The 72089-nt window shown below is 34.5% G+C and overlaps 1 protein-coding gene and 4 pseudogenes across 2 annotated transcripts; 1 reads left to right on the forward strand and 4 right to left on the reverse strand.

Annotated features, from left to right (window-relative positions):
* Positions 1–3632: 3632 nt before the first annotated feature.
* Positions 3633–7485, reverse strand: LOC120115701 (annotated as a pseudogene).
* Positions 7486–16168: 8683 nt separating this feature from the next.
* Positions 16169–20774, forward strand: LOC120115649 (annotated as a pseudogene).
* On the reverse strand, positions 20373–25817 carry LOC120115703 (annotated as a pseudogene).
* A 3838-nt stretch (positions 25818–29655) lies between these two features.
* Positions 29656–34494, reverse strand: LOC120115657. Of its 2 annotated transcripts, XM_039136289.1 has the most exons (13): positions 34153–34494; positions 33883–34066; positions 33716–33784; positions 33542–33640; positions 33277–33356; positions 32405–33185; positions 31391–32079; positions 31022–31106; positions 30685–30736; positions 30536–30585; positions 30185–30232; positions 29875–30083; positions 29656–29797 (listed from the first exon to the last, which is right to left on the reverse strand). In XM_039136289.1, exons 1-12 carry the CDS (start codon positions 34458–34460, stop codon positions 29907–29909), a joined length of 2622 nt encoding a protein of 873 aa, XP_038992220.1. In that variant the 5' UTR covers positions 34461–34494; the 3' UTR covers positions 29656–29797; positions 29875–29906. The 2 variants fall into 2 exon arrangements, with proteins under 2 accessions (XP_038992220.1, XP_038992219.1); XM_039136288.1 differs by having other exon boundaries at positions 29656–30083.
* A 35128-nt stretch (positions 34495–69622) lies between these two features.
* LOC120115660 lies at positions 69623–70148 on the reverse strand (annotated as a pseudogene).
* Positions 70149–72089: the final 1941 nt, after the last annotated feature.

The following is a 72089-nucleotide window of genomic DNA, read 5'->3' on the forward strand; positions in this document are numbered from 1 at the left end:
TTTTTATTGGAACACACTAGACATCTTAGTCGATCTCCTAAAACGTGATACTATGAATGCTTCCTATGAACTGAGATATTGATGGCTTTTATTCGAGGAGCTACCAGTGGAACCCCAGATTATCCCGAAAATTTGTATACGTCTGATTCAATAAGGAAATTATATGGCTTTCCATTTATCTGCATGTCTTATAGCATCACTTGGTAGTTATGTATTACTGAGCTTTCCGAAGCTCACTCTATTATTCACCATTGCAGGTTAAAAGAATTGTATCAGTGCATCGACATCAATAAGGGAGTTCTTCCGGTGTTGCTTGCAGAGTATGATACATGTGATTAGGGGCATGTAATTGTATTTTGTTTTATATATGAGTCTGGAAATTTGTTTTATTTCTGAATGCTGATAAAGCAATTATAAGTTACATATTTTAATAAAAATTTTAAATTTTTTGGTATTTTACAGTGGGTCGCTCCGGTAGTCCTAATGTGACACTCCAGATCGGATAGAGTTATTCGCATCGGTCTGAGGGGGTTACAAAAAGTTTTGACTCTCAAAAGTGGATGAATGCCATAAAGATGAGTATAAGTTTTATACAAGATAATAAAGTTTGAGAACTTGTCTCATTACCTAAAGGTGTAAAACTAATTTACTGCAAATAGATATTTAAAACCAAGATGGATGCAAATGATGATGTTGACAAGTATAAGGCATGTCTTGTATATAATGGATATACTCATAAAGAATACATTAATTTTGTAGAGACTCTCTCTTTGGTTTCATTGAAAAACTCCTTTAGGATAATTATGATATTTTTTTCTCATATTTGATTCTAAGTTACATAAATTGGATTTCAAAATTACGTTTCTCAATGGTATTTATTTGCAGGCATTACTTCCCAATACAGACGTGCATATGAAGGCTACATATGAAGACTGTTCAACTATGTATTTATTTATTTATTTATTTATTTATTTATTTATTTAATTATACATGCATTGCGTTTTATCTTTATTTTATTTTTTGACTGCCGGAGGTCTTCCACGGAAGTTGCTCTCAACATGGCGTTGGGGTCAGCCTACTACCCTACCTCCCCCTTACCTCATTGAATATGGGAATAGAGTTTTGTTGTTGTTGTTGAATGGTAACATTGATGAAATATTTTATATAGTGCAATTAGAAAATTGTGTCTGATGATATAAAATTAAAGATACGCAAATTAAGGAAATTCATTTATGAGTTTAAGTATGACTCCCATTAATTGTATAACAAATTTCACCAAGTGATTATCTCATTTGGTTTTCAGATGAATTTGGTTGACAATTGTATATACTTCAGTGGAAGTTGTAGTCATTTATTCTATATATAACATAAACTCTTAAGTATAAGTACATAGACATTATGTTTATGGTTGTTAAAGAAAAATCAAAGTAGTTATTTGTTTATAGAGTATATTGGTACATACGTGCATACAAGGAACTATTACCCAAGGTCTTTCATGAGCACACTACTCAAGTGGGTGCAATATCATTTAAAGATTTTGGTTTTAGTGAGAGTTTGTAATTTTAATTCTCGTTGTTAAAGACGCAATTTTAGTTACTTCAGTTCAAGGATATTTATATTAAAGATATTTTTTGAAAAAAATAAAATTTGTCTTGGTTTATCCACAATATGGTTTAAAGAGGACTAGTTGAAAATAGACATGCTTGGTTCACATTGCATGTAATTTCCATGCTACACTCTATGATTGAACTATGTCATTGATTGTGTTTGTATAAGTGACCATTGATGGGTCTAGTCATGATTGATATGGAAAAGGTCGTTTTGATCCTATATGGATATAGTTGATGGATGAGATTGTTATAGAATAACTACTGTATGATAAAAAAATTTGAGCTCATAAGGTTATACATTTATTAGGAAACATATGTTGCCCAAGTGGGAGATTGTTGGATTAAAATACATAATTATGAGCACATATCTATAATGTATATTGTTATCATAAAATATGACATAAATTGACCAATTATGTTATAAAATCGTAAGGTATTAGAAGTGTCATGAAAATAAAAATGTAAGTAATATTAAAGTTGTATTTATAATTCGATGAAGGGTAGAACTATAAGTACAAATAATAATTGATTCTTAAATCAACTGAATAAAGGGTTTATTGTTCTCAAGAAATAGACAATCTCGTATTTACTCTTATCCCCGTCACATAGTTTATGCTTAAGGGACTCACAACTAAAGAAAGATTTAAGGATTTCAACCTATCAATAAATACGCTTCCATGTCTACTATTTTTATTTTTGATGATTTGACATGATTAATCATAGTTGTTTTTTATATTTATTATGGTTTTGTTCTAAGATTAATTAGTTAGGTGATTATCACTGGTATGTAGTTTTCTTCCAACTTGCTCATCATTCATCATGGAAAACCCCACTTCATCACCATCATCCCTTAAAAGTTACAGAGAACGGTAGAGCGAAAACGTTCGTTTGTTTTTTGTTTTATGATGGAGAAAGTATAAACTGCTCTTAGTGAGCGGCTAATGGTTGCCAAAGATGAGCGACAAATAGGGGTCAAGAATGAAAAATATATAAAAATAATAATAAAATATTAATTGATTTAAAATATAATAAAAATATCATGTCATAACAGAGTTAAAAAATTAAAGGTTGAGTGACCAAAAAAACTCAATGTATAAAATTGAGTGAGTAAATTAAGAAAATTGAAAGTTGAGTGAGTGAATTAAGAGAAAGTAAAGTTCAATGAGAAACAATGTAATTTACCCTTTCACTAAATAGTAGTCCATCTATATGCAAGAAAGCAGGGTTCTTTTATTTATATTTTCTATAACTTGTTCTTCACCGTTGAAACAAAAACCCATATTCCAATGGTTGGCTATCACGGCCGCCGATCATCGACTTCACTACATCCTAACAGTGGCCAAAACACCGTTCTCTAAACTCTAAACATCAAACATACTGCTCTTCACCCGAATTCATAACGCAAAGCCGGGAATCACCCAAAGTTCATTCCACTGTTGACATCCCTTAAACCCAACTTCTTAGCCGATAGTCGGAGAATGGTTAATTTGGTGCTAGTCTTTTGGGAATTTTCATCGGTATATTCAAACAGGGAAGGGGTTTTCGCTTTGGGTATTCTCTGAATTCAAAAGCTTATCTTAAACCATTAGGGAGCGTGTATTTATCATGTCGTGTTCGCTTCACATTCATCACAAGAACTATTTCATATTTTTTATTTACTGGATGCAGGTGTGTTAACCCAACTGCAAGCAATTTGAAATTTACAGAATGCAAAGCTAAAGATCAGTCTTAATCTTATTTACTCCACCCAACACACAAAAAAAGAGTAAAAGGATGTTTACTGAAATTAACAACACAAAAGCTTATAGGAAGCAAAAATGTTGTGTTGAGTTTGTAAGAGTTAAAAGATTGCATCTGTAAAGTAGAAGAAAGAACCTGAAGGGTGTTTTGAACCACAAAAGCAGAGGAGGAAAGCATCTTGTTCCATTTTTTTATGGTTTAAGTCTCCCCTCCCAAAGTAAGTGAATGGACATATCATCTTTTTCCATTATTTTATGGTTTAAGTTCTCACAATATTATATCATATTAATTGCTTCATCCATCCATTGCCGCATCCACCAGAAGTTCCCAGTAAAACAAAACAACAGTCATGTTCCTCCACAGAATCAATAAGGGAAAAAAGAAACTCAACATACAGTAACAAAATTATCCAAACTATGTTTTCCCCCTACCTGACAAAAATAGTAACCAAGGTATTGTCTGCCTTCCCACATTTCAACAAAATTAATATTCTTTTTCCTGCATTGTTCTACTGATATTGTTGCCTTTGCAAATACCTGCTAACCGCATCAAAGAGGGCAAGGTGGAACCTCGAGAGTTGTTCCAGCTTGAATTTGACCCCATCCTATTAGACGCCAATGCTTCTCGACACGCCTACTCAGAGCGATCTTCTCTCCCTTACTGGTGCAAACCGGGGATGTGAGTTGCAGCTTTGCCAAATCATTCTTTACAGCCATGACTCGAGCCCCGGTTGACATCGACCCGATGTTCAACATTAGGATCTCTCCCTTGGCTAGTTTTGACACCTTCCTTGCCTCTCTGATCCCTTTGTCCTTACACCAAGTAGCCTCCGAAGAAGGAAGAAGTTTACCTGCACCACATTAGAAAAAGAGACAACATTGAACAGCCGTCAACATCTTACTGATAATTGTTCATCACATCATCAGCCACTGACAAAATCCAACAGATTATACCATAATCACCATGCAAGTAAACCTATTCTTTCATACAGAAACATGCATGCCTCAAATCAATCCCGATACGAAATTATAGATGGAACATTCACAGAATTAATTTCACCCCTGTGGCTTCCATCTAAAGAAATTCAGCACATACCTCGAGCTCAACAAAACTTCTGGGAGTGACCCAACCTCTCCCAGCACTTGACCAACCAGCCTATCAGCACGTGTCAAAGTTGGATCCATAGTTGTTCCAACACCAATTAGACCTCCTGGAACAGCAAATTGTAGCTCATTTTGTTCTGCGTACAGTGAGACTATTCTGGAATATATGGGTGTGCATTTAATGTTCCCACTTCATCCTTAACAACAATCCCAGGACGAACTTCAATAAACTGGTTCACCTTCAAAACACCCTGGGAAAAAAACAAATATTAACAAAATAGTACAGAGTACTAAAATTATTTAGAAATTTGCTAAAAAGACTTTCAAAGCACTTTTTAAGTGCTTTTGAAAAGCTCGGTTTACGATTTTAAGTGTTGAGAATTTCTATCAAAAAGTACTTATGAGAAGACAAAATGCCCATTTTAGACATAATGTTGTAAAGTTTAAAATATGTCAATTTAAATTATGCTTACATTCATTAATATTATTATACATGATATATGCCAACTTAAATTATAATAAAACAATTTATGGAAACTCATTATTAATATTTTGATATATAAAATATAAATTTACCCAACACATATTAGACTATATTCGAGTACAGTGTATAATTCTTTGAATATAATATATAAAACACATACTCTTCTAAACTACCAAAAAAAATGCAAAAGGACAAATCACAAATCAGAATTGTTTAATACTTTATTTACACCAAAAGGAAATATATCAAAAAATGCTTTTGATAAGCAATGGTAAACATTGAGCTTCATTTTCTAGCAACTACCAAAACATAAAAGTTCACATTCAGCAAAATTGCTATTTAAATCAGATTATTTAGAAATAGACCTAACACTGTTACAGACAAGCATTAAACAAGCAAAGGTAAGATAAGTATCCAGTGTTTAGTAAGTTAAATTGAACAATAACCACAAATAAAAAGGCAACCAGCATTAATCTCTAAATAGAAGCTAACAAGAAGATCTCATATAAAACTTACCCGTAGTATACTTCCACCGGCAACACCACCTTTAATCTCTCAACCTCATACCCTGGCTTATTGACATCAATGATCGGATGACAATCATGTTAGGGGGTGAGATGAAGTTTCTCTCTGGAATAGGAATCTTCTTAACAATGTATTCACACACAACATCAATATTATATTTTAGCTGTGCAGAAATTGGTACAACTGGTGCACCATCAGCAACAGTACCCTGTAATGAATTATTTTTAGCCAAAAGATTCAGAAGAAAACAAGAATGGAATACCCATCTACTTTTCTGAAATTATTATTACTATTTAAAAGGAAAAAGAAAAAACAACCTGAATGAACTTTTGTATTGCTTCGTGCTGGTTGATAGCAACATTCTCTTGAATAAGATCAACCTTGTTTTGAAGAATTATAATATGCTGTAGTCGCATGATTTCAACAGCAGCCAGATGCTCAGAAGTTTGAGGTTGTGGACAGCTTTCATTTGCAGCTATGAGAAGTAATGCACCATCCATAATTGCTGCTCCATTAAGCATAGTAGCCATGAGAATATCATGACCCTGATGGAAACATTGAAGGAAAAAAATAAATTCTTGCACAGAAGACTTATAAATCTAAAAAGCAATATATCTAATCCCTTTAGTAAAAAAAATGTGACTGAGCAAGAATGAAAGAGAACCAGAAACTCGAAACATAATCATCACATCTCGACAGAGTAGCCCTTAGGACCTTACCGGGCAATCTACGAAAGACACATGCCTCAGCAACTTCATCCTGGAACTTTCAAAGCCAGACACATCACAAAGAGGACTATCTTCCTTTCCGCTTCCATATGCCCTACAAAAGCAAATTGTAGATCACACCGGCGGCTGTTATTAATACTCGGGAAATTTATAGAAAAAAACCACTAGATATCAACCTACTTGTAGCTCTGAGGACGAGGGCATCGTTCATCTTCACATTTGTATATCTTTGCATTTGCATATCCAAGTTGATAGTAATATTTCGCTCCAACTCATTCTTAAAACGAACAGTCTACAGTAAAGGCACAAAGCATTTCATATTACATTTACTAGACTCCAAAATTGAAGGCAACACTGGCCACTGTTCAAATGGCACAAAATACAAAGCAGACTATCAATATCATATCTTATTGGGTACATTAAAAATAAGCTAAATCACCTGAACACCAGATATTGCTTTCACAACTGTTGACTTCCCATGTGCCACATGCCCTATGGTGCCTGACAAAACAAAACCCAGATCAAAGTTTCTATCAACAAAACGAGAATCAACATCAAAATAACCGCAACCAGCTATACATAGTTTGATCGCAACAGGGTTTGAACACTACCAATATTTATAGTAGCTTGCCGGGATATAACTTCGGGAGAGAGGGGATGTAACTTTGTAACATCCAGTTTACTTAAGTCTTGCTCCATCAAACCTTTTCTCGACATTTTGGCGCTGCTCTAATAAAGGTCTTTATGATTCAATGCTAACTGTAACCAGAACCTATTCCAAGAAAAGAATTTCATTAAACCCTAATAACGTGGAAGCAAAAACATCGGCAAATATGGGAATACACACAGAAATCAAATGGAAATCCAATATATCACAAAGCATAAGCATTAAAAGCTCGGTTTCTACAACATAAGTAGAACAGACACAACAAGGAGTTGGGTCGAAAGGCCTATTGTCAGAGAATTTTTTGTTCTGAGCCTAATACAGAGGAATGCCGGATTTGAAAGAGAAGAAAGGTAATTCACATAACGAAATGGATTTTGATTACTGCCCAGATCTTGAGTACCGTTAAACATCAAACTTCCAAACCCAAAATAAATAAAAATCTTCAAAAAAAGGAGAAATGATAAAGCCACGATGCATTGAAATAATAATAAAAATAAGAACAAACGAAAAACCAAAGAGAAAGGGGAAAATACAATAAGATAAAGAGATAATTAGACGAACCTGATTGATCGATGGGGAGAGTTAGCTCAAGTTTGCAGAAAGAAAACGCAGCAAAGGAGCATCAACGCGACTGCTGGGGATACATTACTGATATTTATTGGAAATAAACTGAGCATTTCAAGGGTAGTTTTGTCAAATCAAATATGGTCGGATTGGGCCAAACTTTGTTAGATTTGAGCTTTATTAGGCTCTTAGTACTGAGTTTCTTCTTCACTCAAATGATAGTCCTTTTTGAAGAACTGAATCTGGAAATTTATTTAATTGTTGAAAAAATAATATTTAGATCAAATTGAATTCAAATTAATATTTATGATATTTTTATAAATATATATTATTAATAATTTATGAACTTAATATGTTGTAAGTAGTGTTATAAAAAATATTATTTTAAAATTTAAATTATAATAATATATTTCATAAATATATAAGTAATTAATTTTAATCAAAATGTATCTAAATATTTTTTCCTAATAAAGTAAACAAAAATTGATTGCCCTCTCGGATCCAAGACTTCACCTTAACTAATCCGAACTAACCTGAGTCACACATATTTGGTTTTGGTGGATGAGTCCCCCAGTGGAGATTTTCTACATATACAAGAACTTGAACTCGAGACCTGGTTAAAAGATATCAAGCTTCTTATCGCTTGAATAAATCTCGTTGATCTAATGAAGTTTTAATAAATATTTAATTTAGTTTAATAATTTGTTAACAATGACAATTGAATTTCATTAATAAAAACAATAGAAACAATCAAAATTATAATGCATCCAAAAATAAAATCAAAGACAATAATCACTAAAAAAAAATAATAAAAAATATTAAATCCAAATATACGTAAAAATAAAATCTTTTATTGAGAATTATGTTCAATATCAAAATAATCTAATAGCTTTCATAAAAACTTATTGTCTCTGTCGAATGAGATGATTTATGATGTGATAAAGGAGTGGTGAGCGAACCAAACAATTTCCACATACTACTTCACTACACAATTCTGATTATATCGGCAAACAAATTTTTATCAAAGAGATAATCTGACAATACATGACAACCGACAAACCAATCAGAAAAAAATACCGTGAGAATCTTTGTGCAATCATCAACACGACCGCAGAGATATGCGAAAAACTTACCAAAAGTCATAAGGAATGTGTCACAAGAGTAGAGAAAAAGCGTGTCATAATAACAAAAAAAAATATGTTACAAGGATAGAGATTCTTATTTAAAATTGAAAAAATTAAAAAAAAATGTAAAACAAATGATATGGTATAAAAATAATAAATAATAATCTTCAAGGATCAATTATCAATACTAAAATTAATATCCTCGCTGAGTAAAAAGAAAAGAAAGACCGATATAAAAATAAACAAAAATAAACTTAGGTTAAACATAAGGTTCCCGCATACACAATTTAACGTAGAGAAAATAACCTCGGTGACAAAAAATGCCTTATAATATACGATTTTAACCAACTTTTTTTGGATTTGCCAAAATGACCAACTAAATCGCAATGCGATCGATAATTCGCAACGCGATCTCCGGTATCGCAAATCAGTTTCCAGATTCGCAACGCGATTCTGACTATCGCATTGCGATTTTCCAAATTCGCGTTGCGATTTTCCTAAATCGCAATGCGAATACGTAAATCGCAATGCGAATATGTAAATCGCAATGCGAATACGTAAATCGCAATACGAATACGTAAATCGCAACGCGAATCTGACTATCGCAACGAGATTTTGACTATCGCAACGAGATTCTGACTATCGCAACGCGATTCTGACTATCGCAATACTGAATTTCAATTCGCAACTCGATTTTTTGAATTCGCAACATGTTTTAGTTTCGCAACACAAATGTTTTGGGTATATAACTACGCATCAGCAACAACTCATAACCTAAATCCCTAAATCGTAACTCATTCCATCTCCATCTATCACTCTCTCCGGCAACATCCGTTCCTATATCCAACGACATCCTTCCCCATCCGGCAACAGGTTTTAGTTTCGCAGCTCGTTTGTTTAGTAAATTAATTTACAATAATGAAATCATCTAATGTTGATCATGTTTGAATAGATTTGTGTTTTGGAGGGTCATGGGAGAATATTCATGGTGTTTTACAATATATGCCTTTACCCATGAATCTTCAACTAAAACTGTCATTAAAAAAGTTAACTTATGAAACTCTAATGTTACGTGTTGCAAATAAATTGAATTTAGAGCCCCTAAGTGGATTTAGGCTATCTTATCAGAGAAATGGTAAAGTTTATTTGTTAACCGACAATGAAGATGTTGAACGATTCATTGCTTACATTAGTGCTTCAAGTGATGATGTTACATTGTATGTTGTTGAACCTAGAAGTAGTGAAGTTGGGTCAGTAGCGGGTAATAATCAACTAAGTTTTTCAACCCCAGTTTATGGTGCTCAAAATTTAATGGTTCCACCATAATTTCATCACCAAGCAAATATTGTTTCACCACATTTCCAATACCAAACACAATCTCAAAACCCAGAACCTTTCCCTAATCCAAATCCCAATCAACTTTCAGCACCAAATTTCGGTTTTCGTATTGACCAGTTAGACGATAATGAGCCAACAGAATAAATTGTGAGTACTAGTCAGTATTCGAAATTTGATCTTGGTCAATACTCGGACTTTGATCTTGGTCAATACTCGGATTTTGATGATTTTTCAGAAGAAGAAACAGACCCTGCGTGTAATGATTTTGATATTGGTCAATACCAGAATTTTGATGATGAAACAGTCGTTGCCGAGGAAGATGTTGTTGATGATAATGAGGAGGAAGTTACGACTGTAAATGAACATGTTGAGCATCCATTATGTAATTCATATAACCCTGAAGAAGAAAAAGAATAAGAAGAAATCCCCAAAGAAAAGTCCCCGAAGAAAATGCCACGGGAGTATAACTAGAATATGCCAGAATTACTTCAGATACCGGAAGAAGAGTTGGTAAATATAGTAGTTGATTGTTACACAAAAATTATTCGTATCAAGAAAGATGATTGTTTTGATACAAAGGAAGACTTGAAGATAGCTTTGTATACGAAATGTGTGGAAGATGGCTATCAACTAAAAGTTAACAAATCAAGCAAAGATCGTTTCGAAACAAGGTGTATGATTGACAAAAACTGTACGTGGCGTATGATTACAAAGAGGATAAAAGATTGCGAAATGTTTCAAGTTAGGACTTTTATTGATAAACATACATGTTCAAGAACCCAAGTTTTTCCTCACTATAGACAGGCAAACAAAAAGGTGTTGGGTGGTTTTATGGCTGAGTTAATGTTTTTGAATGGCAAGGTATATCGGGGACATGAAATTATGATTGACATGAATGCTCTGTTCAAGATTAGTATCTCATATTCTCAAGCTTGGAGAGCCAAATGTTATGCCTTGGAATTGTTGAGGGGGTCGCCAGAAGCATCGTTTGCCCAACTGCCGGCTTATTGTCACAATTTAAAGCTGAAAAATCCTGGGTCGGTAACTCATATCAAAACAGATAGAGATGGACGCTTTGAGTTGTTGTTTATCGCCATTGGTGTTGCGGTTAGTAAATCAATATAATTTTGTTGACTTATTTTTGTTAGTTACATGTATTTCACATTTAAATGATTATATTTCTTGTATATATGATTTTGTAGATTCGTTTGTTTATTACTTGCATGCGCCCAGTTATTATAGTTGACGGAGCACATTTAAAAGGTCGATACCTTGGAGTAAACTTATTAGCAGTAGCCATGGATGCTAACAATGGGATACTTCCAATAGCTTACGGGGTTGGCAAATCTGAAACATCTGATTTATGGACATGGTTTATGGGGCATCTTAGGGATTGCATAGGTCCTATTAGCAATCTGACAATCATATCCGATAGGGCAAACTCAATTGACAACGCTGTTAGAAGGTGTTTCCCAGATGCTTTTCATGGACTTTGTGGTGTTCATTTGTATAGAAATCTAAAATCAAGGTATGCTGGTATAAAAAATCATAAATAGACATACTGGAAGGCTGTAAAAGCTTATCGGGAAGTGGATTTTAATAAGCATATAAACTGTTTAAGACGTGTTTTGCCTCAGTTTGCTCAAACACTAGAAGATTTCGGGTTTGAAAGATGGTCAAGAGTACATCAACTTGGAGCAAGATATGGTTTCATGACGTCTAATAGTGCAGAATCAATCAACGCTCTAAGTCGTCATTCCCGGAAATTACCCATTATTATGTTAATGGAGTTTTTTCGAGCCTCTATTCAACAGTGGTACTACAAGAAAAGAAACCATACAGATATTATTTCTTTAAATTCGTGATGAGGAACTCTTTCCTGAATGACAGAAGTAAAGGAAGAATCACTTTGTTTCCATTTCAATTCTTCTATGTTCTACTGCTAAAACCCTAGCCATGGAGTCTATATTCGCATGACTAACGATCATATTTCCCGAACCAGGAAAACCAGTGAGAAATCGAACACTATAAGCTTCGTTCAAACATATTTTATAGAATGTAAGATCAGGAAAATCAGGAAGTTCCCACCTTCTTCCATGTTTATCAAAGACTACACCCCATGCATATTCTCCGATAAGCATTCCGACAAAAACGACGCTGGTTATTAGGCTCTCTTGATGGGAAGTAAGGTCCCATAAAGCTTTAACTGCAGGGCCTATTAACGAGAGAAGCATCATTTCCATAGCTTCTTAAATCCAACCCGCTCCAGCATAAGCAAGCACAAGAACTTGGAACTTTCCGAATCCCATGCGCAAAAGGGCATCATCCACAGTAAAGGTGGGGCGTCCATCTTCTCCCATTAATCACTAGTTAAAAGGGGGGGGGGGGAAAGAAGAAAAGTTGGGTTAAAATCTTGCTTAAATTATATGATTCTATAATATTAGCATACTTGCAATCACAATAAAACATAGGATAAACAAACTCAAAACTTCCTTCCTCCTTGCAGGATTACAAAGTAAAGGTTGATGAATAGATAACAGACAATATTCAACAAATGTTTGTTAAATTTACGTACATTGTGCCCGGGGATTTAAATAATGGTCCGTTACCACAATAGCGCTCGTTAATAGCGGGCGCAGTGCTGTCCGGAACCATTATTGCATTACTACGATGTGTGCAATTATGGATGGACATGGGACCCGAACCCGACCTGATCGGGTAAAATTTTTTTAAAATAAAAAAAAATCGGGATCTGGTTGAGTTTTTTTAAGTGTGATATTCGGGTTGGGTCGTGTTCGAGTTTAGGGTGAAAAATACTCAACCCGACCCGAAAAAATATATAATTTCACCTTATATATTTAGGAATAATTACAATAATACCCCTCTATATATAATTTTTTTTCCAATTAAGTCATTGTCTTTTTAATAAAAATATTTTTTTATTTCGGGTCAGGTTTCTAAGTTATATATCGGGTCGGGTTCGGGTCGAGTGAAACCTAGTTTTGGTCGGGTCGTGTCTAGGGTGGAGGTTCTTTGTTCTCGGGTCGGGTCGGGTGGACCAAAAACCCGACCTAAACCGACCCATGCCCATCCCTACGTGTAATCACCGTAATAGCACTCGTTATATACACAATGTAACAGAGAACACGACGACAACCGCAATTTAAATCCCTGATTGTGACTTTTGAATGGTCATTCATTAATAAAAAAAAGTATTTTTTTTACTTAGACTATACATATTCAGTTCCTGATATGTTGGTAATATGAATCCCATCCATGGCTAGGGTTTTAGCCTCTATTCAACGCTCTAATTTGACACCTTCTCTCTTTTTTAAACTGCAAATTCAACCTCTTCCTAAATAAAAATTGTTCAAAACAATAATAAATTTATTAAAAAATATTTTCACATCTACGTAAATTTATATTTAGATTAATTTATTAAATTAATTTTTTATTGTAACTTTATTTAATTTTATAAAACATTTTATTATTTATACCAACAACCAATAGATCACACAAGATAGATAAATGTCAAAGATTTCAAAATATATAAAATATGACTTTGATCGCTTGATGAATTAATAAATCTCATTGTTCGTTGTCTTATATTTTTATTATAATTTCATTCAAGCTCATTATGTCAAAGGTTTATAAGATAGTTGGCCTTAATTTTCCAAAGGCTTACGAAATATTTAAACTTTAAAATTTTAACATTTTTATTGAGTCGATTCAGTGGTTATGAGAATGTTGTTCTTTCAAAGCTTTAGGTTCTAACAATTGTATAAGTAAAGTATATATTGTTAATTAAGATTATAAACATATTATCTTAATAACCTCATATTATTTAAAAATTTAAATCTTCTTAGTTATCTATTTAAAGTTAGTGTTGATCGAACACATTTGGTTGGTTGGTCAAACTGTTTATTTTTATTTCCTCATATTCTCTTAGATCGTGGATTATAGACTCGTTAGTACTCTCTCTTTTCCCCATAGGGACCTTTACGTCTCCTCCAAGTAGGATTACATTTAAGATTCGTAGAAAAAAAAGGTTGGTGTTTCACTTCTATTGTATACAACTCGTTAACATATCCAGTGATGGATCGAATACGTTCGTCCTTAAACATATCAAAATTTACATAAATTATGACATGTAAAAATAAATGAAAAAAATAAAAATCATCAAATGTAACGTTATTACATCACATTTATGTCACGTTTTAGCTAATGTAATTGGAAGGTGTGGTGTTGATTAAAAACGGGTAATCTATGTCAAATACCACTCATCTTTATGCTCGGGATCGAAAATGCCAATGACGTTTTAATTTTACCAATTTTAGCACGGACGTTTATATTTCACTTCAATTTTGTCACTCCGCCATTAATCCGTTAACGACACGATGACATTGCATGGATGGCCGTGACGGCGATGACATGGACGACTTTTTTAAAGTTATTTAGTCCACATAACATCTGTATCACTTGAGAAAAGTTATGCTTTTGACTAGGGTTGTTCATTCGGTTAATTCGGTGGCCGAACCGACCGAACTACCATTAACTGAACTTTTTTTTTCTTTAACCGTTAACCGAACCGAACTTTTTTTATGAAAGTATTAACCGAACCGAATAAATTTCGGTTAATTCGGTTAATTTTTGAATTAACCGAAATTTTTTAGAATTTTAGAATTTAATATTTTTTAATTAAAAAAACAGTTTACAATATCTAATTAATTTGATTCAAACATTATATTAAAATAAGATATTTGTATCTATCAATTTAGTTAAAAAAAACAACAACAATACTGCAGTTCTACAAAATAAATCAGAACTAAGTGCAGAACTGGAAGCATAATTCAGTCTGATACAAACAGTTTACACTAACAATTTACAATATTGCAGTTCTATAAAATAAATCAGAACTAAGTTGTTGGCTGATGTTACCATTCCAACCAAGATGTTCTCTATCAAGTGTAGAACATATTACCTGCACAGTGCACAACATAGAAATAAAGAGATGCAAAATTCAGTTCGAACCATAAAAAACAATAAAAACAATCAAATGTATAAATATCAAATATATATATCAAGTATCAATCAATGTTAAAATTATAAGTGCTAAGCTAACTCAATCTAATGTAATACAATCTTATTCAGTAAACATCATCACTTCAAGCTAATGAATTTAAAAGGAATGTAAGGGACAAAATTACCACAAAAAAACAGTATTCAAAATACTCCATTTGCAAATCCTCCCAAAAAGTTTTCAATTGCATTATCTCTACAAGAAAAATATATTATTTTAAAACTAAAAATACAGTATAAAAACCATATATATAACCTCCAAAGTACATTGCAATAATGCAATTTACAATTAATGCATACCCTTCAACTCATACTCACAATGCTGCCAGTGCAGAATTCTATGAGCTTATGAATTGAGAGTAGGTTGTAATGCATTCCAAGATAAATCTAAAAGTTAAAATGATTAAATCAATTAATGTTGTGTCAATTCTCCTCAAAATAAATTAACTTATTAAATTAAAATTAATAAATAAAGAATCAACATACCATTATCAATCTTGTCAAGCTCTTGAATTTGTTCTTCAAACTTCTTGATCTCCTCTTCGATTGATGACTGTTTAATATAATCTTGAGTACACACAAGAGCTTGTACCATTTTAGGAGTTAAAGAACTCCTAAATTGATCGAGCACACGTCCATCGGTACTAAATGCAGACTCTGAAGCGACGGTAGAAAGCGGTATAGCTAATACATCTTTGGCCATATTTGACAGAACTGGAAATCTAGGGCTATTGACTTTCCACCATGACAAGATATCAAATTCATCATTATAATTCTCAACAGCCTCCCCTAGATATTTATCTAATTCAGATGTTTGATCCTCACAACCACTTTCAATCATACGCTTTTTATACAAATCTTTCATACGTCTTTTCACTTTTTGTTGTGGTTCACTTATAGAAATTCTCACATTTAAATGGTTGCCATCACAAGAGACTCGAGGCTTATACTCATCATACAATCCATTCAAAGTCTCTTTCAGCTTTTGCATCACTTCAAAACTTTTTTCCGAATCATACATCTCACTAAGTGCAAATTCAAGATAACTTAATTTCTGCCTAGGATCTAACACACAACCAACAAAAACCGGGTAACTATTGCAAAATTTATATATGAATTTAAAATACTAATTCTTCTCTCAGTTGGCGGATATTGAACTAGCAAGCAAGCATAAAGCAGTCTTCAATAGCTTAAAAGCCGGTAGCAATGCAATTAAGGCAGTACAAAGTGAGATCAACATAGATGATGTCGAGTGGTTTAAATCCCAAACGGGTAACCTAATTTATTGCAAACAAGAAATGTCGAAAATAGGTGGTGCCTTACATACCCTGACACTAGAAACGTTAATAATAAAGTCAAAATCAATTTATGGGTAAAGATCTAACCCAACAAAAACACTTTAAGACAAGGTACACGATTTTGTTCTTCATTCTTAGAAAATCTCTCACTGATTTGAACATTAAAAAACGTTTGGCAACAAAGCCTCTCACGCTTTTAAATTTTGTATCGTTTTGCAGGTACAACTAATAGATAGGAAAAATCATGTAAATTCCATAAACATTAAACAAATGAAAGAAAAGAGCAAAAATCTCAAACACAGAACAGAAACGATATCAAATCACAAACCCTAAATCAAGCAAGTAATTAAAATTTTTAGGGGTAAGTAAACTAATCAAAGAGAAAATCTAGAATTTTTAAGTTAGGAAGCTAACCTGAATCGAGAGAGCAGAGATTAGAGAGAGAGAGATAGAGAGAGGGAATGAATGTTTGATGAAAGCTCGGGGGGTCACTGGTAAGTGGTGAGGTGAGATTGAAAGCCAAAGGCAATGTTTACATTTAGTTTTTAGGTTATTTTAATTAATTAAAATTAATTAGGCCATTTGAGTGGGTTTAACTCTTAAATGGATTGGGGGTATTGGGCTGCTGACGGGCTATACACACATATATATTAAGTTTAATTCGGTTAATTCGGTTAATTAACCGATTTCGAACCGAATTAACCGTTAACCGAATATCCAAAAAAACCTTAACAGTTCCCCGACCGAATTAATTCGGTGGCCGACCGAATTAACCGAATTAATTCGGTTTGGTCGGTTAATTCGGTTAAAACCGAATTTTGAACACCCCTACTTTTGACTCTATAAAGTGGTTTAATGAGATAGCAGGATTTCAACTGGGAAGCAAGGAACACAAAAAGAAGGATTCGCCCAAGAAAATGGCAATAGCTCTCATTCTTGCTTGCTCTTCCTTGACTGCAATTATCTCTTCGTTGTTTTGTTTATGGGTTTATTACAGTAAGAATTCACGCAAACCCACCAGAAATGATGGGAAGAGCTCAGGTATATTCTTTTCACCCCATACTGTTTCAGTTTTTCTTTATAGTTTTGGGACTTTGAGAGTTAAGGTTTAGAACTGATACTTCTTTTCCCTATGTTTCCCCTTCTTTCTGTGGTTTTAGATTTGAAGATGCTGAAAAAGGGGTTGGACTGACATCATTTTTTGGTAAATTCAAGCCTACAATGACAGTTTCTAAGGAAAATAATGCATCATTCATGAATTCTAAGGTGCTTGAAAAATCTACATACAAGTTTCATCAAGGTAATATTCTGGGTGAGGATGGATTTGGGTGTTTTTACAAGGCTCAATTCGATGATGGTTCTTTTGCTGCTGTTAAGAAGTTGGACTGTAAAAATCAGGATGCAGAAAAAGAAGTTCAAGTATTATTAAAAAAATTATCAACCCCTTTTATGTGTTTTCAAGGATTTCATATTCATTTTTATGTTGAGTTATATTGTATAGAATTACATAATGAGGTGGATTTACTATGTAAATTTAAGCATCCCAACATAATATCATTGTTGGGTTTCAGCAGTGAAAGTGAATCAAGGTTTATTGTTTATGAATTAATGCAGAATGGTTCCTTGGAAACTCAGATACATGGTAAGCACTCTCTCTCCCTCTTCGACTCTCATGAACAACTTAAGAACTCACCAATATATATGTTAATTATTGTTTATGAAAAAATTTAAATTACATCTCAGGACTTTCTCAGGGGTCTTCATTAACATGGGATAAAATAATGAAAATTGCTTTGGATACAACAAGGTAAGGCTTTATTTTCATTTTTACTTATTCCTCTTGGTTAATGACGATGGTTTTAAAAAATAACACTTGTTGACCAGAGGATTGGAGTATCTGCATGAACATTGCAACCCATCAGTCATCCACAGAGATATGAAATCATCAAATATTCTTTTGGATTGAAACTTCAACGCGAAGGTAACGATTATGCTGCTTTCCGTTTCGGTATTGTATTATCTATTGGAGCTCACTTTCTTTCCATTTCATCTCGATACAGCTCTCGGATTTCGGTCTTGCAGTAACTGATGCAACCCATAACAAAAATAATCTAAAGCTTTCGGGTACTTTAGGTTATGTTGCCCCAGAATACCTTTTAGATGGTATATAAGCTAAATCTGAATTATATGTCATGTTGTGCAAATTATCTGAAAGTGTTATCTGGTGTTTTTTGTAGGTAAATTAACATATTAGAGCGATGTGTATGCATTTGATGTTGTGCTGCTGGAACTTCTATTGGGAAGAAAGCCTATGGAAAAACTGGCACCAGCTCAGTGCCAATCTATTGTCACAAGGGTACGTATGCCTTGCTCTTACGATGATTCACTTAAAAAATGAAGGGTTGTTTGTAAATCTGATGCCATATCCATTATTGAACACAAGCCATGCCTCAGCTTACTGACAGATCTAAACTCCAAGACATCGTGGATCCTGTAATACGAAATACAATGGATCTAAAACACTTGTATCAGATTGGTAAGCTATTGTCTTTGTTTATAAAATTACCAGCTACGTCACACAAGTCTGACTGGTTATGGTTAGGTAGGAATGAGTGAGCTTAGAACCCATTTATTCCTTTCACTTAGGAATATTTTTAATATTTTCATATTAAAACTTTTATAGAAAACATAACAGAAGAATATAATGTAGTTCAATGGTTAAGCATTCCCTTTAATTTCAAGGGGTTTGGGGTTCAAGTCCTTATAGTTGCATAATATTTCAATAGTTTTTTTCAAGCAAAACGACGTCATTTTGTCTTTATTGAGCATCAAAATAGTTGTGTTGAAACGACGTCATTTTGGTAAGCCGTCCACGTCATCACCGTCACGGCCCGTCCATGCCATGTCATTGTGCCGTTAATGGATTAACGGCTGAGTGATAAAATTGAAGTGAAACATAAACGTTCGTGTTAAAATTGGCAAAATTGAAACGTCAATAGCATTTTCGATCCCGAACATAAAGATGAGTAGTATTTGACATAGATTACACTTAAAAGAATGGTATGTCCACATGCTTTAAGCTAAAGCAAGGCTTTTCATTTGAAAAGAAGCGATTTCATTTGAGAGGAAGATTAGGCCGTACTGATAAAAGGTTGCTATTGCACTGAGATGAGATCCAACCAGCCATCACTCTAGTACATGTGGTCCATCCTCTAAATAACTTTTTACCATTTTATCTAATGAAATTAAATAAAAATTATTAACATTTTTTATTGATTTATAGTGAATATAAGGTAGTATATATTTAAAACACTCTTATTTGATAATAAATGTTCATATACTCCTATAAACGTCATGCACGACTCCAGAACCTTAAGATATAACAATAATCTTACCTTTAAAGAAAAATGGTGTGTTTTAATTATAATTTGATAAATTCAATTTTTTTCAACTGGAAATAAATTGATTGATTTTATCTTATTGGATTTTTTTTATTTTAAAATATTTAATTTAATAAATTGATTAAAAATAGTTTTAGGTTGATGATGGGTGCTCAGTTCTCCGAGTTGAGGATTTATCGACTGACTGACAGTACGATTCTAAATTTGGCCCCTTTCGCAGACATTGTGTTGGAGTTGGGTGCTTTTAGATAGGAATTGTGGAGATTATGTTGCATTCGGATTTGGCCACTCGAAGAGAGAAATTTCTCAACCAGATGTTGAATTTTGATGCTCAAGATTTGGGAGTTTCCTATAGATGGCAGTGTGAAGTTAGTTTCATGTAGCAGACCCGGTTTTGTATAATTGGGTTGCAAACCGAAAATGTTATAAAGAAGGGTTTTAATCAGAAAAAATAATAAAAAGTTAATTTTAAGTCGTGTCCAATAGAAAATGTTATGATTTTTATAACATTTTCGGTCACGTTTTTCTTTAGACTTAAATTAGATTGCTTTTCCTTACTCTCCCATATTAAGGGCTCTAAGGATTTTCTTCAGTCAATGTATTGTTTTTGTTTGTTGCAGGAAGAAGAGGCTCTAATAGCAGCTCACAGAAAAGAAGTTGAGGATACAATGTAGACTGTTCGTGAAAAGTAAACTTGCACTTATTTACAGGAACTCGGATTCGTTATACTGAAGCCCATACCAAGAAGCTGGAGAGATTCTCAAAATATTCAGACCAACCAACTATGCCACTGTTATTGTTTTACATCTATATTTCAGGACATGAAGCTTTTGGCAGAGGTGGACAAACCCGGCAGCCTCGTAGACAATTATGTGACCCAGTTAAGCTTTGTTCTTTCACGCAAAGCCGCCGATCTGGTTAGGCTTCAAGCCCGCCTTGCCAGTTCCAGCATCGACTAAAAGAGCAGGAGATTCTGAGTCGGAAGAGAGTTCCCCTTTAAGCCAGCAGTTTGTTATACCCTTTCATTCCAGAATCGGACCTGGATCTGCAGTTTACTCTCATGTAGATAGTTTCGCCCTGGAGAACATTGCTACACTTTATATACAGCTATAAACTGATAAAATTCTCTCGTAAAAGAACCAAGTCCAGGGCTTAGAGGGAGTTCAGGCATTGCAGAAATCTGGGTATTTCATGGCCACACATGCTCTTGAATGCATGTTGGGATTGGCTGCGGTTTTCTTAGTCTATACGGCGAATAGAGTCTATATAGAAATGTAAAACTGAAAATAATGTTTTCCCCCGGTCCTATTGAAATTATGTCTTTGTTTTCTTCATGCAATGTCCTAGTTTTAAGCAATATGAAAGTTTACTTAAAATATTTAAAAATGTAATATGTAACTGATTCATACAAAGCTATTATGCAAATTTTAGCAATAACTTACAACAATTCCGATTCACAATTTTATAGTTAGATGTTTGCATGATGTTAACAATAGTCAATTAATAATGATAAAAGTCATATTGTTTGTCAATGACAAAATCATGCAAGTTCTTTAACAACTAGTGTTCAATTATTCAAACTTGAGAGACTCAATGATCTAAAATTCAAAGAGGTTCAAATCCAAACCTGAAATTATCTTAGTCGGAACACAAAATACATCGGTGTAGGTAGAGACCATAAACCCCAATAAACCTCCTTTTATTGTAACCAGCAATGGTTTGAACATGAACTTTGATCTGATTAGATCCACCAATTGCCCCCATCATGCAAAGGCAGAAAGACTAATAAAATTCTAAACAGAAACTACCTTATATTCACCTCAGATTATTCAAAAAAAATGTAGAAAGGCTAAAGAGAGCATAAAAAATTCCATTTTACCCAAAAAAAGGGATGAAAAATAACTCAACAGACAAAAAAAAAGACATGATTGGGAAAATTTAAAAGCCACAACAAAAACATGGCAGAATTGATATACACGACAAATGAAGATGTTAGAAGAAAGAAGAGACATTCTTATGGATAATACCTTTTTTTTGGGGGGGGGGGGGAACAAAAAGCACCTATTACTTCCAGTCACGGGCAGCCCTTTCTAGGAAAGTTCTACTGCCCTACAAAATCTCAATGGTTTACATTTATATTTAACTGTTTTCTCCTTTTATGCGAAAATATCAATACTTTGTCTTGGTCATTATATCGGAATATTGGATCCGAAGCAAGCTTTTAGTGCACCATTTAAGCTACTAGTAAAAGCCTTCCAAAAAAGTTTAGGAAAGCAGGCATACCCTTGTACAGTGTACGTTCACACTTTCAATCAATCAGCTCTCAGTTTCAGAATTTCTTTGGCAGTCCTTAATCGAAAATACGACATGTGTTCCTACGCAACACGGAAAATCACGAATTAGTTCAAAAGCAAATAAGCAGACCTCATGTTTCAAGTGGATGAATGTCCATGTGAGAACATCAATATCTACTGCCTTTTGTCGTATATTTTGGCAGATAGACACTACGTCCCAATAATTAGGTAATGTATACAAATGGTCCTTGACTATAAAGCGATGCTCTATTAAGTCCCCAACTATTAATAGTTACAACATGATCTCTATTTATATGACATTGTTTTGTTGAGTTCCCATCCATTAAAAGTTACAAAACGGTCACTCGACTATTCATATATTTCAATCATTTTTCGCTAAAAATTTGACGGCCGTCTGAGCTGGACATTAGCCTAGCCTACTGACTGAGATATGATAAAATCATATTTTAATGATGCCTAATAGCATCGCCGTTGCTTTCAAGCCCCGAATCGACAACATAATATAAACGGAGAATCGATCCACAAAATACAACTCAAACCGTTATGAGATTAGATTTTATCATATGTTAATGTTAAACTTAGATTACCGCCAACTTTTTAACGGAAAAGGACGGGTTTGGAACATATAAATAATTGAGTGATCATTTTGTAACTTTTCATAATCGAGGAACTCAACAAGCAACATCCTATAGTTGGGGGACCATTAGTGTACTTTACCACAATAATTATTGCCTTTAAGTACTAGTGTTTAATCACAGGAAAAAAGAACAATATAAAGCGTGAATTTCAAGTATAATAAATCATTTCCCATGGATTTACCTGGTCAAAACAAAGACTTAAACCTCTGCTATAAAAGTCGATATATTTTAACATAAACATGCCACAATCAAACCTGCCCATAAAGAAAATTATTTAGGGGAAACAATTCAAATTCGAACAGAAAAGGCACATGACATCATGAAACTAGCACAAGTTATTTGGAACCAATTGCCATCAATGGTTAGTATAAAAAGAATCGGATACCTATAAAGCTACCACATAATTGCATACTTAACAGCACAAGTTATTTGTTTATCCAATAAGCTTATGAAGAATCAAGTATTCCGAGCACAACATAAAATGTGACAGCAATAGATACAAGAATACGAACCCATTCTCCTGTGCAGGAAGGTCATCAACATATTCTTGTTCCCAAGAACTTATATCGATGTTCTCTCCACTCTTGTCCTTCACTTCTTCAACAAAGTATTTTCCCTGGCACATTACAACTAATATTAAACAATTTCGAATGAAGTGCCAAGAGAATCAGTATGAACTTTGTCTAAGACAATATTTTTTATAGGAGGTAAAAATGTAGTAAGGGCGTGCTTGAAGACAAAGCGACTATTATTGTGAATAGGTTAACAAAGATTCACAGCGTAAAAATGTAGAGGGAAAACGACTCTAGTAGCTAACAGGACCGAAAACTCCAAATCCTCTAACATCTAAACTATACAATGCACTTTGGATCAATTAATTAAACGCATCGAAATGATAAGACATCTAAGGAGAAAACCCAGAAGATCATACCAGTGCTCTCAGCACGTAGGGATCTTTTCCTTTTAGCGAATCCAGATATTGGAATTTCTGATCTTTCTTATTAATAACTGCCAAGCACCAATGTATGTCTTTGTGTATGGGGACAAATATCTGAGCAAAATGGAATAAATTTAACGATAAATACAAAAAAGATCAAATCAAAGTGAAAGAATAAATACTTACTTTATCACAGTCCCATAAGCAGTAACCCAACTTCCTTCGCGAAGTCCATCTTTTGACACCTTTATAGTTATAGCCACTGTCCGGATTCACTAACTGAGCAACACAATTCAGAAACGCAAAAGTAGTTAAGAAAATGATACTTAAAGAGACTTATATGAACCAGCAAAGTGAAGTACGGTAACATTGAAGAACCAAGAAAATACCTTTTTATAGAAGAAGGTGTTGAAGAAATGACACTTTAGAAACTTCTTCGGCTCCCTGTTTTCCCGTTCTTTCAATAGTTCAAGATATAGATTAATGACCTATAAAAGAGAAATACACGTGTTAAAACCAGATTACCAGCACACTTAATTCCAGTACGACCTAATTGAATGTGGACAAATCAAGAAATCCTCCAGCGGCTACCCTATGCAGATATACAACACAAGACATAAACATGAACAAAACAAAAACAACCTCATCATTCAACCATGCGCCTGGTTTCAGACATTGCAAAACTTCTCCTCGAATATAAATGCTTGAATTTTGGTGAGAGACTAATATCTTTCTCCTACAAAAGCACGCATAAACAATAATGTTACAGTACAAGTGACATCCTATCAAATAATCAAGTACTAACACAATCATTATTACATACCAGTTTTTGACAGAAAAGGCACTAGACACCAAATTCATCTCCTCCTCAGTAAGAGGGAAAAAAGGCTCGGGAGGTAACACCTGAAATTCGATAAACGATCAAACAATAAAGACAAAACATTAATGCCAAGCGTTCTTAACAAATAAAAATACCATTTATTCTATTCTAGAAGCAACAAAATGGTTCAAAATACACTACCAAGACAATGCAGCGCAATTAGAACAAAGCAAACAAAAGAATCTTACTTCTACTTGCTCCTCCTCTGGTTTCTTTTCGGGTCGCAATGCCTCAAGTCCAGCTTTGCGCTTCTCATTCAATTCAATTTGAAAATCCAATTCTTTCAACTTGGAGTTTCTCCTCTCTGCACTTTCCATCAACTTCTTATAAGCTTCAACATCTTGCACATTGGGAATCTCCTTTAATGAAGACATATCAACGAACTCCCCATTCTCAAATTCCCATTATTCAACTCAGTAACAGCAGATGAAGACGATGGCTGAAAATGCCTCTCTTCTTCCACATTCTTCCCTTTCTCAATGATTTCCACTTCTTCAACACTAAGATCATCAGTAACCACCCGTTTTTCTTTCTTCTCATCATCCTCCACGAAAATTACTTCTTTGTCCTTCTTAAAATGGCTCAAAGCATCCCAAGCTTGCCTTTTCACATTACTGAATCTACTACTCAAGAAATTCCCCATATCGCCTTTAGCCGAATCCTGTTTGTGTTTGGAATCAGGTAACCCGAATTTTAGATGTCTGACAGGGGCGTGGACTGCTCTAGGGAAAGGTGTCTTAACTTCTGGGTAACGAGAGATTCTCAAGACGGTCCTGTTGGAAGGTACAATTGCTTTATCTGGGCTTTGGTTCATCAAAGAAAATCTGGGTTTTTTGGAAAACTGAAAATCCAGGGAGTTTGAATACGGGGACGTCTTTTTGTGGTTGAAATTGGAATTGAAACATTCATCTCCGCCACGTTTACGATTGCTTGCTAAAGCACCCATTGGTAAAATTCAAAAACTGTTAACCCTAAAATTACAAAACCCATTTAACGAAAACCATGAAACTAGATTTGAGAGGCTAGGGTTTTTAAGCAAAACCCTTAATGTTATAACCCAGAATAGCTGCTTTTAAAGCAAAAAAAATGGAACCCAGAATTTGAAAACCCGAAATATTTCAAAACACAATAAGAGGATCGGATTTTTCTTAAAACTAAAACAAGCCAAGAAATTTCAGAAAATAAAGGGGAGAATGCGGAAGAAAATCGATGACAAATTTGCAAAGGAACGAAACGTTACTGCTAGCGGCGCTGTAATTTGGATCCAAACACCAGAAAAAAGTAGAGATTTGAAAGGACTTTGGAAATTTCGCAATTGCTTTCGCGGGACAAAAAGGAATCAACTTTTGAACGCTGCGTTTTTTAGGTTTATGTTTTGGAAACGAATGTCTGCCAATCATCATAATTAGAAAGTAAAAAATGCCACTTAGGTCTCTTAATTTAAAAATTGCCTAAAGTCACCAACCGGTTGGTATAGTATAGTAATATAGTGAAATGAGACACTAAGTTTTTTAAGTAAGGTTAGGATTTGAATATCTAGGGATGAACACGGGTAGAGTGAGCCTTTTTTACCGTTTCAATTTCGACATGAAAATATATACCCAAAACTTGATCTTATCTCATCCCGATAAATTTTAAATTTTAACTTGTGATAAAATAATATCAGGTCAATGATTTAACGTGTTACATCAAATTTTAATCATCCACATTAATAATTGTTAAAATTAATTTATTACAAATTGATAATATTAATGATCAATTTATTATTTTTGAAATTTTAATTAAAAAATAAAAAAATATTCAAATACTAGTGATTATTTATATATTTTATATCATTTTTATGTTTGCTTTTAACATTTAAATCGATCAACTTATGAATGCACCCTAATTTTTTTTTGTTTATATCAAAAATAAATATCTAAAGTACATCATTTTTTCTTTTAAATACTCTAAATATTTTTTTTGGATCAAAATAAGCATTTAAAGTTTTAATACGTTAATATTTTAAATTTAAAAGTAACGTTAGTTAAAGAAAAAACGCATAAGCAAATAAAAACGTGACAAATGGCATGTTAATTGTTTACAGAAAAATTAAAGAAAAATAAATTAAATATAAAAATACATAACTTACCACTTTGAGATTCTATTCCAAGGGCAAATAGGAACTTTTAATTTACCGTAGCAATGTATTACACAAACCATTTTGAGATTTTATACTTTCAGTCGACATCTTTCAACTTCAAATAAAATAGATAAAAAATTTAATTTAACTAATAAAATAATTATACGTTCAAGAACCCTAAATTAAATAAAAGTGAATTTTTGTTCTCTGAATTAGCATGAGAATACTACAACAACAACAATAAAACCCTATTCTCATATACAATGGGGGTAAGGAGGAGGTAGGGTAATAAGCTGTCCCCAACGCCATGTTGAGAGCAGTTTCCCGTGGAAGACCTCCGGCAGTCAGAAAATTAAAAATAAAGATAAAATGCAATGCATGTATATATAAATAAATAATTACATAGTTGAACAATCTTCATATGCAGTTTACATATGCACATCTGTAATGGGAAGTAATTCTTGCAAGTAACTCCCTGTTTAAAAAGCTCTGCATATAAACAGAAACGTAATACCCGACTAAAATTAAAAAGAGAAAACATGAAGAGAAGGATACACAGAAGTCAACGATAGCAAGCAACGTGAAGGAATATAGTCAAATGGGTTAAAACCTAAATTAAAGCAACACTACTCCGCTACCCTAGTTCTAAGCCTTCATAAATTTCAATGACAGAAACGTATTAAAAGTAGAAGTCATGGAAATAACTACAAATGCATTAAAATAAGACAGAGATGATACACCCTATGGATGTGATCTGCACTACTCGGCTACCCTGGTCTTAAGTCTCCATACTTTCCTATCAGCGGTCATGTCCTCGGTAAGGGCTAAATCATTCAAATCAGATCTCAAGCAGTCTTCCCACTTCTGCCTTGGTCGTCCTCTTCTTCCTGGCATAGTCGACTGTAATCGACTCTACCCTCCTGACCGCATCCGACGGTTGTCGCCTAAGGACATGTCCAAACCATCGTAGTCTTCTCTCCCTCAATTTTTCGGATACAGGCACCACCCCCAAAGACATCCTAATAGCAAAGTTTGGTGTCATATCCCACAGAGTCCTACCACATGCCCATCGAATCATTCTCATTTATGCGGCCTCCATCCTCCTTATGTGATCCTTCTTGATTGTCCAACATTCTGATCCATACAGCAGCGCTGGTCTTATTGTCATTCTATAAAATTTTCCCTTAAGTTTTAGAGGCACCTTCTTGTCACACAAAACTCCGGTAGCAGCCATATACTTTAGCCAACCCGCCTTTATACGGTGTGTAACGTCATCATCCACACCTCTATCTTTATGTATCATAGACCTTAGGTACTTTAAATCGTACACGTACCTTCTTTAAATCATCTTTACATTTATCTATTGGATGTGGAAAGTAGGATTTAAAAAGAAGAATATTTAATATTTTATTTTTTATAGTTTTTTTTAATTTCATAAACTCAAAAGAGTTAAGGTTCAAAAACACTAAATTAAAAAAAATAGGAAAAAACTTCCCTCAAGAAGAAGGTGAAGTAAATGGGAGGTTGTTATATTCTATTTCTTGTTTTAATCTAGGGAGAGTTATGTTTTTTTATATTTAATTTATTTTTCTTTAATTTTTATGTAAATAATTATTTAACATGTCATTGGTCACTTTTTTTGCTTATGTTTTTTCTTTAACTGACCTAGCTTTTAATTGAAAATATTCATAGATTAAAATTTTAGGTACTTATTTTGATAAAAAAATATTTTTGTAACGTTCCGAATCCCGAGTTAATAGTTTTGGGCTGTCCCGGGTGGATTTAGATAAATCCATTAACCTTGTAAGAGGACTTGGACCAAGTTGGCTTTGGATTTGAGGTTGGATTTGGCCCAACATGTGATAAAAAAATGTGTTTTTAAGATGAGACCAAAACTAAGAAGATCAAATAGCAATTACACCACCTATTAAAACAAAAGTTGAAAACCCTTAATGGTTTGACCGTTTGATGATATCACGTCTGAGGTTCTCTTTTCCCCACTCTTCTTTGTCATCTTCTTCTCCCAAAAGCTTTCATCTTCTTCTTTGGTAACCTAGAAAAAGGTGGTAACTTGGTGAACGAGCTAGCTCAGTTTGAGGTTCTAAAGGTAATAATCTTAATCCTCTCCTCCAGGGCTTTAATTCAAGCCTCAAATCTCTTCATTTCATCATAGCATCCAAATATAAGTTTAGTGGGGTTCAAAACAAAAATAATAAAATCTTACGTATGAAAATTTAAATTAAAACTTCTGAATAAATTTAAATGTGCATTTTATGAATTAAATCCTAAATTTTGGGATAAATTGTGAAAGTTGAGAATTTAAGTGTTAAATTGTAATTTTCAAAAGTTTTGAGGATCAATTTGTGAATTCTGATAGATCCAGGGACCAAATTAAAAATATAAGAAATTAACAACTTGATGTTGATCGCAATTATTTTCTAACTGATATATTAATATACGTTTAAAAATAGTAATCAATTTTAATTTCAAATTTACTTTTTTTAAAAATTGTGTAAACATAAAATTTGCAATGTTTTTAAATAGAACTTTCAATCCATCTTAAATTTATGTTTTGATTTTAATTATTAATTATTTATGAATTTATTTATACTATTTAACTTTTTCCCAACACAAATAAAAAAATTGAGCATTTAAACATGTTTAATTCACACCCTCCAGTGGATTGTACTAATAACAATGTCAACTGAACTAAATTTAATAAAAGAATTGATTTTAAAGAATAAAAATCAATTTTAAACATCAAATTTATTTTTAGAAATTTGTATAAACCTGAAATTTGCAATGCTTTTAATTAAAACTTTAAAATTTTAAATCTATCTTAAATGTCCGTTTTGATTTTAATTACTAACTATTTATCAAGTTGTAAATTCACCTTAAAAAACATATACATTTCAGAAAATAGAAAAAAAATTGATCAAATTATTTATTTTGAAAAAGATAAAAGAAAGAGTTGCTCAAAATTTGATGTCAATCATTCGAGACTAAAATACCAATAACAAAATTTCACAGAAAAACACACAATACACAAACTTGACCAAAATTTATTTATCTGTACTTTCATTATACTTGATTTGCATATAGTTAACCATGAAAGAAAGAGGAATAAAAGATATTAGTCAAACACAAATTACAGCTGAAAATTGATCATCCACTAAACGTAAAAATCTGCACAGATCAATGGATATCAAGCTGTACGTCTGCCTCATCTGTAACGAGAAGAAATCTGCACGAAAATTGATCATCGGACCCAGATGTGAATGTCGGGTACAGGTATATATTTGGAGGAGCAAATACTCATACCATGTCTGGACATGTCTCCAACATCAATATTTTCAGACGACTTGCACCACAGCCGCTATTCTCAAGGCACCATTTTGAAGAAGATCAGCAAGCTCATCGAACAACAGAGCTGTCCGCCATCCCCAACCCTTGGGAGCTTTCGGTAAGAGGGTTCCTCTTTGTTTGAAGCTTCCGAACACCATGACTTCTCGCTTTGATGGACATATTAGCTGGAAAATTAAGCGATAATATAAGCTGATTAGTACTTATAAAACACATCTTTTGTCTCTGCGTATGATTCTGATGGATATTACACAGACATGCCGATTACCTGATATCGGGCAGTAACCTTTTCCCGAGAATCCACATACATGTGAACCTGAAAAGTGAAAACAAGATGTTTCTCATTGTAACTGGAACTCGAATGTGAATGTAGATATGAGTATATAATACGGGTATGTTTTTTTATGTTGCTGAAGGATTAGGTCATATTCCGATACCCATGTCTGAATATATTTAGTTAATAGGCGTGTTATTGAAAAGTTAAGGTTGCATTCTTACAATAAGACAACAACAAATTGTTGTCACCAAGATCTAAACAGGGAAAAAAATTGTTCCATGGATGAAATGGAACAAAAGACAATCTCTCATACTTTATGATATCGAGAAAGAAAGGACTGACCTTTCTCAGAGAGTCAGTTATTTCAGCCTTCCGCCGGTGAAGGAATAAGCCTGTAGTGGGAGAAAAATCATTTAAAAAATTGCGAAATCATCTCGAATGAACTTGAAAAAAAAGAACAAAAGGATTTGAGGTTAATAATTCAACATTACCGAGAGTCCTACGTCCTTGAGGATCTTCGTCATTAAAGGCTTGAACGCTAACCTGTAAATCAAAATGGATCTTAGAATGCAGATCTTCACACAATCCTAGGAAACAGAATTGAAAAGCCTAATAACATCAACAAGTTTTATACATAGCAGTGTTAGGGGCCGTTCCGGAACCAGAAAATTCAAAACCAGAGCATCACATAACAATAATTTTTCTAGTTCTGTGATTCTCTTTCAGATAAATCTACAATGACATTTGGACACTGGGAGATGCTAAGACAGATTTGAAGTAAAACTAAATCGGTCCCACTGCTCAGGAAGGATCGTCATATTCAAATACCTTCCATAGGGAACCCGCATAAAAGAATTCAGGAGAGTGCTCGACTTGCCCATCACTTAGCCTAAGTACATCCTCGAATTCAACCCTGCAGAGCCAGCAACAATTTATGGAACATATATCAGAATAACTCTTCAACTTTGAAGTACCAAATAAAAGAAGATTTACATTATAGAACAGATGGCACCCTAAAATCTCAAAGAATGTGATCAAGAGCATCAGTTCTATTGGTAGCTAATAGATGTAAAATGTTTTACTGATAATACACTAGATTCAGAGAAAAGGGAACAATGTTATGACCCCAACTGGAAGAATGATTCCTCCACTAGTTGTATGCACCAACCACAGTTATGTGTGACAAAAATTACTTACCCAAAACGAAAGGGAGGGAAGTGATTCAGAGGTGTTTTCATGTCCAACGATATAGAACTAGTTGCACTCTCCCACTCAATTCCAATGGTCTGTTCTGGTGACTCGAGCATCTGCATGGCAATTCCACTAGCACTTGGCTCAGCAGCAGAAGTTACAGGCACTATGTTTTGCATATCTGTCACATAACTTCTTTCGGTTTGTTCTCCTTGAACATTAGTGGCATTACTTCCTCCTTGGCTTAACTCAACCAGAGCTGTTAAACCACCTCCAGACATGTCTCCGGCATGCTCAGCTTTAGCCTCTGAATAATTAGCAAGAGACTGTTGGCCATTCCTGTTGCCTGTACCAAAGGGCACACGGGAAAAGACAAAACGAGTTGGAGGCCATGCAGTGGCAGGAACAAAAGTAGCACCACGTCCAATACCAGCCAACCCATCAATAGGTCTCCTAACATGGACTCCTACTGGCCCAAAGAGGCCATTTCCTTCACCTTGTGCATTATCAGCCACATACACATTGCCAATATTGCCAGTTAGATGATTTTGATCGTTCTCTTGCACATAAAAACCTGCAGTTGCAACTCCATGAGGAAGTCCAAAAGGCTGCCTGCAAGCGCATTGCATAGTAGTAAGACAGCAATTCTTGCATGTGTCAGCTCCAATTTCTTGCACCCTCTGGCTTAATAGCATCTACATATCCATAAAAAAAATTCTTAAAGCAGAGGCCATAATTTTAAAGAAATATATGTCTATATTAGAAAGGAAGAAAATACAAACTAATAGGATAAAAGCAAAAACAGGGCTTGCCATATTAATCTAATTAACAGATTATTTGAAAACCACTAGATTGAATGACTTCCCAAATATTCAACCCTAAACCTATTCATCAATACAAATGATATATAACTAGCATAGTAGTTATATCAAATTGAATATCATCACAGCATTTAACAAACATCCCTTTCCTAGCACCAGGTATGACAGAAATGGAAACAAACAGGTACAGATGACATACCTGCAGCCAAAGACCATCATTCACAGCTTTGCACTGAAATCCCAACTCTTCAAGTTGCTTTCTTACATTCAAAAGTGCCTCAAAGGACATGTTGCAGTATAGAAGAGAACCCCCTTCAAATATATTGACAAAAGAATCATATTCCTCAACATGAGCCCCATAGTTCCCTTTTGCGTAGCTTTTTACCCGTCTTTTACCCACAACTCTGCCACCCCAAGAAAGAGAAGCTACACCATATCTTCCCCAATCATTCAACATGAGCTCACTACAGGATGAGTCCACAGAAGAACAATGCCTCGATTGATCACTTGCAAGCCAATTATTGTTATTCAAATGGTAGCATGAGCCTTCCTCGGATGGTCCCTCCATTGCCATTCCACAGCCAACTGGGATTTCAACATATGAACATGAAGTTCTTATCCCCTCTGGATCTGGAAACGGGCTACTTATTGATGAAGACTTATAACTGTTTACAGCATACATAGGCTCGGAGCGAGAACATTCAGGTTGCTGCACCTGTTGGTCCGAGCTAGATAAACCTGTCTGGATGTCAACCACACAATCTGCAAGCTCAACCAGGTGATCTTCTCTTAGACTTGGGCGTTCCATTGCAGATTCCAATCTCTTACTAGGGCAGCTATCAACTAAAATTTTTCCCTTTGCTTTAGAAGACTGAGGAGAACTGCCCATTGCCATCTTATCAGAGGAAATTCCTTGATCGGAATGTTCAGTCTGGAGAAAAGCACCTTTTGCAAGGAGAGTATACAATGCAAGCTCAAACCTTTAAAAAAAATGAAAATACTAGTTCATCAAACCATATAAACATGAACCACAAAATCCAAGTTTATGGGGCTGCCACCTATACATCTTACCGTTTATCTTCACTGTGAACCCACAGCTCATTAGAGGTCAGCAATGCATGTAAAGTCTGAGAAGAAAGTTTAGGTAACACCTACATAGTGAAAGGGAACCACAGACCAGTTATTGAAGACAAACAAAAACATTCACTGTTAACCTACAGTACATGGACAAAATTTTCGAGTTCTTGTTAGTTCCTCTACAATTGAGTCATAATATCACAGCTAAAATCAAGTATGTAATTTGGTAAACCCATAAATAGGGCCTTTTCAGGTTCACCTCTTTCAATTCCATGGCACCACTTTGACAAAGATAGCCCCAGCAAGCATTCCTCACCCTTTCCCCATGTATCCCGTACTCTTGACTCTCAGCAAACACCTAAATTTACACTCAAATTTCGATTAATACACCAAAAGAAAAAGAAGAGAAACAATGAAGTTTGAATGTTGAAACCTGATATGCTAAGAAATTCGAAGTCCACAGCTCAGATATGATAAAGTCCGTACATATGGCACATAGATCCTGCCATCAATTTCACATGCCAAAGAAAATTTCATCAACAGGAAAATGATGCAAGCTACATTTTTTTTAAAAGAAAAAGATTCGATTAGTTTAAGGACCTGAAGATCAAGAAATGATGCAGCAGCTAAAACGCGACATGCGTTATTATCATTAAGCTTGGGATGGTGTCCATATAAATAAGACAACACGATCGCGATAGCTTCACTGTTAACATTGTTATCGTCGACGTTTAACGTTACTATTGGAGCATTGGCTTCTTTCCAAGGTCCCTGCAACATATTCCTGATTTAAAAGAGAGAGAGAACTAAAATTAGTGTTTGATTGATGAGAATTTAGGCATTTTGATCTTGAATGTTGATTTGGATGACCTGAAGTAGGAGCTACGGGAGAGGATTAGACGGTGGAGGTGGTAGGTGGATTCCATGGCGTTTACGACGACGTCGGAGAAGGAACCGCCGTTGAAACCTTCCAATTGGATGTGCTCGCAAAGGGAATTGAGGTTGCAATCGACGGCACGAAGTTCACTGCTGCTCCGGTCGTTGTCGGAGTGCTGCTGCGGCGGTGGTGAGACCTTCATTTTCAATTGCTGCTGGTGGTGCAACGGCGGCCCGCAAGATCGGTGCTTTGAGAATTGCGGTTCCATTCGCTGTTTCGAAACGTTGTCGTTTGAGATCATAAAGAAGAGGAAACCATTGATTTTACTATACCAAAAACAGAAAACAAACAACAAAAATGAGAATTTTCAGTGTGGATTTGAAGATGACAAAGATTTGGGAAAGATTAAGAAACGCTGCGTTTCAAGGAATAAAGCCATGTGTTTCGGTAATTGAATCTAATTTTATTTTTTAATGTATTTTGATATATGTGATTTTAAAATATTTGATGTATTTATATTTTGATAAAATATATAAATATAATATTATATATTTAAAATATTTAATTTAATTAATTTATTAAAAAAATATTTAACATAATCCTTGAATTATCATTTTGTGTATTATTATAATATTTTTGAATTTGTTAAATAAAATATTATATAGATATCTTAATAAAATACATGAATCACATTGAACTTTAAAAGTATAAATATTACATTAAATATTTTATTAAAGAATAAATACCGAATTTGATATTTTATTAAAAGATAACTATCACATTAAACATTTTAAAAGTGCAGGTACCGTATTAAATATTTTATTAAAATATATTCGAAAAATATGATCTTATTCCTTTTCTAAATCAATACCAATGATTTCATTTTCTTCTGGTATAGTTTTGTAATCTGGGTGCAATTCTTCACACTTAAGCATGCATTCCTGGTAGGTGTCGAATCCAATAAATAATAATACTTGCTTTTTAAAAATATAAATTGTAGTAATGATAAGCAAGATCGAATCCACAGAGATTGAGTAGACTTATTCTAATGAAAATTAAAGCAAAGAAAATGGAGTTTTGAAATTGATGAAAATAAAGACAAAAAACAATTATAATAAACTAAGAATTTAGAGAAATTAATATTAAGGAAATATCCAACTAAAGGTATAATTTCAGAATTGATTCAGAGAATTGATCATAGATGCAATGATAAAATCTTCTACTTTTCTCTAAATTGGTTATGGTTATTGAGAAGCTCTAACAACCTGTCTCTCCTTAGTTTCTCGATAATCAAGAGAAGCTCTTTGATTATTTCCCTAGTTAATGAACAACACTAGTCAAACTCTTAAGATTTAATCCATCAACAACATTAATCACTAGAGGGACCACCAATTCTAGCCAACAAATACACAAGCTCGATTAATTTAGACTAGGTTATATACCTTCATAACATAATCATAATAAAACATGTTACTTTATCACTAATATTAGAACATTTAAACAATTACAGATTTAAAGTTCTAAATGGCAATTTATCAACCTGATAATTGAACAACGGATCCTTTTCACAATCAATCAAGACAATAATTCTTAATAAAAACAGAAGATATATAAATAGCAAAGAAGTAAAAGAACAATGAAAATTATTTAGATCTCATAATCTTTGAAGAACCAAAACTTCAATTATCCTTCAGTTGGAACAAAAGTATTTAACTACTCATAATTGAAAGAAAACTAAAAGAAAATAAAGATGAAAACTGATGTAAAACTTGATGATCACTAATGAAAGCCCTAGTTCCCCTTTTATAAGGATTTTCCTTTTATAGATAAGGAAGTTTCCCTTAAAGAAAATCCCACAAAAATAGGAGTTTTAAATGCCCTCATCTTTTTCTAAAGATAAGAATAAATCAAAAGAGTCTTCCAGCCGTCATTAAACTCTTTTTCCTTTGTAAATTTGTAGCCCTAATTTAGGGTTACACAGACTAGTAAGGCGCACCCACGCCTTAACTGAAGACCTCTTCTGCGGTAGTTCAGGATGAATAAGCCGTGCCCACGCCTTATGCGAAAACCTCTTCTGGTCTTGCCAACTTCTTGAATTTTGATTTTTCCTCCTTAATTTGGGGATTTTGTGAAGATCATGCTAATCATTAGATTTTGAACTTGTTTTATCCAAATCTTCAACCTAATCCACAAAATACGAAATATAATCAAAATCCATGATTTAAGCAATTTTAGTTATTCAAATATGAGGAAAATATCATAGAATATATGTCTAATATGCATCTTATCAAATTCCCCCACACTTAAACCAATGCTTGTCCTCAAGCGTACAATAGTTCAAATTCATAACTCTTCTCAACATCAATCCTTTTTCTTCCTTTGCTCATCCTTCCACAATCAAAATTGTCATGCCTTAAAGAATCAAATCTAAACACAAGTAAGGAACGAACAATTCGTAGAAGAAATTCTCATAAACCAAAACACATGAATAATCACTCCATCAATCTTTTTCGAAATCAAAATGCAATGGGATCTAATACCCTCACATTGGATTCACTCAATACGCTCGAAGTGTTTAAGGGTGTCAACAAACTCTCAAGCCAAAACATAGAAAATTTTTTACCATAGGCTTGCTAACCTATTACATCCCCACCACTAGTCAATGAATTGAATGCATAAAAACCTCAGGGTCTTAAACAGGGTGTAATGGGGCTTATGCGAGGTTTGATAGAAAAGGAATTTGAGCTGTTTTATTGAAGGAGTCATACAAACTTATCCACATGGAACTCAATCTTCAAATGTTCTCTTCAAGACATATAATTTTTTTTTCATTGCACAATCTCTCTTTCTTTATTTCCTTTGCACAATTTTGCTTTTTTTTTCTTCTCTATTTTTTTGTTTTGTTTTTCACTGAAAGAGATTGCAACTCGAATCACTATATTCCAACATCTTCCGATCTTCTCAAGATAATTTGAATTCTCATGTGAAGAAGCTCATATAATCCTCCAATTCAAGGTTCAAAAGAGGGGAAATTAACAAAAAGGATTTAATATTTACTTGTACCATGGTTAATTTCAAACAAAAAGGCTCAGGCTCAAAATTGGCTTTCTAAGGATGATAATCAGGGCAGGCTCTTTACGAAAGCTAAAAGTGGTTTCACCTAAATTCCCTTATCGTTCTTGATGCATCCAATTCTAAAATGTGGTCCTCGACATGTATAACAAAGCAAGTTCTAGAAAAATTAACTATGTATGGAAATCACTCAATCAAGAAATGAAGCATACTGAAAGTGAGTGCTCATTGGCCCAAAAACACACAAAAGGGGTAAACATGTATCAAATCCCACACATTTTTCATTCAATCAATCATCAAGAGTAATCAACCAGTGTGTAGTAAATAAGAATTCAACTACTCAAGCTAATCCCCTATTATGCTTCAACTTAATTCGATAATTCAAAACAATCCAAATTATGTAAGGACAAACATCGAAAGAATATGGAATTTTGAAGAGAAAAATCACAAACAATAACTAAAGCATACTTGTTTTTTGGGAAAAAATTTGAAGCAAAATTATGTTCAAAGAAAAACCATGCATGAAATACTCTCCCCCACACTTAATCCATACATTGTCCTCAATGTATCAAAAGTAGATGCTCAAAAACCACAAAAAAGGTAAGAGTAAAAAACTCCCCTGAAAAATTGAGCATTAACCACGATATCTGTCACGAGATGGGAGTGAAGGCGCTGTGCGTCGGCTGGGTTGATTCTCGGACTGAGCGGAGATGTGGGTCAGGTGGGGCGGAGAGGACGGTTGGTGGCGCGCATTCTTCTGAAGGAGCACAAAAATAAAAAAAAGATGAGGCACATTTATATTTGAATCTTGTTTCCTGAACCAGAAGTGGTGTTGAGTTTAGACGTGGGCACGTCTTATACAAAAACATCTTCTGGATAGTGAGAGACTTTAGGAATAATTTTGCTTTTGTAAGGCGTGCCCACGGGTTACAAAAATTCATCTTTTGACCTAAAGAGGAAAGCAAGAATAATTGTACTCCGAAAAATCAAGGAAAAATAAAATAAAATAAAATAAAAAGAACGAAAATAGAAATAAAAAAAAGAAAAATTGGATTGCCTCCCAAGAGCGCCTTTCTTTAACATCTTTGGCTAGACGTTGTAGCTTCTCAATCATCCTAAGTTGGGTACTCCAAAATGGTTTGACCAACAATATGCACCAAAGAACCTTCATAAAAAGGTTTGAAACGATAATATTTGACCTGTATCCAAACCTTGTATTTCATCGATAGAGAATTTTTTCCTCCACCCAATAGCTTCCTTGTACTCTCTAAGCATTTGAATCAACTTTTCTTCTTCAAAACGAGAGAGTTTGTTGGGAATGATCACCGGAATAGTTTTCTCTTCTCCTAGATATACATGCTTCAGATGATTTGACAAAGGTTTCGTTTTTAATTTTGGTGCCTGCACAAGAGAAGGAAGAAGCTTGGTGTGAGAAAGAGGTGACTCAATATAAGATACATCATACCTCATGGGTTTGAGTGATTCTAGTTCTTGGATTGTATCTTGCAAATCAAGACCCAATACAAACTCTTTTATGATTCCCTGCAATCATTTAGGAGTGAAATTCATGTTGAGTGCAACTTTCAACTTGTCATCATTATTTAAATCAAAAATTTCCTGCGCTTAAGGGTCAATAACATCCATGACAAAAACAGAGGACACATCACCAGGACATCTCATGGCATCATAAATATTGAATTTAATAATTTCACCATCAAATTCCATGGTAAGTGTACCATCATCTACATCAATTTTTGTCCTAGCTGTTTTCAAAAATGACCTTCCTAATAAAATTGATGTTGATTTAGAATAATCATCTTCTTGCATATCAAGCAAATAAAAATCTGCAAGAAAAACCAATTCATTAACTTGCACCAAAACATCCTCTAAAACTCCCTCAGGATATACATTAGATCTATCAGCAAGTTGAAGAATCACTCATGTTTCTTTCAAAGGACCAACATTCAGACATGAATAAATGGAAAGAGGCATGATATTTATTGAGGCTCCTAGATCTAACATTGCTCTCTCAATCCTAACATTACCGAGTTTACAAGGGATAGTAAACATACATGGATCTTTGCACTTGGGAGGTAGTTTTTTTTGGAGGACAACTGAAACATTCTCCCCCATACTTACCTTTTCATTACCCTTGAGCTTTCTCTTTTTGGTGCACAATTCTTTAAGAACTTTAGCATATCGATGTACTTGTTTAATTGCATCAAGTAAAGGAATATTTACCTCGATCTTGCGAAATGTCTCAAGAATTTCTTTCTCTTCTGCTTCTTTCTTGGATTTAGCGAATCTAGAGAGAAAAGGAGGTTCTATGACAAATTCCTTCGGTTTTTCGCTTTTGAGTCCTTTAGGTTGGTATTTCTAAGTTTGAGGAGCAACAACTTCCTTTTCAGCTTTTTCCTCTAAGGCTCTCTCATGTGCCAATGGACTAGGTTCCTTCAACTCCTTTCCACTTCTCAATGTGATTGCACTAACGTTTTGTTTTGGATTAACAATGGTTTGTGAAGGTAACTTACCTTGGGATTCTAACCGATTCACGGATGATGCCAATTGACTCACTTGATTCTCCAAATTTTGTATGCTTGTTCTTGTCTCTTGCTAAAATTGTTGTGTATTGGTTGCAAGGGATTTGACAATTTCTTCTAGGGACATACCCGACTTTGAAGAAGACTGCTTTGGTGGAGAACGCTGGAATTACGATGGTCTTGGTCCATAGCTAAGGTTAGGATGATCCCTCTATCTTGGATTATAGGTATTTAAGTAAGGATCATATTTCCTTCGTGGGGGATCGAGAAACCTTCCAACTGCATTAGTGTACTCATGAGAATCATCTTGAAGTATAGGACACATGTCAGTTGGGTGACCGATCGCAGCACATATCCCACAAGCTTTCAGTTATTGCGCTTTTCCTACAACTAGTTATTGAACAAGGGAGGTGAGATGCGATAATTGATGTTCAATGGAGGACGAACCTACCTCGTTCACCCTTCTTGAAGATGTGTCTTGCCTAAAGCCAAATTGTTGTGAATTGGCGACCATGATGGAGATCAATTCCCTAGCTTCACGAGGAGTCTTATTCACTATGGCGCCTCCACTAGCTGCATCCATCATCTTCCTCTCCATGGGTAGAAGTCCCTCATAGAAATATTGGATGAGAAGTTGCTCATAAATCCCATGTTGAGGGCAGCTTGCACACAGTCGTTTGAATCGTTCCCAATACTCGTGAAGGGTCTCAATATCTTTTTGTTTTGTTCCACATATCTCCCTTCGAATGCCAGCGGCTCTTGAAGTGGGGAAATATTTATCAAGAAATAATCTCACCATAACGGTCCAAGTAGTTACAGAACCAGGGGTAAATAGAAGAGCCAATCTTTAGCTCTATCGGTTAGCGAGAACGGAAAAACGTGCAGTTTCGAAACGTTGTCGTTTGAGATCATAAAGAAGAGGAAACCATTGATATTACTATACCAAAAACAGAAAACAAACAACAAAAATGAGAATTTTCAGTGTGGATTTGAAGATGACAAAGATTTGGGAAAGATTAAGAAACGCTTCGTTTCAAGGAATAAAGCCATGTGTTTCGGTAATTGAATCTAATTTTATTTTTTAATGTATTTTGATATATGTGATTTTAAAATATTTGATGTATTTATATTTTGATAAAATATATAAATATAATATTATATATTTAAAATATTTAATTTAATTAATTTATTAAAAAAATATTTAAGATAATCCTTGAATTATCATTTTGTGTATTATTATAATATTTTTGAATTTGTTAAATAAAATATTATATAGATATCTTAATAAAATACATGAATCACATTGAACTTTAAAAGTATAAAAATTACATTAAATATTTTATTAAATAATAAATACCGAATTTGATATTTTATTAAAAGATAACTATCACATTAAATATTTTAAAAGTGCTGGTACCGTATTAAATATTTTATTAAAATATATTCGAAAAATATGATCTTATTCCTTTTCTAAATCAATACCAATGATTTCATTTTCTTCTGGTATAGTTTTGTAATATGGGTGCAATTCTTCACACTTAAGCATGCGTTCCTGGTGGGTGTCGAATCCAACAAATAATAATACTTGCTTTTTAGAAATATAAATTGTAGTAATGATAAGCAATGTCGAATCCAGAGGGATTGGGTAGACTTATTCTAATGAAAATTAAAGCAAAGAAAATGGAGTTTTGAAATTGATGAAAATAAAGACAAAAAACAATTATAATAAACTAAGAATTTAGAGAAATTAATATTAAAGAAATATCCAACTAAAGGTATAATTTCAGAATTGATTCAGAGAATTGATCATAGATGCAATGATAAAATCTTCTACTTTTCACTAAATTGGTTATGGTTATTGAGAAGCTCTAACAACCTGTCTCTCCTTAGTTTCTCGATAATCAAGAGAAGCTCTTTGATTATTTCCCTAGGTAATGAACAACCCTAGACAAACTCTTAAGATTTAATCCACCAACAGCATTAATCACTAGAGGGACCACCAATTCTAGCCAACAAATACGCAAGCTCGATTCATTTAGACTAGATTATATACCTTCATAATATAATCATAATCAACCATGTTATTTTACCACTAATATTAGAACATTTAAACAATTACGGATTTAAAGTTCTAAATGGCAATTTATCAACATGATAATTGAACAACGGATCCTTTGAACAATCAATCAAGACAATAATTCTTAATAAAAACAGAAGATATATAAATAGCAAAGAAGTAAAAGAACAATGAAAATTATTTAGATCTCACAATCATTGAAGAACCAAAACTTCAATTATCCTTCAGTTGGAACAAAAGTATTTAACTACTCATAATTGAAAGAAAACTAAAAGAAAATAAAGATGAAAACTGATGTAAAACTTGATGATCACTAATGAAAGCCCTAGCTCCCCTTTTATAAGGATTTTCCTATTATAGATAAGGAAGTTTTCCTTAAAGAAAATCCCACAAAAATAGGAGTTTTAAATGCCCTCATCTTTTTCTAAAGTAAGAATAAATCAAAAGAGTCTTCCATCCGTCATTAAACTCTTTTTCCTTTGTAAATTTGTAGCCCTAATTTAGGGTTACACGGACTAGTAAGGCGCGCCCACGCCTTAACTGAAGACTTCTTCTGCGGTAGTTCAGGATGAATAAGCCGTGCCCACGCCTTATATGAAAACCTCTTCTGGTCTTGCAAACTTCTTGAATTCCGATTTTTCCTCCTTAATTTGGGGATTTTTTGAAGATCATGCTAATCATTAGATTTTGAACTTGTTTTATCCAAATCTTCAACCTAATCTACAAAATACGAAATATAATCAAAATTCATGATTTAAGCAATTTTAGTTATTCAAATATGAGGAAAATATCATAGAATATATGTCTAATATGCACCTTATCAGTTCCACACTCTTAAGAAGCGACTCAAATAGTATCTGTATTTCTCCAATTGGTTTACCCCGACTTAGTGTCGCTAAAGAAATAGAAACATTATTAAGCTCACGATGAACATGAAGAATCCTCACCTGCCAAGGTTGATTCATCAGAATTCTCGTAGCATCTGCGATAATATTCTCTTCTAACATTGATGGATCATGAATTAAGGCGTTAATTATGTCTAGACAATCCGTCTCTACTACGATCTTGTTAAACCCCAAGCTCCATGCACGCTTCAAATCATCATGCACCGCCCATAATTCGAATAGTAATGCTGAACAAATTCCTAAGCTCCGCAAAAAACCGAATACCCATTTCCCTTGATTGTTATGTTTAACTACAACACATGCAGCAGCTCCGTCGTTCCATCTCATCGCTCCATCTGTATTGTTCTTAACTCCTCCACTGGGTGGGCGTCTCCACTTCAAGGCCTCATGTTTACCAGAAGATGAAAGCAGGACTTCCACTTGTTTTGCAGCAACTGTAGCAAGAGTATTCTTTAGCATTCTCAAACTGCTATCAAGAAGACTCTCGTGCTTCACATATAGTTCTTCAAATAGCAATTTATTGCGACCAAAAAATAATAACGAACAGGCAGCCCTAAGAACTATTAAATCGTGAAGAATAATCAGGATTAACAAGGTTTGTCATAACCATTCTTTAGCTGCCTAGAATTGTTATATCGTGAAGAATAATCAAGAATAATAAGGTTTGTCATGACCCATTCTTTAAAATCAATGGTGAAAATACCTGTAATTTTCCAGGGTTAACAATCTTGCTCCATACATGTTTCGCTCGGCCGGATGTTCTTAGAACATGACAAATATCTTCCTCCCCACTCTTACAAATCATATAATGGGCATCCATTGTTAAATGTCTTCATACTATAAGCCGATCTAACAGTCGATCTAACATTCTTAGAACATGACCCATTCTTTGTTTGTTAATAGCCGATCTCATAATACAAGCCAAAAAAAAGAGTATGGATTATTTGGGGGAACTTTGACATTCTAAATGACATTCCAGTCGAGGTTTCTTCTACCAGATTCGTTGGTTGATAAAGCCTTTGTTGAATTAAGATTTTGTTATAACAATAAATTGTAAAATTTGTTGAAAAGTCAACATTTGTAGGCTAATTTCGGTGGAAATTGTTGAGAAACTTTCGGTGAAAGTGGTGCATTTATTGCACCGAATTCAAGCTGGAATTTGTTGAAAAAATGAAAGGGAAAAATATAAATTTTAGTCATTGTAATTTAGGGTATTTACAAATTAGTTCTTAAGCTTCAACTATAAATACCCTAGCTCATTTAGCTTCAAAACCATTCCAAAGCATTCTAGCTTTCTTCCAATACTAGAGAGAATTTAGAGAATTTCTTGAGAGTTGTTTTCTCCTATTTATCAAGAGAAAATTATCATTGTTTTCTATTTGGTAGATCGAGAGAAGTTGTAATTCCTATTTTCTTATAGTGAAATTCTTCTACCGTTGTCTGTGGTTTTAACCCTATATTATTTAGAGATTTTTCACGTAAATTTTGTATCTCTTTTATCTTCATTTTTATTTTCTCAAATTATCAGTTGCGATTTTACTCTATTCGATAGCCGTCTTCCGCAACAATTGGTATCAGAGCCAGATTAGAGTGTGTAATATCTGCTTATTATCTTTGTGGTTGCCACCAAAAGGTGGATCCTCCAACATAAGAAAGTAAGAAGTTATTACCCATTCTTTGAAAGTTCCAGAGAACTATTCACGATAGTGAAATAGTGGGAGCTATCCGTAAAAGAAGCTATGGCAACGAAATTTGATATTGAAAAATTCAATGAGAGAAATTTCTCATTATGGAAATTGAAGATGAAAGCCATCCTGAGGAAAGACGGTTGTCTACCAGCTATCAGTGAAAGGCCGATAGATTTCACAGATGACAACAAATGGATCGAAATGGACGGGAATGCTATGAAAAACTTTCATCTAGCTTTAGCAGATGAAGTATTGTCAAGCATCGAGGAGAAGAAGACAATTAAGGAGATATGTGATTATCTCACCAAATTGTACGAGGCCACATCGCTACACAATAAAATTTTCCTTAAGAGAAAATTGTACACTCTTCGTATGCCAGAATCTACTTCAATGACAAAGCACTTAAATACACTGAACACTCAGCTTACATCCTTAAGCTGTAAAATAGGAGAACAAGAACGTGCTGAACTTCTACTTCAAAGTCTACCGAATTCGTATGATCAACTCATCATCAACTTGATAAACAGTAATGTCACTAGTCTAGTCTTCGATGACGTTGCAGCTGCTGTTCTACAAGAAGAAAATTGGCGCAAGAACAAGGAAGACAAACAAGTAAATCTGCAACAAGCAGAAGCATTGACAACGACGACAATGATGAGAGGGAGATCAACAGAACGTGGCCAAAGCAGCAATCACAAACATGGTAGATCGAAGTCGAGGAGCAAGAAGAATTTAAAGTGCTACAACTATGGAAAGAAGTGTCACTTGAATAAGGATTGTTGGAGTCTAAATAAAAACTCTAATCCACAAGGCAATACCGCAAACACTTCAGATGATGGAGATGCTTTATGTTGTGAAGCGTCCACCATCGTGGAAGGCAGAAAAAGATTTGCAAATATGTGACTCACTGATTCGGGAGCAACATATCACATGACCTCAAGAAGAGAATGGTTCCATCATTATAAACCTGTCTCAAGAGGATCTGTGTATAGTTTCAATGATCATGCCTTAGAGATCATTGGCGTGGGAACCATCAAATTGAAGATGTATGATGGAATAATTAAAGTTGTTCGAGATGTGCGGCACGTGAAAGGACTGAAGAAAAATTTATTATCCTACGGATTGTTGGATAATAATGCTAGCAAGATTGAAACACGGAAAGGAATCATGAAGGTGTTCCGTAGAGCGCGCGCTTGTGGTGCTGAAAGGTGAAAAGATAGCTGCAAACTTGTACATACTAAAGGGAGAGACTTTGATAGAAGCAGAAGCCTCTATTGCCTCATGTAGTTCAGATTCGACAATGCTATGTCATCAGAAACTTGGACACATGTCAGAACAAGGAATGAAAGTTCTTGTGGAGCAAAAGCTACTTCCAGGCTTAACAAAGGTATCACTTACCTTGTGTGAGCATTGCATAACAAGTAAGCAGCACCGGTTGAAATTCAACACGTCAAATTCTAGAGGCAAAAGTGTTCTAGAATTGGTTCACTCTAACGTATAGAGAGCATCGGTTACATCCTTAGGCGGAGCAAAATACTTTGTCTCATTTATTGATGTCTACTCTAGGAGATGCTGGGTGTACCCTATTAAGAAGAAGTCAGATGTGTTTTCAACTTTCAAAAACTTCAAAGCGCGGGTGGAACTTGATTATAGAAATAAGATCAAGTGTTTCAGAACAGATAATGGAGGAGAATACACAAGCAAAGAATTTGATGACTTTTGCAGGAAAGAATGCATCAAAAGACAGTTCACAGTGGTGAACACTCCTTAATAAAATGGAGTGGCAGAGCGAATGAATAAAACCTTGTTAGAAAGAACAAGAGAATGTTGAGGGATGCAGGCCTAGAAAAGTTATTCTGGGTAGAAGCAGTCAATATCGCTTGTTATTTGGTGAATCGAGCTCCATCAACTGCAATAGAGCTGAAGACACCAATGGAGATGTGGACTGGTAAACCAGCTAATTATTCAAACCTCCATGAATTTGGAAGTATTGTGTACGTGATGTACAACTCCCAAGAAATTTCAAAGCTGGATCCAAAATCCAGGAAATGCAAATTCTTGTGGTATGCTGATGTGTAAAGGGGTATCGCTTTTGGGATCCCATTGTCCGCAAAGTGATCATCAGCAAGGATGTTATCTTTATAGAAGATAAACTACAAAGAAAAAAAGATGATGATAGTGATGAAAAGTCAGAGACTACACAGATAGATGTGAAAAAAGAGGTTGAACAAGGAGATTCTTCTGAAGTAGAACCAGCACATGATGAACAAGAACCAGAGAGTTATGAAGCTCCAACAACTCGTCAATCAGATCGTGTGAGAAAACTTCCCAATTGGCACTCAAATTATGTTATAGAAGGAAATGTTGCATACTGCGTTTTAACAGAGGATGGTGAGCCATCAACATATCAGGAGGCAATAAAACAGCTCATATGCTTCACTATGGATGATGGCGATGCAAGAAGAAATTGAAGCCCTTCATAAAAATAATACATGGGACCTTGTGCCACTACCACAAGGAAGGAAGCCAATTGGTAACAAATGGGTCTTTAAAATCAAGCAGAATGGTGACGATCAAGTTGAGAGGTATCGTGCAAGACTGGTGGTCAAAGGATATGCTCAAAAAGAAGGTATTGATTTCAAATAAATATTTTTTCCTGTGGTTCGACTAACAACAGTTCGAGTAGTTTTGGCAATGTGTGCTACATTGAACTTACATCTAGAGCAACTAGATGTTAAAACATCTTTTCTTCATGGAAATCTTGAAGAAGAGATTTGTATGCTTCAGCCTGAAGGTTTTGAAGAAAAAGAAAAGAAGAACTTGGTTTGCAGGTTGAACAAATCTCTGTACGGTCTAAAGCAGGCGCCGAGGTGTTGGTATAAGAGATTTGATTCCTTCATTATGTGCCTTGGATACAAACAGACTTAATTCAGACCCTTGTGCTTATTTCAAGAGGTCTGGTGATAACAATTTTGTTATATTGCTGTTGTATGTGGATGACATGTTGGTTGCAGGACCGAACAAAGATCATATTGAAGAATTGAAGGCACAACTGGCTAGGGAATTTGAAATGAAGGACTTGGAATCAGCAAACAAGATTCTAGGGATGCAAATTCACCGAGACAAAAGTAATAAGAAGATTTGGCTTTCACAAAAGAATTACTTGAAGAAGATCTTCTCACGATTCAACATGCAAGATTGTAAGCCAATTTCTACCCCTCTTCCTATTAACTTCAAATTATCCTCCAGAATGAGTCCTAGCAGTGAAGAAGAGAGGATAGAGATGTCTCGAGTATCGTATGCATCAGCAGTGGGAAGTTTAATGTTCGCTATGATATGCACAATACCAGACATTGCACTAGCAGTGGGAGTGGTTAGTCGGTACATGGCGAATCCAAGCAAAGAGCATTGGAATACAGTAAAGAGGATCCTGAGATACATCAAAGGGACCTCAAATGTTGCATTATGTTATGGAGGATCAAACTTACTTATCAGTGGGTATGTTGATTCTGACTATGCAGGGGATTTGGATAAAAATAAATCTACAATAAGATATGTGTTCAAAGTTGCTGATGGAGCTGTAAGTTGGGTTTCTAAGTTGCAGTCAGTTGTGGCTACATCCACAACAGAAGCAGAATATGTAGCAGCTACACAAGCCAGTAAAGAAGCAATTTGGTTGAAGATGCTATTGGAGGAGCTTGGGCACAATCAAGAGTATGCCTCTCTATTTTGTGACAGTCAAAGCGCCTTGCATCTAGCAAGGAATTCAATATTTCATTCAAGAACAAAACACATACGAGTACAGTACCACTTCATTCGAGAAAAGGTGGAAGAAGGGACGGTAGATATGTAGAAAATCCATACCAAAGAGAACATATCAGATTTCTTGACAAAGGCAATCAATGCTGAAAAATTTACCTGGTGTCGATCCTCTTGTGGCATGTCAGAGACGTAAGCAACATGAAGGTACAAGGTAGAAAGAATATTGTGAAGATATGATTGTTCTAATCAAATTTTCAAGTGTGAGATTGTTGAAAAGTCAATATTTGTAGGCTAATTTCGGTGGAAATTGTTGGGAAACTTTCGGTGAAAGTGGTGCATTTATTGCACCGAATTCAAGCTGGAATTTGTTGAAAAAATGAAAGGGAAAAATACAAATTTTAGTCATTGTAATTTAGGGTATTTACAAATTAGTCTTTAAGATTCAACTATAAATACCCTAGCTCATTTAGCTTCAAAATCATTCCAAAACATTCTAGCTTTCTTCCAATACTAGAGAGAATTTAGAGAATTTCTTGAGAGTTGTTTTCTCCTATTTATCAAGAGAGAATTATCATTGTTTTCTCCTTGGTAGATCAAGAGAAGTTGTAATTCCTATTTTCTTATAGTGAAATTCTTTTACCGTTGTCCATGGTTTTTACCCTATATTATTTAGGGGTTTTCCACGTAAATTTTGTGTAATGACCATTCTTTAGCTGCCTAGAATTGTTATATCGTGAAGAATAATCAGGAATAATAAGGTTTGTCATGACCCATTCTTTAAAATCAATTGTGAAAATATCTGTAATTTTCCAGGGTTAACAATCTTGCTCCATACATGTTTCGCTCGGCCGTATGTTCTTAGAACATGACAAATGTCTTCCTTCCCACTCTTACAAATCATATAATAGGCATCCATTGTTAAATGTCTTCATTCTCTTTCTTTATTTGTTAATGGCCGATATCATAATACAAGCCAAAAAAAGTATGGATTATTTGGGGGAACTTTGACATTCTAAATGACATTCCAGTCGATGTTTCTTCTACCAATTCGTTGGTTGATAAAGCCTTTGTTGAATTAAGATTTTGTTATAACAATAAATTGTAAAATTAATTTTGGACTTAATCGAATTTATCATAAATTTATAAAAAATAATTCAAAATCCAAATTAACTTGAAAAATGTGTTTTAGATGTTTTCCAACTTAGTTGAACATTTTCAAAAACTTACTCGACGTTTTCACGATTTAAAGTCGAGATTCTAAGTTTTTGTGGCTCGAAGGATCGATCCTTTTGACCAAAGGATCTGTCCCCTTGAAAAAGGATCGATCCCTTGGATTCTAGTAGGTTTGGGATCGATTTCTTAACAAAAAAGATCGATCACTTTCTTACAATAATTTAATTATTTGAAAAAGGATTGATCCCTTGTATATTAAATGTTATTTTTTGTTGTAGGTAACAACTATAGTGATCCGAATGGCTCCAAACGGTTAAAATTAATGGAGAATGTATAAATTGAAGGTTAAAGCTTCCCAAGGTCAACAAGAATCATATTGACCCAACCTACCAACACCAAAGAAGTATTTTGTGCCTTATTTTTAATTTTTCATTGTAAACACACTTGTGAGCTGTATTGTTTATTTTACTCAAGTATGTATTTGGTGAGGGTTTTTTTCATATTGACCCAACCTACCAAAATCAAAGAATGTATAAAATTAATGGAGAATGTATAAATTTTTGCAAACTAATTTTCCTTTGTGAGGTTTTTTGTTGTTGCTAAATTCGTATTTACTCTTTGAGGGAGTGTGTACTCAAGGTTTTGGGGTATAAATCTTGAAGTGTTTGTAAGATTATACATTGTCCTCAAAGGTAAACAAATATAGTGGATTTGAGAAATTTTTAGTGTGGATGTTAAGATAGTGGATATAGATTTTGGTTTAGAAATTCAAACAACTCTCAATTGTTGTGTAAAAAGTTTTATTTTTCGATTACTTTCACAAATTTCTTAAAATGTCGATTCACCCTCTCTTGGTGATTTTTGATTGATCGATAAAGCTAACAATTTGTATCAGAGCGAGTCTCTATCAATGGTTTAACAACCTTGAGAAAGTCCTAGGAGAGCTCTATCAAATTCCACAATCAACCGAGAAAGATGTCTTCAACCTCTAGCTCCTACTACATTGAAGATTCACAACCGGTCAACAAGCCACCATATATCAATAGAGAAAATTATGTCTATTGGAAGAATATGATGATGCTTTTCATTCAAGCAAATGATTTTAGGAGATTGAAACTCAATATTGAAGGGTCACTCTACTTTAAGCAATGAGATGGAAGATTGGAGTGAAGAAGAAGAAAAAGAAGTTCCAGTAAAATGCCAAGGCCATGCACATTTTATTTTGTGCATTAGGCCTAGATGAATATGGAAGAGTCTCCTCTTATTCTAATGCCAAGGAGATTTGGGACAAACTCCAAGTCACTCATGAAGAAATCGATGAAGTAAGGGAAACGAAAAATTAGTCTTCTCAACCATAGCTATGAGAATTTCAATATGAAATCAGATGAAGACATCAAAGCTATGATAGATAGGTTTTCCATGATTGTCAATGGGCTCAAGGGATATGGAGAAATAATCCATAATGAAAAGCTTATGAAGATGATTTACTATCTTCCAAAGTCTTGGAAATTGAAAAAGACAATGATCATCGAAGCAAATAACCTAAAGTCTCTCAATCCTGATAAGCTTATTGGTTCTTTTCTCACTCATGAGTCAATGACCAAAGAGGAGGAGCAAGAAGAAGAGAAGAAGAAACAAAAAGCAAGTTGGTGTGCTTTAAGATCCTCTACACACAAATAATGCAATTGAAGAGGACGATGAAGAACATGAAGAGATGACCAATCTCTTCAAGATTTAAATGATTCATGTCATCCAAAGATAAAGAGACAAAGCATGAATCGAAGGAGACCCAAGAGTTGACATGAGAATGAGATGGATGACCATTTTAAATGTAAGCCTTCCATAAAGGACCTCTTTATCGACCCAGGTGTCATACCAAAAATCCATTCGAAATTCATTATGAATATTTCATCGAATACCACAACATCTCAAACCTTGCAAATCCCTTTCCATTATCTGGAATAATTCCTTCATTTAATTTAATAGGTATATTATCATGTTTGTATTTGGCTCTCAAAACCGTTACCATAATTTGTATTTTCACAATCAAGTTGTAATCTATTTTTCATTAGAAAATCTTTGTTTTTGCGGTGAAGGTATTTGAGTCCCAATCCTTCTTGCTAATGGCTCTTGTATAATACTCTAACTTACTAGATTAATATTTTTACTCTCCATGGTAGAACCCCAGATGAAGCTGCGAATAAGGTTTTTCATATCATTGTATATTCCTTTGGGGATCCATGTAGATTGCATAGCATAACCAGGTATTGATTGAAGCACTGATTTTGCTAACGTAATCCTTCCTGCTAAAGATAATGATTTTTTCATTGACCTAGATAATCGAGATCTCATTTTATCAAGCATGTACTCATACATGGCTTTAGTGACTCGATAGTGAAGTAAAGGGACCCCTAAGTATTTTCCATAATCTTCTACCTCTTGAAAACCAAAATCCCTGGTAATGTTGTTGCGAGCAGTTGTCAAAATATTTCTAGACAAGAAAATTTGTGTTTTTTCACCATTCACCCTGTGATCGGAGCATGCATAATATTTTTCAAGAACTCTCTAAATGAGATGCATTTGTTCCATCGAAGCCTTAGTAAACAGGATGAGATCATCTATAAAGAAAAGGTTTAATATATCAGGACCATTGCGGGTGAGTTTTATTTCTTTCCATAAATCTTCATCGACATGGCTACTGATCAAATAAGGTAATTTCTCCATACACATGACAAATATATAAGGCGAGAGTGGGTCTCTTTGTCTTATTTCTATCGTTAGTTTGAACTATTCTATCAGTTACCCATTCCATAGAACCTGTATGGAAACAGAGCTCACAGATGCATAATCAAATTAATTAAAATCAAAGGCATTTCGATGTCTTTTAAAGCTTTGAATAAAAACCTCCGTTCTAGCTGATGCCTTTTCAAGATATATTTTAATGACCATTACTGTTCATAAGTGTGGGCTGATCATGACAACCAAAATAAAATTGTTTCAAACTGTGTTTGAAAGTTTATATGTGAAAACTATACATCATTGGTAACCACTCTTGATGAATTCGGATTAATTGACTATTTTTTAATGGGATATGAAAGGTATGCCTAAGAAAGAGTAATCTAAGTGTTTTACAAGTGTAAGTGATATCAGGATTATACGGGGAAATATGGTACGTTGAGCTTTATCCGAGAAGATTACGGTCGATTTTCTTCCTCATTGAATGGATTACCTCTTGAGCCAATATGATGTTATCCGTAATGCATCGCCTTGACACAAAACTTGATTGATTTTGATTCACCTATTTTGAAAGAAACAATTTAAGGTGATAAACAATAACTTTAGTAATGGTCTTTTATAAGACAGTACAGAGGCTAGGAATCGAAATGGTCTAACTGTTGAAAATTAAACCAACTTTCGGTGGAAAGTTGGATTTAATTAATCCACTGAATGGCAAATGTCAAAAAGGGTGCTTTGTGTGAAAATTAACAATGGTAGAAATGCACTTTTAGTCATTATAATTTAGGGTATTTACAAATTAGTCCTTAAGCTTCAACTATAAATACCCTAGCTCATTTAGCTTCAAAACCATCCCAAAGCATTATAGCTTTCTTCCAATACTAGAGAGAATTTAGAAAGTTTCTTGAGAGTTGTTTTCTCCTTTTTATCAAGAGAGAATTATCATTGTTTTCTCCTTGGTAGATCGAGAGAAGTTGTAATTCCTATCTCATAGTGAAATTCTTCTACCGTTGCCCGTGGTTTTTACCCTATATTATTCAGGGTTTTCCACGTAAATTTTGTGTCTCTTTTATCTTCATTTTTATTTTCTCAAATTATCAGTTACCATTTGCTCTATCCGATAACCGTCTTCCGCAACAATTGGTATCCGAGCCAGATTAGAGTGTAATATCCGCTTATTGTCTTTGTGGTTGCCACCAAAAGGTGGATCCTCCAACATAAGAAAGTAAGAAGTTATTACCCATTCTTGAAGGTTCCAGAGAACTATTCACGATAGTGAAATAGTGGGAGCTATCCCTAAACGCAATGACAACGAAATTTGATATTGAAAAGTTCAATGGGAGAAATTTCTCATTGTGGGAATTGAAGATGAAGGCCATCCTGAGGAAAGACGGTTGTAACAGCTATCAGTGAAAGGCCAGTAGATTTCATAGACGACAACAAATGGATCGAAATAGACGGAAATACTATGGAAAACTTTCATCTAGCATTAGCAGATGAAGTATTGTCAAGTATCGAGGAGAAGAAGACAACTAAGGAGATATGAGATCATCTCACCAAACTGTACGAGGCTACATCGCTGCACAATAAAATTTTCCTTAAGAGAAAATTGTACACTCTCCGTATGCCAAAATCTACTTCAGTGACGGAGCACTTAAACATACTGAACTTATTTTCTCAGCTTACATCCTTAAGTTGTAAATAGGAGAACAAGGACGCTGAACTTCTACTTCAAAGTCTACCGGATTCGTATGATCAACTCATCATCAACTTGACAAACAGTAATGTCACCTGTCTAGTCTTTGATGACGTGCAGCTGTGTTCTACAAGAGAAAATCGGCGTAAGAACAAGGAAGACAGACAAGTAAATCTGCAACAAGCAGAAGCATTGACAACGATGACAACGATGAGAGGGAGATCAACAGAACGTGGCCAAAGCAGCAGTCACAAACATGGTAGATCGAAGTCGAGAAGCAAGAAGAATTTAAAGTGTTACAACTGTGGAAAGAAGGGTCACTTGAAGAAGGATTGTTGGAGTCTAAATAAAAACTCCAATCCACAAGGTAATACCGCAAACACTTCAGATGATGGAGATGCTCTATGTTGTGAAGCGTCAACCACCGTGGAAGGAAGAAAACGATTTGCAGATATATGACTCATTGATTCGGGAGCAACATATCATGAACTCAAGAAAATGGTTCCATCTTTATGACTGTCTCAGGAGGATCTGTGTATAGTTGCAATGATCATGCCTTAGAGATCGTTGGCGTGGGAACCATCAAATTAAAGATGAATGATGGAACAATTAAAGTTGTTCGAGATGTGCGACATGTGAAAGGTCTGAAGAAAAATTTATTATCCTACGGATTGTTGGATAATAATACTAGCAAGATTGAAACACGAAAAAGAATCATGAAGGTGTTCCGTGGAGCGCTTGTGGTGCTGAAAGGTGAAAAGATAGCTGCAAACTTGTACATTCTGAAGGGAGAGACATTGCTAGAAGCAGAAGCCTCTATTGTCTCATGTAGTTCAGATTCTGTAATGCTATGGCATAAGAAACTTGGACACATGTCAGAACAAGGAATGAAAGTCCTTGTGGAGCAAAAGCTACTTCCAGGCTTAACAAAGGTATCACTTACTTTGTGTGAGCATTGCATAACAAGTAAGCAGCACCTGTTGAAATTCAACACATCAAATTCTAGAGGCAAAGTGTTCTAGAATTGGTTCACTCTAACGTGGAAAGCACCAGTAACATCCCTAGGTGGAGAAAAACTTGTCTCATTTATTGATGACTACTCCAGGAGATGCTGGGTGCACCCTATTAAGAAGAAGTCAGACGTGTTTTCAACTTTCAAAAACTTCAAAGCGCGGGTGGAACTTGATTCTGGAAATAAGATCAAGTGTTTTATAACAGATAATGGAGGAGAATACACAAGCGAAGAATTTGATGACTTTTGCAAGAAAGAAGGCATCAAAAGACAGTTCACCGTGGCGAACACTCCTCAACAAAATGGAGTGGCAGAGCAGATGAACAGAACCTTGTTAGAAAGAACAAGAGCAATGTTGAGGGACGCATGCCTAGAAAAATCATTCTGGGCAGAAGCAGTCAATACCGCCTGTTATTTGGTGAATCGAGCTCCATCAACTGCAATAGACCTGAAGACACAATGGAGATGTGGACTGGTAAACCAGTTGATTATTCAAACCTCCATGTATTTGGAAGTATCGTGTACGTGATGTACAACGCCCAAGAAATTCAAAGCTGGATCCAAAATCCAAAAATGCAAATTCTTGGGGTATGCTGATGGAGTAAAGGGGTATCGCTTGGGGATCCACTGCCCACAAAGTGATCATTAGCAGGGATGATATCTTTGTAGAAGATAAGCTACAAAGAAAAGAAGATGATGACAGCGCTAAAAGTCAGAGACTACACAATACATGTGGAAAAGGAGTTTGAACAAGGAGATTCTTCTGAAGAACCAGCACATGATGAACAAGAACCAGAGAGTTTTAAAGCTCCAACACTCGTCAATCAGATCGTGTGAGACGTCCCAATTGGCACTCAGATTATGTTAGAAGGAAATGTTGCATACTATCTTTTAACAGGGGACGTGAGCCATCATATCAGGAGGCAATAAACAGCTCAGATGCTTCTGTGGATGATGGCGATGCAAGAGAAATCGAAGCCCTTCATAAAAATAATACATGGACCTTGTGCCACTACCAAGAGAAAGGAAGCCAATTGGTAACAAATGGGTTTTCAAAATCAAGCGAAATGGTGACGATCAAGTGAAGAGGTATCATGCAAGACTGGTGGTCAAAGGATATGCTCAGAAAGAAGGTATTGATTTCAATGAAATTTTTTCTCCTGTGGTTCGACTAACAACAGTTCGAGTAGTCTTGGCAATGTGTGCTACATTGAATTTACATCTGGAACAACTAGATGTTAAAAAAATTTTCTTTATGGAAATCTTGAAGAAGAGATTTATATGCTCCAGCCTGAAGGTTTTGAAGAAGACGAAAAGAAGAACTTGGTTTGCAGGTTGAACAAATCTCTGTACGGTCTAAAGCAGGCACCGAGGTGTTGGTATAAGAGATTTGATTCCTTCATTATGTGGCTTGGATACAACAGACTTAATTCAGACCCTTGTGCTTATTTCAAGAGGTCTGGTGATAACAATTTTGTTATATTGCTGTTGTATGTGGATGACATGTTGGTTGCAGGACCCAACAAAGATCATATTGAAGAATTGAAGGCACAACTGGCTAGGGAATTTGAAATGAAGGACTTGGGATCAACAAACAAGATTCTAGGGATGCAAATTCACCGAGACAGAAGTAATAGGAAGATTTGGCTTTCACAAAAGAATTACTTGAAGAAAATCTTGTCACGATTTAGCATGCAAGATTGTAAGACAATTTCTACCCCTCTTCCTATTAACTTCAAATTATCCTCCAGTATGAGTCCTAGCAGTGAAAAAGAGAGGATGGAGATGTCTCGAGTACCGTATGCATAAGAAGTGGGAAGTTTAATGTTCGCTATGATATGCACAAGACCAGACATTGCACAAGCAGTGGGAGTGGTTAGTCAGTACATGGAGAATCCAGGCAAAGAGCATTAGAATATTGTAAAGAGGATCCTAAGATACATCAAAGGGACCTCAAATGTTGCATTATGTTACGGAGGATCAAACTTACTTATAAATGGGTATGTCGATTCTCACTATGCAGGGGATTTGGATAAAAGCAAATCTACTACAGGATATGTGTTCAAAGTTGCTGGTGGAGCTGTAAGATGAGTTTCAAAATTGCAGTGAGTTGTGGCTACATCCACAACAGAGGCAGAATATGTAGCAGCTACACAAGCCAGTAAAGAATCAATTTGGTTGAAGATGCTATTGGAGGAGCTTAGGCACAATCAAGAGTTTGTCTCTCTATTTGTGACAGTCAAAGCGCCTTGCATCTAGCAAGGAATCCACATTTCATTCAAGGACAAAACACATACGAGTTCAATACCATTTCATTCGTGAAAAGGTGGAAGAAGGGATAGATATGCAGAAGATCCATACCAAAGACAACATAGCAGATTTCATGACGAAGGCGATCAATACCGATAAATTTACTTGGTGTCGATCCTCTTGTGGCCTGTCAGAAACGTAAGCAACATGATGGTACAAGGTAGAAAGAATGGTGTGAAGATATGATTGTTTCAATCAAATCTTCAAGTGGGAGATTGTTGAAAATTAAACCAACTTTCGGTGGAAAGTTGGATTTAATTAATCCACCGAATGGCAAATGTCAAAAAGGGTGGCTTTGTGTTGAAAATTAACAATGGTAGAAATGCACTTTTAGTCATTGTAATTTAGGGTATTTACAATTATCCTTAAGCTTCAACTATAAATACCCTAGCTCATTTAGCTTCAAAACCATCCCAAAGCATTCTAGCTTTCTTCCAATACTAGAGAGAATTTAGAGAGTTTCTTGAGAGTTGTTTCTCCTTTTTATCAAGAGAGAATTATCATTGTTTTCTCCTTGGTAGATCGAGAGAAGTTGTAATTCTATTTTCATAGTGAAATTCTTCTACCGTTGCCCGTGGTTTTTACCTATATTATTCAGGGGGTTTTCCACGTAAATTTTGTGTCCTTTTATCTTCTTTTTATTTTCTCAAATTATCAGTTGCGATTTTGTTCTATCCGATAGCCGTCTTCCGCACTAACTCCCTTGTATTTACCAACTTGGTTTGTAACTAAAAGAAGCAATCGGGATCCGAATCGATTTTTTCTAGATTAAACACTCTCGACTTAGAAAATTTTTCCATCAAATTATTATTACATATGCAGTAACCGAGTCTCTAAAAAAGTGATCCACGTGCCCAAGTAAAGGAAGGACCAACCGAACCCAAATCATGCAGCTCGATGTCAAACAAAAAGTCGTAGAACTTTCTATTAACTCAGATTCTTCAGTGTAAACCCCCTTTTCTCTCATTAGGATGACATATAGCATTGAAGTCCCCTCCTAGTATCCATGGTTTACCCACCCAGGTTCCAACGTTGCAAGTTGATCCCAAACATAATTTCTGTTCCTCGCATTTGGGCTTGCATGGACGTAATATGAATATTATGCTTAAGATTCAGCTTAGAGCAAACTGCGTGGATGAATTGATTCGACACTGCTAACACCTCGATCTGAACTAAATTTTTTCATAAAATCCAATGCCTCCAGAGAAATCAGTTGCCTCAACAAGATAAGAATGCTCAAATTTTGAGTTTTCGATAAACTTATTTGCTTTAATACCGATACTGTTTCAAACAGGGCTAGAACGTCAGTTCTTCATAGATAATTAAAATACACATAAAAGAAGGGTCTAAGACGCCCTGAGTATTCCAAAAGATGACTTTAACCATGACAACAGGCGAAAAATAGTTACAGTTCCGTGTCGTTCACCCTTTCTCCTTCAAACATGTTATTCCTAATGGATGTTCTGAGCAATGTTGTAGCTTCCCGTTGTATCCTTTAACCTTTGGTTACGGGCTCTAGTTTGCATTTTATCCAACTCTTTAGACAAGTTAGAAACCTTCTCACCAAGAATAGGGTGGTTAGGAATTTTCCTCTCATACTTTTTTTCGCGTTTTAAGCCCCTTCTTGGATAGTTCTTTTAGCGCATCCATACTCCTCATTGGTTCTAAGTAGTTAACCTTGCCTTTTCTTATTTTGAAATTCGAAGCTGCTTTCTAAATGTTTGGTGGAACATATTCGGTCGTATCTACTATTCGTACTAAAATATGATGGTGTTATTAAGAGAATTTTGTGTTGTTTAAATAATTCCTCCTGAAGCAACCTGTTTTATGTCATTTGGAAGTTGGATTTAGAATTTTCAATATGTTCCAAACCACGTGGAAATTTATTTATTATCCCCTTGTAGAACTTGGTTCTCCTTCATTACTAACACATTTAGACAAATCATCATTGATAGCCTTAGATTTGCCTTTTCCCAAATTTACGTGGGTGTTTTGTATGACATTTACGGGCATGGACCTTGAGTTCAACTTTGGGTAGCATTCAACTCAGGAATAAATATTTTTAGTTCTCGTTTTCATGTATGGCAATAATATCACAGTTTATCAGTATCAACCTATCTTCAATATCAGCATTTAGAGCCGTAAATTATGATTTTGTACATTACCCCTTCATGTGGTTCAACCAAAGTCCATACTTGGTTTACTGACATGGAATCCATCTCAGATCTCATGGCATCAAGCTATTTCTCAGTCTGGACTCTACACTGCCTCTTGATAAGTTCTAGGCATCTTGATTCATAAGAAGAATGTCTCAATGTGTGGTAACGAGAAATCATATCTCAGGTACATGGTGTTCTCTAGTGGATCTTCGCAGTGGTTGTGTTTCTAAATATGTTGATTGTTCCTCAACTACTTGTGGAACTTGTTCAACCTCTGGTTCACTGATAATTTGTTTTTGAACTTCTCCAAGTTCAATATTTCTTATATTCCCTTTTTTGAGAGAAATTACTCTCGAGAAAGACTCCCTTTCGAGCAACAAACACTTTGTTCTCGTTAGGGTTGAAGAAATAAATCACTTAGTTTCTTTAGGATATCCAACAAATATACACTTATGAGATTTAGGTCAAGCTTTGTAGACATCTGATGTTTGACATAAGCTTAACAACCCCAAATTTCATGAAAGACATACTAGGACGCTTCCCAGTCCATATCTCATATGGTGTCTTTTGAACCAATTTAGATGGAACACCGTTTTAGTGTGAAAACGATTGTTTCAAGTGCATGTCCCCAGAAAGAAGCGGAAGATCACTATAATTCATCATTGATCGAACCATGTCTAACAATGTTCAATTCCTCCTTTCTGAAACCCCATTCCACTATGGCGTACCAGGTGGTGTAATTTGTGAGATAATCCCACACTCTTTCAAGAGTTCATCAAATTCTATGCTCAAGTATTCTCCCATCGATCCGATTGAAACACCTAAATACTCTTGCCTAGTTAATTATATACTTCATTTTTTAATTCCTTAAACTTTTCAAGTGCTTTAGATTTGTGGCGCATAAGATAAATATACCCATATCGACTGAAGTCATCAGTGAATGTATAAAGTACTGGAATCCACCTCTGCCATGCGTATTCATTGGCCCACACACATCACTATGTATTAATCCCAATAAATCACTTGTTCATTCACCTCTACCATTAAGAGAGCCTTAGTCATTTCCCAATAAGCATGATTCACATACATCATAGTTCGAAAACAATGATCTAATAATCCATCTTTATGGAGCTTTGATATGCGTTTCTCATTTATATGACCCAAACGACAGTGCCAAAGATAGGTTTGATTTAAGTCATTTGTCTTTGATCTTTTCGTATTTATGTTATAATAGTGTTATCTTGATCCAAATATAAAGGCTATTAACTAATTGTGCCAACCATAGAAAACACTATCCAGATAAAACAAACAACAATTATTCTTTAATTATCTCAAAACCAATCTTGTCCAAACGAAATAGAAATAATGTTTTTAGTCAAACTAGGCACAAAATAACAATCCTCAAAATTTAAATCAAATCCACTAGGCAAAGATAAACATATGTACCTATAGCTAATGCAACAACTCTTGCTCCATTTACCACTCGTAGGTCTACGTCTCCTTTAGCTAGATTCCTTCTCTTTTGCAGTCCCTGTATAAAAGTACAAATATGAGAACCACAACCAATATCTAATACCCAAGACGTAGATGTTGACAAATTAACATCAATAATATAAATATCTGAAACAAACGTTCTGTTTGCTTTTTCCTTCTTGACCTCTATAAGGTAAACAAGGTAGTTTCTCTTCCAGTCCAGTCTTGTCGCAATGGAACGTTTTCCTTCCTTGCTAACTCCCCCTTTGGGTTTCAATGCATTTTTTTCTTTGGGCTTGGCCTTACTATTGTCCTTAGACTTTGCCACTATCTTTTTCTTTCCCTTTCATTTGTCCGTACAGACCATTAGAATGGGCTTGAGTCCAGCCTTTTTCATGTTACTTTCACAGTTCGTAACATGCCAAGTAACTGTGACAAAGTCTTGTTAATTTTATTCATGTTGAAATTAAGGAAATTGGTTGAAGCAATCTAGCAACGATTGCAAGATAACATCGGTAGCCAATTCATCTTTGAGAGAAAATCCCAACTTTTCCAACGTTTGGATGTAACCCATTATCTTGATGATATGAGCTCCTACAAGAGATCCCTCTACCATTTTGCATTGCAATAGAGCTTTAAAGTCTCATACCTCTCTTGACGTGCTTGCCCCTTATATATTTCCTTGATATTTTGAATCATCTCATATGCAACCATGTCCTCATATTGCTTCTGAAGCTCAGGAGTCATGGTGGTAATCATTAGACATCCAACGTCTAACATATCATCCTTATGTTCTAACTTGTCTTTGTCAGCTCTAGAAGCATTAGTTGCCGGTTCATCATGGAACATGTTCTTCAATGACATATTCCTTCATTTCATGTTTGAGAACAATTCTTAAATTACGAACCATCAGGAAGTTTATGCCATTAAGTTTTTCCTTCTCAAGGAGCTATCGCAATGATAGTGTGTTGTTTGCCATTAAATCTACAACAATGGAAATATTTAAAGTAAATTTACCGAATTTAAAATTTATAAATAGGTTCTTTATTTACAAATGCTCTCACTATTTTATTCAAAATTAGAACTCTCTTGTTTTAATTTCAAAAAAACAACTTGAAAGTTTTTCTAGTGAGTGAGGATCCATATTTCACCCTCTTCCTAAATTAGCTTTGGCTTTTCTTTTAGGATAATGGTTATTTGGGTAAGTAACACCTTACTATTTACATCACATGCAACTCCTCCATTTGGTGAAAACTCTTGTTAAAATCACTCATGATTCATCCAAATAATTAACCTCTAGATTTCTAATCCTATTAGAATAACCTACCTAAGTTATTACCAATATTTCAAGGTGAATATCACTTGCTTATTCTTCGCATTTAACTAGATAGACTTATGTGTCATTGCTTTGGAAAACCCACATAATATCGATCAAGTTTAACAAGGTAAATATTGGACGGTTAAAAAACTTAGATTATTTAGAGGGATTTATAATTATCTCATCAATGTTCATTTTAATATTACGCCCTTATTGATCTCATCATATTATTATAATTAGCATACTACACATCATTCATCACATCACATACATGATAGATATAAGCAGTAAACAAGATGCAATGGTTATAGCCCAAAATATAAAACTTAGGTGGTCTATCCCAAGCCAATGAGAAACCAAGAATCCCTAAAGACTTCTTCTCAAGCATCTTCTCCCCTTTAGGTCAATTCATTCTTCTGCTCCATTGAATATCATAGGATTACAATTTTGCAACCCCTCAGAACGATACGATGACCCGATCCGATCCGAGGTGTCATATTAGAGCCACCGGAGTGACCCACTGTAAAAATAGCGAAAATTTAAAACTTTTATTAAAACCTGTAACTTATAAAATGATTCTCAGTATGCAGAAATAAAATTTCAGACTCGTATATAAAACAAAATACAATTACATGCCCCTAATCACATGTAGTATACTCTGCAAGCACCCCGGAAGAACTCCCTTACTGATGTCGATAAATTACTGATACATTCTTTTAACTTGCAAAGGTGAGTAATAGTGAGCTTTGAAAGCTCAGTAATACATAACTACCAGATGATGCTAGAACGAACGTGCAGATACAATAATATATTTTTTCTTATTGGTTCAGACATCTACCAATCCTTATGTTGAGCGATTCTACTGGTATTTCAGATGATGGACAATGAGCTTTCAATTCAAAGAAATTTTCAGACGATTGAGTTCAAGATCAGAATAGGTTATCTAGTGTGTTCCCGTAAAACCAATAAAAAGATACATATATTTTAAACACATATATATATACCCCCATCCCTTCACAACATGTGTAGTTCCCCAGAACCATACCCCAACCCACACAACTTAAGACCCTGAGCACAAAGCAAAGAAACCTGCAAAAATACTTCCTTCAACAATACCCCAATTAAAACATTTTTTTCCGTCAGTAAACGGAGATATCAGAAATCAAACAAATTCAAACAGACAGAACAGAATCCATCAGAAATCAAAACAGAATTCAGTCATGTATCAGAACAAAGTCTAGTCGGAAATCAAATAAATATTTATATGATTAGGGAACACACCAGAGTTTATGGATATTATTCAGAGGTACAAGATAATCTTAACAGGCAGAGACACACGGATTTTTAGTATACCAATAGAATGTTGGAATTTAGAATCACTATTGGAAGAGTTTAATAACTGACGGAATCATTAGTTATTCAGAATGTGACTTGAGATGATAAGGAAGAACTAAGATTCACAACCTTTATAATCTATGTCGATTGATTGGATTATCAAACTACTCTAGATGAATAACTCCCAGAATTAATACTTGTTAACTTATCAATTCATTAACCTTCCAGGGTATTTATTCTTTAATACCAAATATTCTTATCCATAGATTATCTTATGAGTCATCACTGAACAGATCTTAAGGAGACGAACATAAATTCAAATGGTCTTTATTTCATTTCCATGTTTTAACTATATCAGAAAATGTCGACGTACTTGATTTGTGGTTCATAATCCATAGGGATGATACATTACGTAAGTTTATCTGAGTTTTCAGGCTTATTCCAATTTCTTACTAAAGCCTCAGTCCTTGAAGTTACCTAGTTCATTTAGCAGTCAAGTCTATTCCTGTTACTTCGGGATTTTCCAGAGTAATTCAGACGTTTCTGAATTTTAGATACATATTATACTTCTTTTCAGTTTAGTTCGGTCTTTGTGGTTGATTTGTCGAACTAATCCATTCTTAGTACTAAATGCGATCTAGAGTTTAGCTGAGTGAATACTTCTAAAATTATCATCGAGCCAAACTTGATAATACAAACACGTATTCAAGTAACATATATGTCGTTCAGGTACTGATATAACACTAGCATTGGTTGCTCGACTTAATATATTATTCATAACTTTTAAGAGCAGTACCACATCCATGTTTATTTGGATTCCTTAATTAATCCAACACCTCTACTTAGTTTAGGTCATAAGGGTATTTTGGTCATTCTAGTGCTTATTTTCATTCCATTCTTTTTCAGAGCTTGAGAATATCCAATCATTCCTGAGCTTGGTAATATTCTTGAGTCACTTTCATTATAGGGTATTTTGGTCATTTTACAGATCCAATGTATTTCAATCATTTCATTTCGTCCGATCTATTATTTAATTTATCTTATCACTTACTTCAGTCCTTTCAAACAATTCTGACAAAAAAGCACCATTGATAAATCATCTTCATGTATTTACTTATAACTAAATTTTTCGGGTTAAGTTCATTCTCAGATTTTACAAACGGAATATCAGGAATTTTTCTGCACTAAGTCATCTTAACAATCAATCCGTAATTAATCGAGTTAAGTACGAATCCTCAAAGTACTTTCTCATTCAGGTCAACTCTGACTATTTTACCTCTCAAGGGCATTTTCGTAATTTCTAACCAGAAACTTTGATATTAACTCTTAACGAAAATAATTATATATAGAAAATTTATGGTTAATTGTTTTCCGAATATTCTCTGATCTTGAAATGATTCTTTAACAGACTTCCAGATTATTGCCCAAACCCTCTTGGGGTTAAAAACCGATTATCCAAATTTTCTAAGCAAAACTAGTACTTCCTATGCACATCAGTAGTTTCATCATATCAATATGTCTTTAAAAACCTCTTATCCCACTTCCATGGTCAAATATTGTCTTTTTACAATATAAATGTATTTTCGTAATTTTACTCTACCGGAGTATTCTCGTAATTTCTCATCCAAGTACCTTTAACATTTAACCTTTAATGACATATATTATAAGCTACAAATCCGAAATTCCTTTATCACTAATCGCAGAACTCATAATATAATTCTAATAACCATCAATTTCTTATATTAATTATCTGAACCATAATCAGTTGCCAAATTTCTACTCTATTCGAATAGAGTGTAGAAATTCATTAACTACACAAATGAGACCAACATTATCTTATTCATGCATTTATCATATTCACATGTTCCATAAAGCATAAAGGTAGTAAGTATACCTCGATTTTCATGCAACCATTAAATTTCATTCGACGCCCTCGATCTTGAAATCATCTTCCAATATTCCTCAGATGAATATAAACAAAAATTACATAAAAAACGGAGCTTAATTCCGAAAAACGATCAATCGGGTGATAAATCAGTCAAAAAATAGCTTACCAGGTTCGAGTTTGGTGAAACGACCCCAAAACGATTCAGGACATCAAACAAAAATATGCTTTTTGAAAATTTTGACTTTTTGGTCAAAATCAAAGTCAACGGGTTTGACTGGAAATTTTGAGGCCTTAGGATTCGAATTTTGAAAAACGGAATGCGGAATCGAACTCAGAACGTCGAAAAACGTCAGGATAGGTATATTCGGTCAAAGTCAAAAGTCGTTCAACGCCCGGTCAACGGTCAACGGTCGACCGTTTTACACAAATATCACCCTAACATAAATTAATTACAAAATTAGCCACCTTCTACAATTATTTATAAAACTAACACCTGAATTTTACACAAATAGCACCCAAACAAAAATTAATTACAAAATTAACACCCTGCGCCAGACGATGCCCACTCTCGGGGTGGCACGTGAATAGTGATACGGTGTCGAAAATTCCTGAAAAATTCCTAAAAATTATTTTAAGGAATTTTGAGACACTTACCAAGCTCGATTCACAATTTTGAACGGCGGAGAGCTCGATTCCTAAACGTCAGAAACTTTAACGGTCTCACCCTTCCACGCATCGGTGACGACGGAACGGAGGACACCGTGGATGCGGAACGATGCAAGGAACATGATGGTACGGAGGTGTCCGTAAAAGGATGGTCAAATCGACGTAAATCAACGAAAAACCAACGGAAATTGAGTTATCACCGACGATACTTCCGACTGAAATTACGACAAACGACCTCGATTCATAACAAAATGTTTGAGGATTTTTGTTCTTGGGACGACAACGAACACGATGATGGTTTTGGTTCGTCTATTGGAGGTCGGACGGGGAGTAGATCAAAGTTGAAAGGAGGGTTAAGGGGAAGAGGAAAATATGAAAATCTGCAGAAAAAAACATGCGGGAGGGGTTATAATTCATACCAAAAGAAAAATAGGTAAACCATGAGTTTAGCTACTGAATTTCTTGCACTTTATAAAATGGTCTGTCAACTTTATGATTTTACAATTTAATCCTCAATTTTCTTCCAAAATACCAATTAAAATCAATACTTTATAATTTCTAAAATTTAGCCCCTAAATTGGGGTGTTACAATTTTATAAACTCATTTTACATATGAGGAAGTAAGATGTGAAGAGAAATACAATAGAAGTGTATAGAGGCACAACACACAGGTCATATTTTAAAATTTTTACAACCATTAATAAAGGAGCTATAATTATACATGTCAAACACCGTGCAAATCAAACATATCATATATATGTCATTACAAGTTTATTATTAATAACCGATATGGGCCTACAATCTTTGTTGCCTATGAATGGGTCAAGGGGCGGAGCCTCTAGCGGGGTCAAGGGTTGAAAATTTTGAAAAAAATTATACTTTCATTCCTGAACTTTTTTAAAATTTATATTTTGACCATTAAACTTTCAAAAATTATATTTTGGTCCCTAGTCAAAATTCGGTATATTACACTCAATGAAAGTAACATCTCTCTTTTCGGCGATTCTACTAATATCGACAAAGATAACAGTTGGCGATTTCTATTATTATAAATATAAAATAGAAGATGAGGTACCACTACTTGTCACCAGTTCATGTACATATTGGTGGATGTATCTTCATCTTGAGTGGAAAAGCAAACGTATATGTTCTTACACCAACTTGGCGTGCATCATCAGGAAACATTTTACTATCAAGTATTGTTGATTCAAGTACTATTCACTCATCCCGGTAGCAAGATAATCAATGAATACCACCCAAGGTTGCATTGTTTAAGTAACCAAAGTTGAAGATGATAGTACCACCAGCGATGGTCATGGTTCGGTAAGGTTTGTGGTCTACTTGAACCTAACTCAAAAATCAAATCCCTCCTCTTGCACCCAACCCGACTCAAGTTTAGGAGAGTTTCATCCAACTCAAAACTCTTCTCATTTTTGAGGTAAAAAGTTGCATCGACACACACACGCACACACATATATATAATTTTTATTAGGTAAAATAAATATCTAATTAAAAATAAAAATATAAAGGTATATTATTATAATTATCCATAAATATATAAGAGATAATTATACTATTATCTCAGGCTAGGTTGGACTGAGTGTAGATTTTAAACCCAAACCTGACTCAATTTTTTTTTTAAAATGATCCGATTGAGTCGGGTTGAAACTGATTAACTTCAAGTAAAATGTCCATGCCCCTAAATACTATAATATATTGATTCTTTTTCAAATTAAATAGTGATATGTGTGAAGCTGTCGAATAACACATACCTTTTAACCCACGAACCATATATGACCAAGCTCGGACAGCTGAATGAGAACTAAAAGGACATGTTCTAAGAGATACGAGTTTTACATCTTATCATCACAACTCTGTTTCTTTTAATCGTGAACCTATTCGACTTAAGCAAGATGATAGTCCAAGATTAACCCAATGTAAAGGTACACCAAAATTAAAAGGTACCAATGTTTCTACTTATAATTCTAATTTTAGTTCTAGCATTGATGAGGAGTTGGATATTGAAGATGAATCATCCTCTAAACAAGAAGAATGGGATAGTGAACAACCAAACGAAAAAGAATCTACAAGTTGTGTTAAGAAAGTAGGTTGTTTTTTAAAACGTTGTAGAGGAATTTGAAAGAGTTAGTCCTTCAAAAATTTATTATTTGATGATATTCATAATTTGTGAAAGGATATAAGAAGTAAGTTATCTCAATTAGAAAATTTTGAGAGAAAAGAGGGCAAAAGCAATAAAAGTCAAATTAGTAGTCTTGATTTTGAGTGTGAAAAGACACAAAAGAGGCCAAGCTTCCACATTTTGTATAGAAAAAATATTTAAAGAATGTGATGAATATGATTAATATAATACATACAAAAGATTTTAAAATTTATATATTTATATTAACAAAACAGACAAAAATTCTATGCAGCTAAAACCCTAAGTAAAGTAACTCGTGAGAAGGACCTCTCATGTTTGGCCCATGCTTTGTCGTCGTGGTTGTGGATAGGATCAAAAGAAGCATCTTCTCCTTCCCATCACCTTCTTTTATGACACACATGCATGCATATATATATATATATATATATATCTTAATTTTTGCAAGTAAAATTAAATAAAAAAAACTGTAATGTATATGAGACTAGTTAATGTAGGTTTAAGTGAGATCCCATTCATTGAAGGAATGGGCTTCCCGCTCTCCCATAACAGAAACTGAGGAACAATATCTAGAAAATAAAAAATTAAAAAACAGCTTTTACTTTGGGAATTTCTCAGCAATCCCAATCGTGTGTGTGGATAAAGCTAAAATGTATGAAATTTTCATGCATGGACTGTTCACTGAAATAATATCATTATTGTTTCTCTAATACTGTCTTAGTGTCCTTAAATTTCTCTACTACTGCTTTTTTTCCTCTTTCGATTTGGGGATTTTGTCTTGATTAATTTAAATCGATCTGCGTCGTATATTTAATTTTTGTGGGTAAGTCTCCCAACAAATTTTTTTTTCAAACAAAGACTCAACTCGAAAACTTTATCACTTCACCAACCCATTGATTCTCTACTACTGCTTTTTATATCACTAAAACATTCAACTAACTTTTTATTGTTCTGTAATAATATCAGGAAGTGAAGTTAAATTAAAACACATTTTCTCTAATACTGTCTTTTAATCCCAGAAGTGTGGAATCGTTAGATTAACATATTTATTTTCGGGTTTGTGTTTTCAAACACGTGGCATTACCACGTTGTTGGTAAGCAATTAAACCCAAAGTGAACCTTTTTCCCTTTCCTTTCTGTCCTGTCCTGTCCTGTTCTGTTTCTTTAACGCTTCTTTGTATTGGCACACTCCTTTTAAGCACATTTCCTCAAAATAACAATCATGAATATTTTTACCTTCAAGCATGACACCTTCCATGTCGAACACTGCCACCAGATCAACTTCACTGTGTGTGAACCCATTAAAATCGGAACTTTCATAAAGTATACATTTATCTTTTTTTTAATATAGATTATAAAACAAATATAAAGCTATAAATATATATATATAATCGATCCAACAGTTGTCCCTAAGCACACAAAGGAACATCAATCTTCATTGCAAATCACAACAGTTATTTACAGAAAGGATGATAAAAGTATTCCCATATATATTACAAAAATACCCAAATACCAAAATCTAAAAATAAATCCATCATCTTAAAAAGAGAAAACATGGAAGAAGAAATCAAGACGGTCACAATCATGCAAATATGTGCTGTTAAACCATATGTACTACATATCCCTAACTTCGAACATGTTACGATTTTTGACGACGATATCGTACATGTGAATCGACCTGAACTTGTTGAAATCCTTAGGGAGAGAAATCAAATGGACGGTTGATCGTTTGTGAAATTGGAGAAGATCAGGGTCGTCATAATATCTCTCCCACCCGAGAGACCATAGCTTACGTTCAAGTATCGCGTAGGAATGATCACTTCGTTAGAAGGAGTGTACAAGCACTTTACGGCGGTTGTTGGAGCCTTGTCGGCCTCCGTCCAATGACTCAGCTGCCGGGTTCTCTATCAAGCGAACCACACCGTTCTTGAAAACCCAAACGCCGGACATTCTTGTTGTCTAAGAAGAAAACTTTAAGCTAATGGATTATGGATCGAAGGAGAAAACTATTTTACCCTATAGCAAAGCTCTTGAAGAAGGGGTACATGAGTTGATGGGATTGTAGGGTATATAGGGTGACTTGAGGGATTGAACGGGGATGTTTAGGCATAGTTTGGTAGGCCCAAAGTGAAGGAGGAAAAGTAGTGTATGAATTTAAATTACGATTTCGAATATTTTATAATTCTTAAATATATAAATAAACAATGACCATAATATCATATTACAATCGAGTAAATTCAAATAAGGTTATTAGAGACACAAGTTGTACCATCAATGCGGGCATAAAGGACCAAGGGAATCATGTTCTTTTTTACAAGTCTTTTAAATAAGCCCCCCATGGGAATCTGTCTTTGTAGAAAAAAAATGTAATTGGAAATGTGTGAGACTTGTTCTAGAGAAACCTAAACGAAAATGACTTTATATATATTGTATTATATTATTACATATTAAGCAAGTGTGTAATAGTATATAACTCGAAAACTTATACACATGACTACGTATCATGGAGTTCATGCTGTCCATATTCGATTTGGAATCAAATATCCATTGGTTTTAGTAGCCACATGAATAAATGCTGTCTCACGTTTACAGTGAATTTTGGGATATATTTATATATTTGTTCTCCTTAACAACAATATGTGTTTAATCTCAACGAATATCCATTTTGAGCTACTAATGTACAATACATACGAATTTAATCTTTTGCATTAGAACATGCAAAATATGAATGTATAGTTTCATTATATTGTATGAATATATTTAAGATAGGTGACGGATTTGCTACATGTGGGGTGTTATAGATCCTCGAATGGTGTTGGATGATTGGATTCTCTAAAGCGATCGGTATTTGTTCTATTGTTGAACGGAATTGTGGGTATCCATGAAGGACTTTCTCATGCTTGAAATCTTGGGAGAGGCAGTAATGGTAGAAACCGATTGTTTGGAGGCTGCTCGAATGTTGCAGGAAAGTTATAGAAGAGCTTCGATCATCACGCTTCTTGATTGTGTTAAGGGGTTGATACATCGGATTGAAATGTGGTTTTGAAGCATATTCACCGGGATCCAAACAGGTGGCTGATGCGTTAGTGAAGTTAGCTACAAGAGGGGCGAAGTCCACATGGTTGTCACTACTCCGCCAATGGAGGTCGTCGATTTGGTGCAACAAGAAGCTATTGGCTGTGTTTTAACATCAGCTTTTTAATTCGTGTATTTTCTTCATCTCTTTCATCAAAAATATATTTAAGATATTGAAGAACGATAAGAATTCGTAATAGTAAAAATAACCAAAATGATATCAACGTAAATGCATATGTAAAAGATAGATTTAACGTGGTTCAGTCTTGTCTATCTCTCACGGATGAGAAGAATATATCACATATATTTAGAGATTATGAAGAGTACAAATACATGATATCTCATGTATTCAAATCCAATATATATATTAAAACCGGTATATCCCAAAACACTCTTCCAACGTTCCTACATATCTCTCTATAAGATATACCCTCAAAAGTTACAAAGGTCTAAAAAAGAATTACATCTTTCCAAAATATTTTGCCATCAATAAATCTAAGACTACTTATACTCTCTATTTAATAGTTAGAGTCAATGCTTGGTCATCAAGACTACTCATTCCTTAATAATTCTTAACTAAATAACTTGATCACTAAGTAATTTCAACCAGTAAATTATAAAAAAACCAACTTAATTTGCAATTAAAATCAATCCAATATCCAACAAAGAATAAATGTGATCATCATATTTTAAAAAAAAATCAGTATATAATCAACGAACCATATAATCGTTTAATGATATAATATTGTTGTATGCGTGGAATATGAGAATTTCTAAAGGGGAAAGTGAGTGAGCATTTGAGAATGGGTTTTATTTGTGTAAAATGAAAGTGGGACCAAATAGAAAGATTCTAAATTGTATGATTGGTTGGGAAATGGGAGAAGTTA

This window comes from Hibiscus syriacus, unplaced genomic scaffold, assembly GCF_006381635.1.
Source record: "Hibiscus syriacus cultivar Baekdansim isolate YM2019G1 unplaced genomic scaffold, ASM638163v2 tig00110270_pilon, whole genome shotgun sequence".
NCBI classification, from domain to species: Eukaryota; Viridiplantae; Streptophyta; class Magnoliopsida; order Malvales; family Malvaceae; genus Hibiscus; species Hibiscus syriacus.

What these genes read in the sequence shown, in the direction of transcription:
- LOC120115657 (XM_039136289.1), bottom strand. Translation starts at nt 34,460, where the DNA reads ATGATCTCAAACGACAACGTTTCGAAACAGCGAATGGAACCGCAATTC. An exon ending in ATGATGGTCTTTGGCTGCAG is followed by an intron (nt 32,080 to 32,404) that starts GTATGTCATCTG and finishes ATGGATATGTAG; the next exon opens with ATGCTATTAAGCCAGAGGGT. An exon ending in TAACTGACTCTCTGAGAAAG is followed by an intron (nt 30,233 to 30,535) that starts GTCAGTCCTTTC and finishes TTCACTTTTCAG; the next exon opens with GTTCACATGTATGTGGATTC.